Source organism: Lipophrys pholis (assembly GCF_963383615.2).
Source record: "Lipophrys pholis genome assembly, chromosome: 16".
Taxonomy (NCBI): domain Eukaryota; kingdom Metazoa; phylum Chordata; class Actinopteri; order Blenniiformes; family Blenniidae; genus Lipophrys; species Lipophrys pholis.
The window spans coordinates 24,506,986-24,569,511 of NC_137634.1; the positions used below are offsets into that span (position 1 = coordinate 24,506,986).

A 62,526-nucleotide genomic window follows, 5' to 3' on the forward strand; every position below is an offset into this window, starting at 1 on the left:
TTGTAGCGTCCCGCAGGACGAGTTCCTTGTCTGTGAAGCCGCTTTATTATTAAACTGAACCGGCCGCTTCTTCATTCTCTTCCAAACGGACACACACACACACACACACACACACACACACACACACACACACACACACACACACACACACACACACACACACACACACACACACACACAAGAGTTGTGTTTTACCACCAGTGGTCAGTTGGAAACAGGAGAGTAGAACTGAAGCACAAGCAAAGAGTACTGAAACTTATGTACAAATTAATGGAACTGTATCACTTCAAAAAACTTTATGTTGTGGCATCTCCTAAAGTTCTGGTTTAGGACCAAAATTATTTATTCTTTACTTGAATGATATTTGTAGTTTACCAAAAACATTCAAAATGGTCATTTTTGCAGATACAAACTTATTTTGCTCAGGACAGGACCTCAATCAGTTAATTTGAAAAATAGAAACTGAGCTGAATAAATTATCTCTAAATGAACAGAAAACTAAATGTAGAATTTTTGGATCCCGTGAGAAGAACTGTAACATATAACTGTTTGAATGTGACTGAAATGGAACAAGTTTTTGAAACTATGTTTTTGGGGATAATAATAGATCATTAGTTATGTTGGAAACCATATTTACAGTACCTTCAGTCTAAGCTATCAAAAACCGCTTGTATATTATATAATACTAAAAGTTTACTGAACATAAAATGTGTGCATATATTGTACTTCTCTCTTGTGCTACCCTTCTTATTATGTTGCTCAGAAATTTGGAGAAATGCTTGTAAAACATACCTCTACCCAATCGTTAAACTACAGAAAAGAACAATTAGAATAACAGATACCGCAGGATTCCAGGAATCGACAAATTGACTGTTTATAAGATCCAAGCAATTAAAATTTATGGATCTATTTAAGTTAAAATTGCTGGAAATTATGTATCGAGCTGTGAACGAGAGCCTCCCCATGAGCATCCAATCCTTCAAATTAAGAGGAGGACATTATAATTTGAGAGGTTTGCTTCGGTTTGAAATAAACAAAATAAGAACCAACGTCAAGGTGTGTTTCAGTTGATGGAGTAAAATTATGGAACGATCTTAGTGATCAACTTAAATTAATCAGTTCTCTGTCAAAATTCAAAAACTCTTTAAAATGTGATGCGATTAATACATATCAGTTATGTGACTAGTTAGTGCAGTACATGTCCGTCATTGAAAAGGCATTTACAAATGGTTATAGAGGAACGTGAGCATAGTGGCAAAAGTTTGTTTATTGTTGTTGAGTCGATGTGATGTACAGGGTGGGCTACAAGCATTACTTCTGTTCAAACCCTTTTTTGGTTGTGAGAATTGTGTTCTTGAAGGGAATTATGGAATTGTTGAATGTAAACAACCAAAATAAAACTTCAGAAAAAACTTCAGAAAAAAAAGAAATTCAAACCACATAAATCAAAATGTTCTCAACCACATGTAAAAGTAAACTCTGTTAAAATGCTATATTCAAAACTACCCAGCATCACTTACTTTTTTCACTACATCAGGGGTGGCAAACATTTCAAACTGATTTTATATGTAGCGTAGACCAGAGGTGTCAAACACAAGGCCCGTGGACCAAACCTGGTCCGCAAGAGGCTCCGATCCAGACGAACCACCAAGAAAATTAGAAAACAAAAATCAAATTAAACATCGATTTTTTTTTAAAAAGAGAATCTGACACAACACAACATGCAGACCCGAGCTGAGATATCAGTGATGCTGCCATGAAAGATAGAAATGCGTCTTAAAGCCATGCCACCAGGGAGGGAATGTAAAATCACTCATAATAATCTATAGGAGAATTTTTTCAAGGAACATTTTAGCATCAGGAAGCTTCATTAAAATTGGTTTTGTTTCATGTTCTGAGTCATTTTCAGCAGTAATCATTTGCTCTGAGTCACAACAAAGAAAATCGAAGTTTAAAGGTCGTGACACCATTTTACCGGCAGGCCTGATGAGATGGATGGGCTCTATGTGGCCTCAGAACTAAAATGTGTTTGACAGGTAGATGATTTCTCATTTGATTCGTAGTTTCTCAGCCCCACCCCCCCACCCCTTCTGGACTTACCTGTTTGATGCACTGATCTGCATGTGATTCCCCGTCATCATGCTGAACGGGGTTGCTGTGGAGGCAGTGTTGTTAGACGATTGTTCGTACACACCAATCACTAACCACACTACCAGTACAATCACCACCACACACACAACAGTGTGAAAGGGGCATTTCTCTTCATTAAATGTTGCTAAACATCTCATGCAAGTCCAAACAGCCCAGGCCCACCGACACATGGACTCCACTCGACCTCTGAAGGTCCACCGTGGAATGTAGCACTAAACTGTGGGGGGGTCCTTTAAATCAGCTCGGAACACCTAATATCTGGGAAACAGCGCCTCAGATCTTTCCTGGATCTTTTAAACTTCATGGCAGGCTGCATCGTAGGCTTCCATCTAACGGTCCCACACCTGCATGGATGCACTTCTTCTGCTCCATTTCTGCTCTCGGTAAAAGTTTGTGGAAGAAGCAAGTTTGACGTGTTACATTTATAAATCCAGGGTTCTTTTCTGCTAAATTCCTCCAATACTGGAAAAGCTTATTTTTTTAAAATTACACCAGAAACATCAATCAAGCCTATTGGAGACTTTGTGGGTCAAATGAAGCCAAACACTTTCATTTGTATTTTATTTCCAAACATGTATGGAAAAGAAAAAAAGAGATGATCATCTAAATGAATAATCCAGAGTTCACATGACACACTCTAATTTTACAATATGTGCGTTTCATGTTCGGAAAAGGGGGAGGAAGAAGTAAAATTTCTTTAATCCTACCCTGTTACATTTCACAGAATCTAAATTTTTTTTACATTATTGTTCTATCCTCCACCCGGATAACAAGAAGTGACCATTTCTATACATTATCGCCGCTCCACCAACCAACGGGGCAACTCCATTGCCCCTTGCTCTCCTGGCAAAACCCTGTAGCTCACCAGAATTGGCTCTTCATATTTTTTTCATTGACATTTATAATTAATAAATGCATATATTGTATTTTCATCTGCTTTTTTTTTTTATTTTTTTTAGTTCCTGCTATGTGTGCTTCTTTCTCTGTACCATCCTGTTGTACCACTGCAAATTTCTCCACATGCGAGATAAAGGGATATCTTATCCCATAATTTAACACCCAGGACTGCCAGGTGATAAGGACTTCCTGGGAAGAGATTAAACACTTAATTGTCTTATGTAAATATCCAATTTAAATTTGCATTGATGCATTTGGGAGGTTTACCGTTTGACATGGAAAAACAAAAAGCTACTGGCAGTCAGCAAGAAGTGTTAGAAAATGGAACCGTGGAGGAATGGAGTGATGTGTATGAGATTCATGTTATGGAGTAAATATCCTTCTCCCTGATGGTGCTGGACCAAATGGATCAAGTTATTAGAGTGGACTCATTGGACAGAACTTGTGCTCCGTGTGAATCAACCTTATAGTCCGAGATGCAGGACCTTTCACAACTGTGCTTCATTTCTGAAAAATGCCTTTTCAAATAAAAATCCACATTTCGTGGCGCTTCATTTGGATTCCTGCAGTTTTATCAAGACGTTTGTGCACTGGAGTAAAATGTTCAATTGAAGCGTTTTCCCCCATTCAATTACGATGTTGTGGTATCCAAAAGGTTTCCTTCTCATTGTTCATTTTGGCAACTCAATTCTTAAAAGTCAAAAACCAGTTTAGATACTCTTAAGTTTGCCCTCGAATGCAAGCCTCATCAGCAAACTGACATTTACACCCAGGAAACATTGCTTGAACAACCATGTTTCATCATGGTTTGCAACCATGATGAAGAGATCAAGAGACAAAATGCTTTAAATCAGCAGAGCAAATAGACTCATTTATTTCTTTCCAACGACAGTTAAATGTTACTTTATTCACACTTACTCCTAGTTTAAAAAAACAACAACATTCAGACTTAAAATACTTGATTAGATCCAAGTTTAAAAACATCACATTAAATATACAATTATTAAACTCATTAAAGATGGAGGAGCCCGTCGTGGAGGCCTGGTTTCCCCCATCAGGACCGGGATTTGCTGACCCAGTGGTATTTGTCCACACGAGGCCCGCTGAACGTAAACGTGGCTCGGTAGGACTTGTAGACCTTCTGGGGCGGGAACTGGTGAGCAGGCGCACCTCCAGGGGGAGGAGCAGGGTGAGGCGAGAATCCGTCCCCGGGGAAGGACTTCCACTTGTCCCTGAGCCAGTTCTGAGGGGCGCCCGACGAGAACTCGCTGAACTGGTGAAAGACGGCGCAAAGACGTTTTTACTCCACGACAGCCACGGTCAAAAACATTCTGAACGTGATTTAAAGCCGCGGCGTCCAACACATTCCAGTTCAGGGCCCACAAAGCACCAAATTTCATCTAGAGTGGGCTGGACCAGTAAAATAGAGACACAGGTTTTACATTTATTAAAGCTTATATGCAATGAAAATGTTTATTCTCACAAAGCTAAACAGAAAATGCTTAAGCGACAGAAGACGGTTTTAATGAAACCGACTGGTGCAAAATACAGGGAAATGTTCTATTGCTTTTTATTATAGGTGTTTTTACAAACTTACACCGACAGCATGAGGCGAGTTTGACCGTGATGAGGGAGCGCGATTTCATGGCAGCATCAGCAACCGTTCCATCTGGGGTCTCAGTGTTGTGTCCGCTATTAAAGTTGTTTTTTTAAACGTCTAAATGTCTTGTTCGGGCAGATTAGAGCCTCTTGCAGGCTGATTTTGGCCACATGCTTTATGTTTAACACATCGAAAAAAGATTTTTACTGTATCAGACAACTACGCAAAATAAATTATCCCGTTGGTCTTGAACAAACTAATTAACTTTGAAAATCCCTTTATAAAGTTTTCCTTCAAGAAATGTACCATTTTAAAACGTTTCGATAACTTTTCCTAACATTGTTTGGCATTTTTTTTCGAAGCACTGAAGTTTCCAACGAAGACAAGAAATGTTGTAAAAACAAAGAAAGCTGAAACTTTTTTCTTTCATGGTTTTCCACTTTAGCATTATTTTCTCTCCATTTCCCACCCTAACGTCCCACCACTCAAAAGGACGGCGACGTTGCCGTTGAAGCGGACCTACCCGGTAAACGCTGTTGGGGTTGACGACCGTTGGGATGCTCTTGGGTTCCAGGCTGGCGGCTGCAGGACCGACCAGGCTGCTCGTGCTGCTGCTCAGGTCGTCGTCTTCGCTCTCCTCGTCTTCGTCCTCGTTGGAGCTTTCCGACGGGACGTCGAGGCTCGCCCGCTCCACGGCGTCATGTACACGGCGGGAGAATTCCCCGTCTCCACGACGACAGCAGTCCACGGTGGAGACGCAGAACGGAGTTCCGTGTTCGCCGTATCTACAAGACGGAACGACAAGACTGAAAATGTGCAAAAAAATAATAGTTTAACAAAATGTCTTGATGTCAAACATCAGTCCTTCAGTCGGGGACAAGACAAACTGGTTTGTGCAGAGCAAAGCTGATCATTAAGGTAAAGAACTTTCAAAAACCTAATTTTAAATTACAACAAACATTAATTTAACTGCAGGTGAAGCAGCAGCTCGGTTAAGGACAAAGACTGGTGCTCTATAGCAGCGGCTCTCAAAGTTTGACAGCTGAGGGACAATTTAGGAACCCAACAGTTGACTGAGGGCGTTGAAGGGGAAAAAACATTCCACTTAATCATTTTGTGATTTACATTTATTAGGCTGCATTCAGTAATGTGCAATAAACGCATTTTAATTTATAAATGAGGCTAAAACGTGGCAAAACTTTGTAATGCACACAAAATCCAAAACGGGGTTTTCTGCCCTCTCCAGTCAAATGTGGGATACAACAGTCCATTTCAGAATACAGTAGGCTAGATGTAAAAACTTCAGTCGGTCTCGAGGCCTGTCCACACGAGAACGCCGGTTCATGTAAACGCACCGTTTTCCCCCGATCACCCACACGGTGAGCCCATTAATGTTTCTTTTTTAAAACTCGGGTTCCAAAGTGGGGAAATTCTACAACGCCGGCTCGGCTTTGAGGTGTGGACGGTTAAAGACGTACATCTGTGGAAAAGATAACGTCAGGTAGGAACATTTGACACTGAACCGAGCCTCCTGACCTGCAGGACACCTTCCCGGGGTCGACCCAGACTGTCAGCTCCTGAGGCAGACCCAGATCCTCGTACCGGGCCGCGCTGCGCTCGCAGGCCTGCTGCAGGACCGGATCCCGAGGCAGCATGCGGTTCATTCGCAGACACCTGAAAACAGCGCTCAGTCACAGCACTGGAGGAAGGCAGAATGAAGGAGCTCCACCCTGGAACAGCCGAGTTGCAGACTTCCTCCCCACCAGGAGAAAGTGATCGGAGGTTGAAGAAGCTGACAAGTTTTGGTCGTTCTGCTTCCAACTCATTAAAAAGCAGTTTATGAAACAGAATTTGAGGCCTGAAGCTGAATAAATTCAGAGAAAATGCATCAAGCTCTTTAGGTAAAAAAAAAAAAAAGGAAAAGTGGCAAACAGTGGCATCGTGTCAAAGCAGCGCTGGAGTGGAACCGTCACGCTCCGAGTGCGTCGAGACTTGGCTTCGCCCTCACTGACCTGTAGGCCTGGCCCTTGGTGGGAGCGCTGGGGTGCCAGTGGTTCTTGTAGCTCTCGAACAGAACGGAGGTGAGCGCAGCGGCGAAGCGCTCCCGGCCGTCCTTCTCCAGACAGCCGTACCTCTTGACCAGCCGGGCCATGAAGAAAACGGCGGCGGCGATCTCCTCCTTCATGACCGCTCGAGCCCCTGACCTCAAAAGCCCCCCTGAACACCACGAGCCTGCACAGCTTTTTTTTTTTTTTTTAAAAACTACTTAAAAGCACATGTGGGGTGATCCGACTCTCACAGAAAAGCATAGAAACCAACTAATGATTAAAAATGATCAAGTCAAGCAGACATGTTTGTCACTGCAGGAACAAGGACGGGAAAAGAAAAAGTCTACGTAAAGATGAATCTGTGCAGAAACCTGGTGCTCAGCAGCAGCGAGGCAAACTGAAGACATGAGCCTCCTGCATGCTTTGGTTACTCAGTGCTTTAATTGCTCCACAGCTTCAGGTGTGTGTGTGTGAGGAGCGCGCACACACACCTGAAGCTGGTTGTCTCAATCACCCAGGGTGAAGGTGTGTGGGACGCTGCTCTCTTGTGTTGGAGGGTGGAGGCGATCCATCATAGTTTTAAATCTATGTCGAGCAGTTGAGCACAGCTGAAAGTGGCATAGAAAAAAAACTCCACATTAGTTCAGTGAGGGAGGCTGAAACCGTCTCTATTTGAAGGTTAGAGTTAGAACCTTTCGATTTAATAAAGCCGACAGTACAGCAGGAACCATTTTCTGGTGAATCTGCCGCAGGTTTAGACCGCAGGGAGAGCCACACCGAGATGTTTGATTTCTCTCTCTCCACGTTTCCCGATAGGAACTGATAGGATTTTCATGATTCCGATTCCATGTTTGATTCTGTTTATCGATTCGGAAACAAAACCTGCAGCATGACCAGCAGAGGGCGTGCTAACGTTGCTACTGCTGCTGGGTTGAGAGTCGCTCTGGAGCGAAGTCGTGACAATCATTCAAAGTTATCATGCAAATATTTCTGCGTATTGTTTTTCCTTACTTTGATGAAATATCCACTTCGTTGTCTTTTCTCCTGAAGGGGAACCAAACTCTCCTGAGAGTCTGTCTCACCTGGACGCCATGTTTCCTGCCGACTGCACAGGTGAATGAGACGTCATTCACACCGACTGGAATGGATGAGGGAATCGTTTAACAATTTGGCAAACGATTCAAGGGCATTGAAAAACCGGGAACCAGTTCTCAGCAAGAATCGGTTTTCTATTTCCATTCCTCTACATCTGATTCTGGTCCTGCAGAGTTTTTCCTTTCCACTGTCTCGTCTGCTTGTCCAGTTTTATTTGTGTCCCCATAGGACAACTGGTGTTGCAGCAAAGTATGAAAACATAAATAAAGCACATACAAACGTTACGTGAAACATTAAAAAAAACTGAAATAGCAGAAAGCAAAAACTGAAAGTCGGCATGTGAGAGGAGAGAGTCTGCTGAACAGATCAGAGTGTGTGCATATGGAATTGTTGGTTTTTCAATGTAAAAGTACTTTCATATGACTACATTGTATTTGGCGCAGTCGGATTAAATGAAATTGATTTGAATTATTGAAAGTTGGGTTCATTTGCTTCGTTGATCTCGTGGGGTTGTGAGACGACGAAAAGGAAAACAAACAAACAGAACATCCACCTTCTAAAGTTACTGTTGGTGATTCAGGAAAACGAGCAAAAGAATAAGAACAAATCCAGAAACAATCACAGCATATATTTTATTCAGTGAACAGTGAATTTATACAAAGCCAAAACCAATCAAAGAAAAAAACAAAAAACATTCACCATATCAATTCATCAAATAAAGAAAGCTGAGTGGACAAAAAAAAAAAGTGCAAATGATTCGTGAAGGAAACGTTTACAAAAATATCTTTAGATCTTCTGCTGGACTTGTTTCATCTGATGAAGTTCTGACATAACCCTCAAACATTAAAAACTCCCTTCTTTTCCTAACTTTGGCCATAAAGACATTCTTGAATAAACTGTTATGTCGTATGATGCAGAAAATTCTGCAGGTTTTCATTCTGTGATCAGGAGGAAACATTCAGCAGAAATTCTGTGGATTTTTGTGACGACGCTGAAACTGAATCGAAGCAAAAAGGAATAAAGAACTGAAGAGGGGAAAAAAGTGGATGTTTACGTGATAAATAACTAAAACGTTGTAAAACATGATGGTGCACCAGGGAGTGTTTTCCACGTTTCCATCAGAAGTTGGTGGATCTACTTTCTCGTGTGGAGTGTGATCGTGTTGAAGGGCTAAAGTGCAATTGGTGAAGAAACCCTGACATGAAGGGAATAGTGGATGTTTATTCAATTAAAATACACATTCTAGGAATTGGATATAAATTTAATGATGAATACTCAGTGATAGGAATCAAGTGGTACGGCAGTCGCGGGCTTGTTGTTAAAGGCCGACGCAGCAGATTTCACTTTTAGCCAAAGCTGCTCATGTTCACTCGTCCCGTAGCTTCATTTATGAGTTGTGAAATTCCTCAAAGAAATCGACATGTGATCTTAGTGGTGCGACATTCACTTCCTATCGGTTAGACTTGGAATTTGTCATTAAGGAGCTTTAACCAAACAAGAAATGATTCCTTGATTTTTCTCGGCCAAACTGCTCAGAGTGCCTCCTGCCCAAGACTTTCAAGGAACTTCACACGTTGAACAAAACATTACACCTGGCGGGGAGTCAGAGGCACAAGAGAAGAGAGAGATTTACATCGAAGTGAAGTGTCAGTAAAAGCACAGGATCGAATTCGAATTGTAACAATTAAAGGAGTCACATTATGCAAAATTCACTTTCTACTGGTTTTCCAACCGTACTAATCGTCCCCATACCTGGACTGACGCCCCAGAAGTGAAGACAGTCTGTCCTCTCTCTCCCTGGCTTGTTTCAGTTTTTAAAAAGTGTGTTGCTCCAACCAGCCAATCAGAAATTAAACCCTATATAGTGTCATCAGGGGGTTTAGCCAATCACAATCAAGGTAGGCCCTCCCTTTGACTCCTCCCACAATTAGGCAGCTCTGCTCTGGCACATGGCACCACGAGAGGAAGTACTTCCTCCTCTTCCCAAGATGGGCATGTGTGGGCGGAGCCAGTCCAGCTCACACAGACACAGCAGATTCTGAATGCAGCTCCTATGATCCAACATTGCAATGGAGGAAAATCAAGGAAAAGCAGGAGTTTGGGGCAATAAACTTTGAATATAACGTATTTGGACCAACGTGACCATGTGAAAGCTGAATAATATGAACCCTTTAAGCACCTATATCAGTAAATATGAGTGGAAAAGATGTACACGGCTCCAAAAAACTGAAAGACATGATAAATAAAGCTTTGAATGAGAAAAAAAGTTTTCCAGCATCTCTTAAAAGTAAACGTCAGTCTGTGTCGTGACTATTTGTAGAGGAGATAACGATCCAATTGGAAGACAGTTTGCTTGAAAGAAGAAAATGTAAAATCCACAATAAAGGCAGAATGTGAGGTTTGGTGTGACCGTGATGAAGCCTGAGGGACAAAGTACTACCAATATTGGTGTGCGCACTTTAAATAATAATAATGAAAAAAAAAGCAAGCTGACGTGACTGAAGACAAAATGGACCCAGGCTGGATTATAATCGTTGTGGAAACAAACAATGAAACCAACATATCATTTCCAACAGCAGCTCACTTGTAGACGTGTTGGTGTGCGTGATTTAATCCAAAGAGTTGAAATAACTTCTCTTAGGATTATATGCTGCGATAAAGCTCAAAAAAAAGAGAAAAATAAATATTTGGAATTAAAAAAAATATACTTCCACAGAAATAAAAGTAAAACAAAACAAAAAACCTTTGTTGACACGGCAAGCTGCACTTGAGCAAGAACAAGTCGAATATTCAGCTAGAAATGATCCACATGTGGGTCTGGTAGATCATTTATTTGACGTAACAGTCTTATAAGAGTCCATCAAGTTGGGAAAATTGTTTATTTCCCTTTTAAAAAGTGTCAAACTTCATTAAAATTGAGTAAAAAGAACTAAATAATCAACCAAGTTCAAGTTTAATTTGAACCCCGTTTTGTTATTTACTACTGCGACTTTTTACAAGAACCCAGAGTTTGTGACCAGAAGTAGGAAAAGCACATTTTGGCCCAACTGAAGAGACACAACGGAGCGTAGCTCCACCTGCGGGTGAAGGGCCTGGAGGCGGAGGTGGCGGAGCTGCGAGCACAGAAGAAAAACTTGGGTCAGCAGGCCGAAAGCGACCTGCGCATCCAGACCAGACAGCTGAGCGAGGCCCAGGCGATGCTGAAGACGATGGAGGCGGCGCGTCAGTCGCTGCAACAGGAGCTGGAGCGGGTGGGGAGCGGGCTTCACCTGAGCCGCGAGCAGAACCGCCAGCTCACCGGGAAACTGCACAAAGCTGAACGGGAGGTCAACTCGCTCACACGTCAGGTCGAGTGTTTATTCCACGAACAGGAGAGCACCAGCGTGAAGCTGGAGTGTGCTCGCTCTAAAGAGGAGCTGGAGAGAGAGAGAGGGTCACACTGCAGAACCACATCGACGGTCTGCAGGCCGATGCGGAGGTACTGAAAACAACTCTGGAACGACACAAGGCAGTTCTTGTGGAAAAAGAGAAGGAGCTGGTGAAGAAGGCGCAGAGCGCCCGGGAGGACACGCTCCGCACAAACTGCAGCTCGACATGAAGAAAAGGTGAAGTTGGAGACTCGTCTTGCCAAACTGGAACAGCAGAGGGTGCAGGAGCACGCTTCAGATAATGTGCAGGAGGAGGAGTGGGAGGTGCGTCTCAGAAAAAATCCATCTGCAGAGAACTGAAGCACCTGAGAAACAAACTCCATCAGCAGAGCTCTCAGCTTGAAAGACAAAAAGCAGAGAGCACAGACCTCCAGCTGCAGAACCAGGAACTCAGCGTCCAGGTGGCGACGCTGTCACATTCCGAGAGCGGCCTGATGGAGGCGCTGGACCGAGTGAGGGAGGCTCTGAGGACGGCCCGAGCTCAGGCGGAGAGGAGCCAGCACGAGGCCCAGAGGCTGTTGGAGGAGCGTCGGGTCGACTGGCTGGAGGAGAAACACAAGCTGCAGGAGCATGACGCCGAGCTGCAGCAGACAAACTGTCTGCTTGAAGAGAAGCTGCAGAGGGCAGCAGCGGCTCAGAAGAAGAGAAAAACACTGACTGAGACCAAAGAGAAGCGGCAGCAGGGTGAAATCCAGCTGCTGGAGGAAAAGATCGAGGAGCTGGAACTGGAGGCTGCTGCAGCCAGAAAATGTTCTCACAAGAACAAGCGCTGCTGAAGAGGCGGTTGGAGGAGCTGCAGCAGCGGCACGAGTTTCAACGTCTTCTACTGGCCGGTCAGCTTAGGTCCCGCCCCCCCGACCTCCTCATACAACCCCTTCTTGGGGCCGGAGGAGCTGTTGTCTACCAGCACAAAGGACCTGTCGGTGCTTCGCCAGCGGCTGGAGAACCCGGAAAGTACTCAGCAGCAGCAGCTGGAGGAGCTGGGAACGCTGGATCAGAGGGATTGGGGCCTCACGGCTCAGCCTGACCTCTGACCTCTACTCTGCATTGACATTACGAGACGGGCTGTTTTGAAAACCAGCAGTGCCAACACTGCTTAGAAATAGAAACATTATTTACTGACATAACTCCTTAAATATGGAGAGCAAACAGAATAGTTTTTTTTTTTTTTTAACAGTTTCACGGATGTGAAATGTTTGTTTTTTAAAATCACGACGATCTCAGGGTTTGATTTTGTATCGAAGATCTTGTTTACATTTGCTGAAAATTCAGCGGTTTATTTGTTCGAGCTGAAAAAAAATAAAACTACGACCCTTCATGTGTTGTGTCGCGGAAAAAAATTATAAAAAAAATATTTCAATACATACAAACCAAGGCTACACTTCAAGTTAAAACAACTAAATAATCAACCGAGTTCAAGTTTAGTTTGAACCCTGTTTAGTTATTTACTACTGCGACCCAGAAGAAGAAGAACCCAGAGTTTGTGACCCAAAGTAGGAAAAGCACATTTTGGCACAACTGAAGAGACACAACATTAAAAAAAAAAGTTGTTGTATGTACATGTGGTGATGCCAAAAAGTCCATCACCTTTGTCTGTCCAGGAATTTACACACATGTGGGACCGTTTGGTAACTCAGAACTCCTAATACTGGTGTGGACAGGGGCTGAACAGAGGAAACGATTGGAAAGCACATCAAGTAATAATCGCTGTGATCGTGGAGGAGGCTGCTTCAAAAAACAACAGCTTGAGCACAATAGAAATAAATAAGAGAAAACAAGTGTGTTTAAAAGGCTTTGGTTCAGATTTCCTGTAAAGTCTGATTTTTTTCCTCTGCAAATCTGTGGAAGCTGCTTTTTGTTTTTTTTACAGCAAATAAATAAAACAGTTTTTGGAGTCAGACCGAAGTGAGTGCGGAGCGACTTCTCACTGAACGAGCATCGGGAGCTGCCTTTCCTGGTAGAATCCGTTCAGACGGCCCGTTTACATGAACCAAAGTGATCGGATTGGATTATATGTACTAGAAATATGGTCCAATAGTCAGTGGATCAAGCCCATAATGCCTTGCGCTGCGACGCTGAACCTTAGTGACGACACATCGAAGCGAGCCAGTGTTTAAGCTGGACTTGTTCGACTTATTCAAATCAGGATTCACTGGGAAGGACCGACGATCTCTTTGCTTCATAAACAGCCACCATCATTCTAATCAGGTCCAATTCAATCCCACAGCAGAGTTCACACCATGAGAGTTGATGGTACCACCTCCAGTTCATGTACTCATGAGCTACTGTCTCAGAGTCCATGTACGCGACAACGCATCAGGTAAAGACACGTTGTTTTTGCGTTTCCTTTCAAAAATGATTCCCGTGACTGTCAAAATAAAAGTACCAAGTCCCAGGAGAATATGGAGTGGGAGTCATGAAACCACGGAAGAAACTTTGTTCTGATTGTCTCTACTGAGCATGTGCAGAACGACTAGTTACCACGCCCGCGGTGCGCACGACGTGTAGAAGCGTCTCAGAAAAATGACACTTTCCTCTGTTTCCAAAAAGTTGCACTTTTGCTCATTCCTACAGAGACGGAGTGTTTTCAAAAGCATTTTCAGTGCCGCAGCACTGCTGCCGTGTGAACGTACTCCCAAAACACGTTTCACTTGAAAACCTTGTTGTGTTGAGTGGCTCTGGAGCTTTTATTCTTTCTTTCATTTGAATTATTATTATTTTATCTTGTCTTCCTTCTCTCTCACAGTCTGCTGGCCTTGTGTCCCACAGAACCATGCAAATACTCAACGTTCAGTAGTAAAGTTCAGTAGTAAAGGTAGAGCATATTTCATGCAGCATTTTAATATTTCCAACAGATTCCCACTTTTGCACAGTTTTTCTTTCCCCCCCCCCTTTCTTTTCCCTCACACCTGCTTCGCCATGCACATCTGTTTACATTTATAGTCTTCAACTTATCAATAACCTCAATAATAAATAAAATTCCCATGTTTTTATTCCAGATTTTGTGTGGGAATGCCGAGTTATGCCTCTCAATGCCATCTGCTCTTTCATAAGGTAAAAAAAAAAAAAATAATGGAAAAAGAACAAAGCATTCAGTCGTCTGCTACAACCACACGTTTAGCTGCCTGGGGGAGAGTGACAGAGGGGGGGGGGGGGGGGGCGCCGGCGTCGGCAGCCTGGAGGCTTTCGGAGAGCGGAGCCGGCAACAGAAATGAAAAGAAGATTCGAATGGGCGAGTGACGGAGTCACTGGTACTGATTGGAAGGGAGTGTGAATGGACTCCAGGTGGCGCTGTGCTCACACCCCACTTATCTCTGACACAGTCTGGCCGACCGCCGGAGTACCGTCCTCCGCTGGCGTTAAAACGGAAACTTCTTCAGCTGCTCGAAGGTGATGAAGAACTGAGGAGTGCGTTAAAGAATGGAAGCATGACGTCCAAAATGTTTCCTATTCTGAACACATACATCTCTTAGAAACGAAGGCTAAAGACAATCTCTCTCTGGAGGTGAAACTTGCTTGTATTTTGAAGGATACGATGATGTTCCAGGGTCCCAGTCGCAGCCAGTTGGGCCAGAATCCTTTATACAGAGCGAAGAATCCCTCGTTCCTCCACGTCTGCATCACTCCGTCCAGCGTGCCTTTGTACATGGGGCCGCCGGATAAAACCCGCTGGTTCATCATCCGGGTCCGGACCACGTCGACGGGGTTGGAGGCCAGCGCCCCCGCCAGGCCGCACGTGAAACTGGATCTGCAGGCACACACAGTTAATGCACGACGTCGCCTGGACCTGGGAAAAAACACTGCGTAGGAAGAAGAGACTGACATGAAGTGAGTCAGAATGGTGTCGCCCATCAGGCCGGAGCGCAGGAGGTGTTTCTTGGTGATGTCATAGACAGGAAGCTCCACGCCGACCACGATGGCCGCACGCTGCGCCGTCGGGATGACACCCTGAGGAAGAAGAGGCGAGAAAGATGAGCGCGACACCTCGGCAGTTCGAATATCTCGTGTCGATACAGATCGAAGTTTAGATTCTCAAAGTGCAACACTGTTACAGCATAATGATGCCGACACAGATGTGTTTTGCTCCTTTAGTCTGTTAATGCAGTCGTCTGACTGATGCTTCTATTTGGAAATAGTTTATAAAATAAGTGACATATTTAATCCCAGTATCTATCAGAGATGTAAATCGATAAAACTGTGACGAGTTCAATTGTTGGAATAAAAAAAACCAAAACAAAACAGCAGACTGGGTGATCAAGTTTTGTCGTGTTTTTTTGTAGACGCTCCCCTTCCTTGATAAACGTTCCACGTCGACCTCGTCCGTCACACACAGAGCAGCAAGACGATCGGTGCAGACGACAGCAAAAGTTATGTTTGTAGCCTCGAGCCATTTCAAAACACAGGAAGATCCCAGAAGTTTCAAATCAGATGTGTGGCAGCATTTTGGCAGTCCGAAGTCGGACAATGAGAAATTAACGGACAAAACCAAAACAATCTGCTAAAACTACAGGAGAGCGATGTCCTATGAACAGTACAAGCAACACGATGCAACGGAACCAGAACCAACAATTCTGGTTACATGATTTTCTGAGAGGTTTGTTTTAAAATTCAGTTCCTTTATTTTATTTTTGTTTAGACAAAAGATATTTTAAGTTATTCTTTACAAAGAAGAGTAAGCATGCCTTACAGCCAGTTAGTGTCCCTACCTCAGGAATGTAAAGAAGTTTAATGTGATTCAGTAGTGAAAACAATTCGAGGAAATAAAGTATTGGATTTAACAGAAATAATAAAAAGATTTCAGACAATTTGTCTGGAAAATTAGTTTGTTTAAAAAAAGAAAATCATAAAATGAACACAGTATTGTGAATTGCATCCAATGAGTTTTGTGAAAAAAAAAAAACATTTCAAAAAGTTCAATTTCAAGTATTACAGTGAGTCAAACACACGACATGATGGATGTCTTGAGATGATGTGTGAATCATATACATGCAGATGTTTTTCCATGCAGGAAGCTGCAGGACTCACCCTCCACAGGCCTCTGGTGCCCTCTGTCTGGTAGATGTTGATGAAGTTGGACATCATGCTGCCCTGGAGGAGACTTCCCTGAGCCTGCATCCGAATCTGAACCCAGCGAGGAGACAGAGCAGATGACCAGACAGCAGTTACTCACCACATCAGCCCTTTGCTTTCAAAACACCTCTGACCGGCTGCTGCTTCAACACCGAACTTGTTACTCGAAGATCTGCGTGTGCGTACTCATGAGTTTGTATATGTTTCACAGTATTTTTGAGTGTGTCATGAGATTTATTGACAGATTTATGTGCAAGTAGTTTCAGAACAACGTCTCTCTCAACTCTCACCAGCAGAAACTATACAATGCTTCCTTGTAGATAATTCTAGCTGTTTTCTGTTAATTTCTTTCTTTCCGTGCTTATATTGCTCAAAGTAAAGCCTGTACATATTAATATTAAAGACCAATACAATTTTTATTCTGTTTTATTGATATTCAACTTTCTCTTTGTTCTTATTGTGGGGAGCAATGCTTAAAAGAATTTCTAAACAACATGTTTTGCGCCTCCGGGTAAATTTGATTTGGTGGAAAATCACATTAATGGTCATAAAGGTTGCTAGCTGCTGCTCTGGTGTGTGTGTGTGTGTGTGTGTGTGTGTGTGTGTGTGTGTGTGTGTGTGTGTGTGTGTGTGCCTGCAAGGAAACGCTGCTTTCTTGACCCCGGTCTGTAAGATGGGTTTTTGTTTTCCTCAGCGTTGACTAGCAGGCTGAACAACCCTGTGTGTCCTCAACTAAACTGCCTTCATGACAACAAGTACCACTGAAGTGGAGCAGAAATTAAAAACACCAGATTACAGGAACCTGATCACATCTGCCTTGATAAACGTGGATTTGTAACTCTGTACTGAGGCCAAAGAAAACTTTGCAACAGAAAACGTGATAAAATCCACTTGTATGAAGCGAGATGGATGTGAAGCTCAGAGACATTTCCACACTCTTTAACCTCAGAACACACACAGAGACACAGAGACACAGAGACAGAGACACAGACACACAGAAATCCTGTCTTGAACGCGTGTCGATACCTTGAGGACATCGGTGGGGTTGGCGAGAGACGAGGAGAGGACCCCCGACACGACGCCACAGAAGACGTTGATGACCATGGTCTCATCTGTCGCCGAAGAGACAAAAAAGAAAAAAAAGGAGATCAACACAAACGTGAGGATCAATCCGCTGTTCAAGTTAGGATGGACTTTATTATATCGACGTCTACAGATTTGTTATTCTCACAGATGTTAAAATCGTCACACGCTCGCTCTGCTTGTTAATAAACTAGTTGATCTTGTTTGAGTCAAAACTTTAAAATACTGCTAATAGCAAAGTATTAAGGCCATTTCCTTAATTGTAATTGTGATTGAGTCATTCCACACAAACCGACAGTTTTGTTTCATCAGGTTCTACGAAGAATAACTATGCCTGTAGGATTATAATTGGGGTTTTTTCTCAGTCTTATTCGCATAGAATTAAATGAAAAACACTTTAAAAAGCTCTAAAAGTGCCAGAATCTTCCCAAATGCAAGAGGAAAGTCTGAGGCAATATCATTTCTCTGCTGCTCAATAACCATTGTCCCTTTAAATAATTCAGATTTGGTAGGATAAATAAGTAATGAGTGAGTGAAGTGCTCTTACTTTGACCCAAACAAAACCCAGCCAGAGTTTTTAAAGTGACCTAATAAGACAAACGTCCACGATCGACTTCTGAATCCAATTTGTATACGTCTGGAATATATTCTGTGTCAAATACTTCGACAACCTGAAAGCATCAACTATTCAAGACGCACTGTTTTGTGTTTAATTATAATTAGAAATGTGTATTTCCCCCCCCCCCAAGAAAACTGTATTGAAGCTCGACATGGACGGAGTTAAATTTGTCAAACTCCGATCGAATCCAACACGCTACCTTCGAAGAAGCAGCAACGACTGTTAGCAAGCAGCAAGGCAGAACAAGTGGTGGATCTGTTTAGTGGTGAGAAAATCTACCGTCTACCATGGAGTAAGAAGGAGGAGATACAAAGAGAGATGAATGATTGAGTTTGGAACAATAGTTACAGGAGTCCTGGATCAATCGGACCAACAGTTAGTGTGTGGCTCCTCGTGCCGCTCATTTTTTGGGGGCGAGAAAACGGGCGAGGGATCCCTCAGGACAAAGCCAAGCCTGTATCAGAAGCAGCACAGCGGGACGGACCAGAGCAGGCAGTTTGGAAAAGCAAACACTTGCTGGTTTGAGTTGGACAGTTTTTACCGTGGAAACAGGACAAATACATTAATTCGTGAAGAATGTCTGCTGAAGACTCCGGAACCGATGAAGGACAGGAACACAGGACCCACTTCAGTCCAGGCTCAAGTCCTTCAGCCTAAAGTCCAGATGAACTGAATGAGGTTGTGCATTTCTCCAGTGGAGTGACTATATTTTCATTTTGGATGAAACTACTAACAAACCGTTGAAGATCAAATAACAGGACCGTCAGTAAAGTGAAGCTGTGTGTCGACACGGGTCGTTTCATTTCAGATGTGATGGTGTGCAGAGCCGAAATGCTGAAAACATTTTAATTTCCCCTTCTTTCATGCGACACCTTCAGCCAGTCTAAATTTTACACACATTTCCGGTCCTTAATGTCTTGACGTTGCCCTCTGTGTGGATACGATGACCAGACAGTGTCATGTGGGGCAAACGTAGCCTGAATCGCTCGTTCTTCCACCTCCATCGTTCCTCCGGTCTCCCCTCCTACTGTTACTCTGCTTCCTGGAAGCACTCGGCTTCTTGTTTAGGTTGGAAATTAGTGCCGGCAGGTTCACACACTGGTTCTGTGTTCAGGCTGGTGAACACATGAAGACCGACGTGAGTCGATCAGATTCAGCAGCAGCAGCAGCAGCAGCAGCACTGGAGCAAATGGTCGCACATCTCTGCATGTTTGAGCATCGACTGAACGTTATTTTCCGTATTGAGTCTGACTGCCGTTGCAAAAACAAAGAAGAAGGAGCAGCGAGCCACTCTGATCATATTTTATTGATTCCCACACACAACTCCTCTTCCTCTGAATCACTTTAAAGCAACACACTGCATTAACTGCTTTTTGTGATGCTACCTGGCACACGACTGAGGAAGCTCACCAGGAGTGTGTGTGATTGGTTGTGATTAGTCATAAATCATTCATTCATTATCAGCCTTTAGATATTCCACTGCTGGATGGAGGTCTTCTCCAGATGTGTCCATGTTTCTCCGTCTCGAGCCGTCCTTTCCATACACTGACGTCTTTCACTTTGGATTTGTCTTTCAATGGAACCTTAAGTTGCCTGGAGTTTCTGATGCAAGGCTTTTGTTAGGTTCCAAGCTTCAGAGCCAAATATTATTCAAGCATCGAAAGCTTTTCTTCTGAGACCCAGTGGTAGTTTGGTTTTTTTTGAAGATGTCCTTCATTTGGCCAAATGAAGTCCATCCCGCGGCGATGTTACTTTGTTTGTTTGTTCAGTGTCTCGGCATCTTGAGTTCTCGACCGAGGTCGACACAATTGTCCACTGTTTGGAGAACCACGTTGTCTACTTTCACCTCCTGACGTGTCGCTTGAGTTAAACATAACCTGAGTTTTCTTCTTGCAAACAGAAGAAGAAGAAGAACAACAACAAAATAGCGAGTCTAAGTCAGCGGTGTTGAACACTTTTTAGTTCACATGCGACCAAATTTGACCACGAGTGGTTCAAACTGGTAAAACTGTGTCATAACAATCTAAACAAACTTAAAAGTATTTCAGTGTTGTGGAGTATAAGAGATAAAAATGTCTATAATTTCACAAAACACAAACAATTACAACTGAAAATGACAATGAAATCTGAACGCAATGTCAATTTCGATGAAACTTTCTGGTTTACAATACAATGAAATTTCCCCAGAACTTCTGCAGCTGTCGCGTTATGGATGTTTTTAAAAACTCACCCCGACAGAAAGACTTTGAGGATAAACCTAGTTTGTCAGCTTTCATGGCAGCGTCACCAATATCTCAGCTTGGGTCTCAGTGTTGTGTTGTGTCGCCACTCTTAAGAAATTCGTTTAAAATAAAAACAAATTAAAAATCAATATTTTCTTTGATTTCTGTTTGAAATCAAATTATAATAAGTATAAAAAAAAATGTAGAATATGACAAAATGGCCTAATTTACTCTCAATGACAGTTATACAAATCTGTTGTTTTGGTGCGGAACAGGTACTTAAAACATTTCAGCGCACATTATATATGTATAACTGTTGTTTGTGCCTAATAAAGGACTTGACATTGTGTGTAATTAAACCAGCAGCACATCACAAAGCTGAAGCATGACTGACTTGTCAGGTGCTCAGTTCAAGTAAAAGAAAAGAAAAGAAAACAACAGTCAAGTGCTGAATGAAAATATAAAAACCTTTAAGCTTGAGTAAAGATTCATCACATCCACAGAGCAATGTCCTAAAAACAGCACTGATTATTGATCATATTAATGTAAACGTCGGAAAGCTATAGTCACATTAGTTTACTGCTTTTAACTTTACAATCTAACTTAAAAAAGCCTGTCTTTTTCCTAGGAGAGCATTATGATGCAATACCTTAAAGGAGGCGGCAGAGGAGCAGAAGAAAAGCTCTTAAAGGCCTCTGTGGAAACACCTACCTTCTGGATGACTAACAAACAGCCTCTTCAGCGAGTTGTAAGTTCCTATCTTGATTGTCCCGTAAGACGCTTGTCTCAAAAGAGCCGGAGAGATCCTGCGAAGAGAGGAGGAGTCAGTTCATGTATCGGCCCCATTATGTTTTTGATCGATTACATTGAAAGATTACTCTTGTAAGAATGTAAATATGTGACTATCATTGACTTTATTATATATTTTTACTATTATTGATGTTGTTACTGTTTTACATACTCATGATTTATTGTTTGTATTCTTCTCTTTTGCTACTCTTCTATTGTCCAATTGCTGCTGTATCAATGCAAATTTGCCCATTGTGGGACACATAAAGGAATATTTTATCTTCTGAAAGCTATCGTTGATTGTGCTCCTTCCACAGGGCTCCTTTGTCGCTGCGATCTAGATATTCTGAAATGCAGCATTTTAAAGCCAGAGAACAGCTTGTAAATAACATGTCGCCTGCAGTATGATCGCACGTTTCACTGACTTAAAAAGTCCATTCGTATCAATAATATGAAGTTTCACGGACTTGAACGTTGAATGTTGAACTGAGAGAGTAAAATCGAATCACTCATTTGTTGTTACATATAATTACATATAAACATCCCAGGACGTCTCTCTAAATTTCACAGCTTTTATGGGTTGGATTAGGATACATTACAGTTTAAAAGTGCATCCCCTCCATGCGTAAAGCTCTTTAAAACACATTATAGGGATCACAGGCTGTTTCCAGCAGATTTATTTAAGAGAGACATCGAAGGGAAAACGCAAGGAACCTGTGTAAGACCTGAATTATACAACACTGCACTCTGAGAAGTCGCTTGATAAACTGATTCAAGCGCCAACAAGAGCAAAAGAGTCAACAACACCTGAAGTGAGTGTGGCTCTTGAAAGAGATCCTACTTGGTTTAACCTTCAGAAACACGTTGCAGTGTGCTTGTCCGTACCCAGAGTAGAGCGCCCGGATGCCCTCCTCCTTGCCGATCCTGAACAGGGCGTGGAACATGCCTCTGTAGCGCACCTCCGTGTACTGGGACTGACCCTGCACCTGCAGCCGGGTCTTCGTCAGATCAATGGGAAACGTGCCTGAGGTGCAAAATCATTCATGAATGAAATGTATTAGATTCACTGCAATCAAGAGGACTGTTGACAAGATATTGTGAAGACACATGTATGTACATTAATGTATGTTCAATTTTTAATATTTGTACTGGTTGCAACTCTTCAGAGGGCATTGGTGTCAAACATAAGGCCAAAACTGGCTGGCAAGATGCTCCAATCCGGTCCGACAAAGACAAAGGAAATTGTTAAAATTTCAAAGAAAACACAATTATTTTCACAAGTGTCTTAAGAGTAGCAGATACAAGCATTCGCCTCAAAGCTATATAATCAGGGTCCGTTTTTTTATATATATTTTTTTGCATTTCACTGTATTTTGCACCAGAAATTCAAATGAGCTTCAATGTTGAGATTGTAGTCATTTTACTTAGTAATTGTTTTTGTGAAAATACAGACATTTCCATCAAGTACTTTTTGTACCACAACAAAGAAAAAACATTAAAGTTTAAATTTAAAGGTTATTATGGCTCTAATTTACTGTTCCGTCCCACTCAAGACGAAATTAGATTGTTTGTGGCTCCAGTATCAAAATGTGTTTGCGACCCCTGAGGTTGTAAGTAAATCCTGTAATTACACAGAACACATTTAAAACATCATCTTGAGAAAAAAAAAACCCATGAAACCCAACATCTTACATCTTCAATCCTGTTTCCTCGTCCTGTCTGAGGAAACTGATGTTTGTAACGCTCAAACTCAAAGTGTCAACCAAATGAGATGTGCTGGGTTGAAAACACATTTCATTTGCAGGATCATATTTGTCAAGTCTCTTGCAATTGCCAACTTAGCGCAGTTTATTTTTAGTCAGTGTTATGATTGCCATCCAAACCCCGGCTCACAACAAGCAAACAGGCAGAGACCCGCTCCTTAAAAGGTCTCCAGACTAGCGCTGGTCCAGTTCCAGTCGAGACCAGGAGATTCCGGTTTGCTTCCAACAGATATTTGGTGTTTACAGTGTAGGTATTTGGCTTTATGGTACATTTTGAATGGTTTGATAAACTCCTGTTGGTTAAAAATGACAGCATAATATCATAAATGTTTTTAGCTCAGCCTACAGCTTTGTTTTGGAAGTTATGCAAGTTGTAGAACATAGCATTCATTATAAAAGCAGAAAGTGTTTACAGTATCGATGCAATAGAAATTGAACTCGGGTGCAAGAAACACAAGAATTAGTCAAGTGAAGCTCATTTTGTATGAAAATTTTGCCCAAATATTGTTTCCCATGGAGCACATGACCTACAGCAGAGGTGTAGAGGGGGAATAAGCAATACTTTTAAAGTAAATTACTCATACATGTAATAACATTTAAACTGGACCCCCCCCCCCCCCCCCCCCCCATTGTCATACAGTATATAGATCCAAAAAGATTCTAGTATCTAACAATTTAAGCAAATAAAATAGCTATCAAGGCTTGTGTGAGGGTTAAGTTTTCGAGAAGATGAGGTGCTGGGATTCATGTAGGCACATATTCTTTATCATCCACCACAAGTATATGTAATACCTGGAGGATATCTCTCTGCTAAAAAAAATAAATAAATATATATATATGTATATTTCCATCATCTTATTTATTCATCTATCCGCATTTCTCTTCTTAATTCACCTGTTTATCAGCTGTTGTGGTTCTGTCTGGATTTAACTCTGAGAATAATGCACGTCTGCATTTGCATTTTGATGCATCTGATCCGCACCTGCAGCTGAGCTGCATCCAGCCTCTAACGCTTCCGGCACGGCAGCTGCTTCTTCAGGCATCGTTTCTCTACGGCTGCAGATTTCAACAGCAGTGTCTGCATAAAGCAGGGAGCTCCAAGCAAGCCGCTGCGGTGCATCACGTACCGAATTCTGCGACAATCGAGGCCATCCCACCGTAGATGAACGGCTTCCAGTTCAGGTTGACCATCTCCGAGGCGGCGGCGGCTGCTTCCACCTGCTGCAGCCCCGCTAGAATCAAGAGCAGGCCGCCCACACAGAGGTCAACGCAATGCTGCAGCTTCAGGCAAAACAACATGTCAACAAGCATCGAGGCGGTCAGAGATGCTACAGATCAGAGGCTGCTCAGCATCAGCATCTAGACGACTGCGCCGGAAGAGACACGGCGGACAGAGCGGCTGTCTGCCTCTGCTCCCATTGGCTACCCGTCACCGTCAATCACAATTCTCCGGTGATCTGATTGGCTGACGCGAAGAAGGTGGGACGCCACATTGATGATAGTTCAATGACAGCAACAGTGTCACGAGACAGAAATTGAGTTATTTATAACTTACAACATTCACCAAAACGGCTTTAACACAGTTTTAATACAGTAATACATGTATCCTATACTGATGTGTGCGCGTGATGTGAGTTAGTTCAGGTCAGTTTGATAACGGAGATGGCTCCCGCTAAGCTAACGGCTAACACTTACGGTAATTACCAGCTGGTTTACAAAGGTTAACGGTCTATAACTAGTTACCGTTACATGCGGCCGAAACGCGGCGTCGCTGTGGTGTGATGATAATCCGCGACCTGCTATTGGACTCAGTTTGCCATGACTCGTCACTAATAAACAGCAGGAGGGAAACTTCTGTTAGCTCCTTACTGTAGCTAACGTCAAGTAGCACATAGACACCAGAAGAAGAACTGTCAAAGTAAAACCTGAACCGGAAGTGGGAGTGGTGATCAAGATTTAATACGACTTTTTAAAAAGTGTGGCCTGGTAGCAGTACATAAATACTGTATGAAATAGTCTTTCAAAATATATAAAATACATTCACTCATAGAAATGCGTTCTCTTTGAACGGACGATACCTTGGTTATTAACTTAAGTCCCAGTTTACATGACGTTTCAAGGGAAAATGGATTGTTTGGGAGAACACAGGCATTCTAGTGGACAGTTGAATTGTTATTACGGTGACTGTCAAAATAAAACTACTTAGTCCAGGACAATATGGACCGGGAGTCATGACCATAGACATAAACACATATGTCTATGGTCATGACACTCTAGAGGCCACCATGTTTGTTACTGTCCATCTACTGAGCATGTGCAGAACAACTATTTACTGCTGCTGTGGTACTCATGCGCAGTAGCAGCATTTTTTTTTCTTTTAAAGTTGCATTTCCCCCTTTTCCATGTCGACAAATCCAGAGCTTTTCATTAAAATCATGTTTTCCAGCCATTTCCACAGAGGGGGACTCGGAGCGTTTTCAAACAGTTCAGTTTTCAGAATAAAACTAAACAAAAATATGTTTCTTGTAAATCAATTTAGTCAGATAGATAGATAGATAGATAGATAGATAGATAGATAGATAGATAGATAGATAGATAGAATCACACTGTGTTTAGAAGTACTAATTTTTAAGTTTTATTGTGAACTATTACATTTTCTGAGTTACATGTTCACTCGTAATACAAAAGTGCAATAAAGTCAAATATTCACCACAACAAGTAGAACAGCACAGAAAATTAAATGCCTCCACCTCGTCCTCTCTTCTATCGACCATCTCCATGTCTTCTTTCACTGCATCTTTCCATCTTCTATCGGATCTTCCTCTCCTCCATCTTCAACGTCCTCCGTCCACTTTGTGCAACATCTGTCCTCAGCACATGTCCTGTCTCAGCCTCTCTCACCGTTTCCACGTCTTTATTCAATGAGAATCTTCCTCCTTTCTGAACCGTTTCTATTCATCTTACGTCTTTTCATGAGAATTAACACGAGCCTGTTGGTTTCTTGATTTTTGAGCTTATTGAACACAAACATTTACAGAATTACAACTCTGATTATAGGTGGGGGCAGGGAAGTTTTTTTTCTGCCTGTATCTTCACACAACAACAACAACAACAACCACAGAGATACTTCAACCTCTCTGATTAATCAATTATTCTGGACAGTCCAGCTCAATTCTAATCTCACACAGCAAGTGTAAACAGTTTTAACCTTTTTCAGTAGAAAAATAGATATTTTAAGAACCTCTACATCTAAAAAAATGAATGGTAAAGTAGCAGAAGTGACAGTCAGAAGCCAGAAAAGATGCACTTGATGGAAACTCTACAGTCCAAGAATGGAGTGGGGGTGTTGACCTCCATCTGTTTCCCCTCCTTTTTCATCACGGGGCATGTTTGATGGCGGAAGGACGAAGCTTTGCGGCTTCACAGCGTGGTGCGCAGCAGCCGGGCCACACCCTGGTAAAGCTGCTGGGCAACTGAAGCCAAATTCCTGAGAGAAGAACAGGAGAGAGTAAGAAGAAAATGTAAATCTGTGAATGAGGATGAGGAAAGCGGATGAGACTCACCGGCTGCCCGAAGAGAAGCAGTTGTTGCGGTTGGGATGGAGGCAGAAGAGCGAGGCCACGCAGTAAACACAGCACAACAGCATGGACAGCAGCCGTCTCTTTAAAGACATCTTCAGTCTGATGGAAGACACACCAGCAGGGTTCAGTCAGCCAGCAACACATTTCAAACACAAAGGCAAAAGTCTGACTGTGATAGAATGCAGAAAGACGTCTGGATGAACTTTGGTGTTTCACACAAACGCCACAGGAGGAGCTAGACAACAGCAAAATCTCAAAATCTTACTCAATGTTTACTTTTTCAGTCAGAATCACCAAATAGGATGAAACCCCATGCAAGTGCATTCACATGAAAAACAATAAAAAAGTCAAATCAGTTTTTTTCTGAATTCATGAGGTTATTATCTCAGAATTATGAGAGAGATAAAACAATTATCTCAAAAAAAGAGTAATTTCTTTTTAATAATATCTCGTTAATTCAGAAAAAAGCAGAGTCAATTTTTATATTTTCATGTGAATGCAATATGCTTCTGTAGAAACACACTAAGACTTGATGACGTCTAACTTTAAGATTCTGCATATTCAAATAATGACAACTTTTTTTGGCTCATCATATAAGAAAACACTTTTTTCATGCAAATCTGTCATATCTAACAATTCAAATCCCACCATATCCTTCTGCGTCTACACTGCAAAAGTCAACACGATATCCAGTTAATTACACAGAAAATGTGTATTTGTTAGATTATTTCAACAACGCGCCTTGATTATAAACCTGGAACATGCGTTTGTGGGCTGAACAGCAGATTTGAGTGTGTGTTTTACATCAATGATATATCTGCTGAGTCTTCTCTGCTTTGGTGGATTCAATTATTGCAGTCTGTGTAATATTTGAGAGTGGACACATTGTTAAGGTCTTGCTCTTGTTTTCTCATAACAAGATATTTTTCACGAAAAACACAATTTATTTTTATCTGGAGTTTATTGAGATTTACTATAAGAGAAAAAAAAATTGGGACTTTCCTCCTTAAAATCAAGACATTTTTGTACTTATTGATCACAGAAGTAACGTTTAACTTCAAAATGCTAGTTGTTTTTTTTTTTACATAATTTTCCAGCATACTTTTTATTATTGTGTCTTTACCTCTTTACACTGAGACTTTTTTCCTACCTGTTGTTAGTGTCATTGCCCAGTGAAACACCCGAGACAGACTATAATACCACTAATATCACTACATGAACAAAGAAAAGATCAGAGCTTGAAAGTGCGACACAAAGACTTCAGCTGTAACAGTTTACGTCCACAGAAGAAACTCAAAATCTTTAGTATATTGGCCGAATTTCAAATCGATATATTATCGCACTTATATAAAAACATGCATTTGTGATTCCCTCCTTTATTGTGTTGTTATATTTTAACTGGTTTTAGTAGAGCTCCTTTCAACTATCATACTTTTGTCGTCTTTTCCCTGTGAAACACACAGAGGAAGAACATACAAACTCTACTCAGAAGTTCACCCGGACTCGAACAAGAGCATTTTCACAGTAACTTGAGAACGATAACCACGACTCCACAGTGACACTTTCCTAGAAGACAAACCCAACAAATGAGTTTTGTACTTCTCAGATATGTCGTTTTTATGTAAAAGACTGGGAGAAAATCTGTCCAGCCTCCTCATACAGAGCTTAAAAATGCAACTCAAAAAGTCCTAACTTTTTAAACGAGTGCTATTCTGAGTGTTTCCTGCGGTTCAGAGAGTCATCCCTGCTCCTCCTGAACCAGCATCACCTGTCTCAGTCGTCTCCAGAAGAGCGTCTTCCAAACCCCGATGGACTCCTCGCTCTGCTTTTAAAGAGTAAAAGATCCTTCGAACTGCACCCCACGGCCCGGACGGGGTCACAAGACTTCCCCACACAGGTTGGTAAACAGAATCCAGGCTGCCCGGGTGCAGCCGGCTCGCTGGGCACGAGAACTGCTGACTCAGACTTTTGTTTTTGAAAGGTCCTGAAAGGTCTAGCAGGGGGGATCAGGGCCGTACATTGTGTGTGTGTGTGTGTGTGTGGGGGGGGGGGGGGGGGGGGGGGGGGGGGGGGGGCTGTTTTGGTTTGTCATGAGAGAGGGATGGAGGGAAGGATGGAGGGATAGGGGTTGGACACACTGGTGAATCTGATGAATCGGGGCTTGATGTCATGTGACGGTCAAACTGGGACAACAAAACCTTCTCCCACAATCCACTGGTGTTTCACCTGAATAGTATCCCCGGTATAGGTTCACCCGGGGAGGCGGTCACATCCAGGTCTCCATGTGGCCTGAAGATAAACTATCCATCCATCTTTTATGCCACTTCATCCTGTTCAGGGATGCTGGGTTAGGTTAAGGTTCTGATCCACACTTTGATTCAAACTTACAGGCGATTCAGAGTCTCCAGTGACACTAAGGAACAAAAAGATTCAGTATTTATCTGCAATGGAGTATTTGCAGACACTTTACTTATGAAAATAAACTATTGGGAAGATTTTGTAATTTATTTCATGTATGTCAGATATTGAGTTTCTGATTTGACATCAAACCAACAGTTGTCAGTATCTCTGCCTCACTGCAGGGGGCAGTGCTGAGCATCCAGGTTCTCTGCATATAGCAAGTAAAAATAAAACTCCAAACAATGCGACAGAAGATATTTATTTAATTTCCATTCAGTTACATTATTCATTTCAAAGCACTTTAACAGAGAAAAACCAACAATTCCACCCGAGCATTAAAGGAGACGGAAGAAACCTGCAGAACCAGGCTCAGGGTGGAGGCTTTCTGCTGTTCTGATTGGAGGTGAGAGGACAGAAAGAGAAATAAAGAGGCTGGAGACTGAAAGCAACAAACAAACGGACTGTAATGAATCGACTCGCTGCCGACGTGACGGAGGTGAAGACCAGCAACTGAAACATCAGAACCATGAGCGAAGTGGAACCTGACTGATAAATATGAATGAAATCAGTTCACCAAAATTACTTTTGGGACTTTCCCCACATATTAACTTCCCACATTTTCTGCTGTATGAATTCACCATCAACTGCCGAACAAACAAAAATGTATGAAACCTTTTGCTGTCGACTAAGACACAGACTTTTGTATTTTAGTCTCTTTCTCTGTGCAAAACATTGATTTTTTCCAGTCAGTGCAGCTGATTGCCGTTCATAGCCAAAAATAAACACATTTTAATGTTATGGACAGGATTGTTTACCCTTCTACATAAATGTCTTGATAGATTATTTCTAGTTAAAGACAAAGTTTGAGATTTTAAGATGTGAAATGTGTGATTGAACAGTTCACCATTTTTTATACAAATAAAAGCATCTTCAAGGAGCTTGAACTCGCTTTATTAATCAAGTTCAAATGATCAAAGTTTATTTTTTACAAAGTTTGAGCCCCATAAAGGGTTAATGTGATTCTTTTTCCATCACTGCTGAACAGTAAACACACCCTGACATCTGTTTCAGCCGGAAATGAGCTTCAAATAAAACCTGAATTTCTATGATTCACCATCAAACATGTTCATTACCGAATCCATTCTGAGAATCAGCGGATCAGCTAATCATTACCCAGCTTCAGTTTGATGGGAATCATTTTATTTCTGCTCATGGCGGGTTTGAGAAGCCGCCGCGATGCCACATCATGTCTGGAGTGTGTGCACAGAGAAAGCGTCATTAGTCTATTTGTGTGTGAACTCTAGTGGAAAATGGGCCCATGGTGCCAGATGTCTCTCCTGTTGGAGTCAAAACAGGACGGCGGGCACCGGGATTAGACTTTAACTCAGCCCATTCAGCTCTGGGATGCACTTTTATTGTACTGAATGAAACTGACGTATTGAAGATCGACAATTCTATCTGTGGAAACGTCACATCAGTTCAAACCTCAAAAATATCAGAATATCTTTTTTCCAGCCGTTTCCTGAAGAGAAATAACCATTTTGGTCATTTTTGGCTACACGGGAGTCGTAGTGGTTCACACTCTCACCTCACAGTGCCAAGGAACCTGGTTCGAGTCCAGGTAGAGCCTGGATTCCTTTCTTGATGAGTTTGCATGTTTTCCTCTGAAGTGTCTATTTTGCACCTGCCCGTCATGTTAATGATGTAAATGTAAATAGTAACTTTAATCCATCCGTTTCTCTTTTTCAAAAAGTATTTTAACTTGAAATACGATTTGATTCAGTTCATTAATTGTTTTCACTGTATAGACTCACTGGGAGCTGTTTTAGTTTCTCCTAAATGAAATTCCAGTTTATGAGTCATGTCTTGTAAATATTGTCTTTTTCCATTCATCTCCTCATCGCTTTACCCTGGACAGAGGTGTGTGGCGCCGGAGCCAATCCCAGCTCACTATGGGCAAGCGTAGGTATACCTGGACGGGTAAGAACAGAGTGAGGACAAGTACACCTGGATGGGTGAGGACAGGTAAACGGGCGAGGACAGGTACACCTGGACGGGGGAGGACAGGTACACGGGCGAGGACAGGAATGGACGGATACACCTGGACAGGTGAGACACGGTGAGGACCGGTATGGACAGGTACACCTGAACAAGTGAGGACAGGTACACCTGGACAGGTGGGGACAGGTATGGATGGATACACCTGGACAGGTGAGAACAGGGCGAGGACAGGTGAGGACAGGTACACCTGGACAGGTGGCAGTCCATCACAGCGCAGGATAAACTGCTTTTGTATTCAGGAATATTGTTTCAGAGGGTGTGTGTATCTGGATGTGCGTGTGTGTGTACATTCTAGTGTGTGAGGACGTTCATGTGTATCTGTGTGTGTGCTCATGTCTGTGTGTCTGTGTCCATATCTGTGTGGCTTTGTGCGTGCATGCATTCGTGTGTGTGTGTGTGTGTGTGTGTGTGTGTGTGTGTGTGTGTGTGTGTGAGCAGGAGGAGGAGTTGAGACCGACCTGCTGATAATCCTCTGAGTGTTTCTCTCCTCCTGCAGAGTTTCTCCAGACACAGATGAGTGAGCAGCTCAGTCTGAAGTTTGACGAAGATTTCTGGACTTCATCGGGTTGGAAAACATCACGACTCTGGATCCACGTCACCACGTCCATGATGGAGACGTTCTGACGTCAGCTTGGGGTCTGTGCCATGTTGGCTGTTTGGAGACTTTCTGATGCTTCCTGGAGATCTGTGTTATGATGGATTCAGATTCCCATCAGGACAATATCAGCTCATGTGTGAAGTTTACCCAAACTCCTTAAGAAACTCATATTTAATGGGACCGATGGGCACTGAGCCTCCTGTGAGCATCGGTGTGGACGGCATGGAGCCCCCCCTGACGCCCACCACCCACAGTGACCCCCGGCCTCAGGTGATGGGCGTGGCCCTGAGCATCGCCTCCTGCCTCATCATCTCCACCAACCTGCTGGTGGCCACGGCTCTGATGAGGCTCCTCCTGAAGAGGAGCAGCCAGAGCTGGTGCTTCGTGCTCAACCTGGCGCTGGCCGACACTCTGGTGGGGGTGTCCGTCACCGGCCTGGCCACGGAGGACTTCAACAGCAACAGCCAGAACCAGAACCAGCTGGACCTCCACACCAACAGCACCCCGCCGGCAGCGAGGGCCAAGAGCCGCTGCTTGTTGCGGATGGCCTTCATGATGTCGCCCTGCACGGCGTCCATCCTGTCCATGCTGCTCATCTCGCTGGACCGCTACGCCGCCATCAAGATGCCTCTGAGGTACTCGCTGCTGTCGAGGAAGAGCAGAGCGTCCGCGGCACTGCTGGTTCTGTGGATCAGCGCCGTCACGCTGGGATTCTCACCAGGTGAGACTCATCAACACTCCAAGAGGCTGTTTTCTAAACTAAACGCCTCAATATGGAAGTTAAAGACGTTTACCTGCACTGTCGAAAAACGCTTTTGGTCACATAAACAACATTAATCTCAGTTACAAAAGTAACTAATTTCTATAAAAATCATTAAGTGTGTAGAAAGTGCAGCTTATATCTACCAACGTTTTCCATTTTGTTGGAGCCTCATAAGCGGCTACTTTCTGAAAGGTAGAAAATTACAGCCATACATGAAAACCAGAAAAGAAATGAAAGAATTCAACTCTGGGATTAATAAACTCTTTCTATTCTTAATTTATTTTCATTAACTCCCAAGTATTAGACACTTTATAAAGGAAAATTTTCATGTCATTGTTTTTTTAAACGAGGCTTTTAACATTTTTTTGTGTTGTTTCATTTTTACTGTGTGAGTGTACCAAATGTGAGATTTTTTTTTTTAAATGAAAAGTGCTTTATAAATATAATGTATTATTAATATCGTCTTTTTTTTATCAGAATTCTTTCAATTAAAATTGACTTTTTTTCTCATTTATTATTGTCATTATCATGAATGACAGCTGTATTTTTCTGATTGTATTATATTATAAAAGTCATTTTCTGTTTCGTCTTTAGGAGTTTGTACTTCAAGAAAATCTTAAAACTATTCTTATTTGTGTTTTATACTTTTAACATCATCATGAACTTTTGTTTTTATTAACAGTGTATTTCATTTAAATGTTTTTTGTTGCTATTATTTATAAATATGAATGTATATACAACTTGGTTTTTCTTCTTTCTGCTTTGTGTTTGTTATTAAACTAAAAGCGCAACTAATCATACTTTATAAATCCATATTTATCCATCCTATTCCCGGGATGCAGCCACATGAAGCCGCTCCTTGTAGCTGCTGGGGGTCAAAGGTCATGTTCAGTTACCTATGGAGGTGATGAAAATCCACTGTGGGATTCGAACCTGTGAAGTCCTGATCCGAAGTTTTCTTCTCGAGCCTTAAGACAAACTATTAGTGCTTTAAATTGAGTCTCCTCTGGTTTTGACCTTCCTCTCGTCTCCTCAGTCATGGTCAAGCAGCTGCAGTCCAAACGACATTACGACGGCTACTGCACCTTCTTCTCCGTCATCGACGAGGTGGGAATCATCACTCTGTGCAGCTCCTGCTACTTCCCCGTGCTCTGCCTCTTCGTCTACATCTACCTGGACATCCTGAAGATCGCCTGCAGCCACCAGAAGCAGATCTTCAGAGTCCGACAGGCGAGCTTCAGGGCGGCCGAGCGGCCCGGCTCGCAGCACTGCCACCATCAGGCCAGGAGCTTCTACTGGAGCCACGTGAAGGCGTTGAGGACGGTGGGGGTGCTGGTGGGCTGCTTCATCCTCCTGTGGTGCCCCTTCTTCGTGGTGTGCATCGTGCACATCCTGTGTGAGGGCTGCGGACTGAAGGAGGAGCTGGAGAGCTCCCTCTTCCTGCTGGGCTTGTCCAACTCACTCATCAACCCCCTGGTCTACGCCTTCTGGCAGCGGGAGGTGCGCCTGCAGCTGGCGGCCATGTTTTCCGGCAGCGCGGGCCGCGGGGCGTCCACGGCGGGGATGACGGGGAGATGCAACCCCCCCGAAACTGTCAACCACAACATGCATGCCACGAGCAACTTCTGAAGGAGACTTCTTAACCATCATCATCATCATTTTTATTAGCACCATCACTGTTAAAACTTCTTTCATCAAACTGAGACTTCAAAGAAATTTATAGATCCAAAACATATTCTTATCAATATGTTTCTATTCAGTCACGTGTTTATGTTTTTATGGTCGGAATTGATCCAGTTTGTTTTTTTCAATCGAGGCTTTAGAACTAAAGTTTCAAGTAAAAACATCATGTTTGGCTTTTCGTTTCAGAAAAGTTTACACGCCACCAGCAGAAACACTGAAAAGGATGTAGTTATCATGTTGGGCCACTAGTTGGTGCTGTTGGCAGTTTCTGTAATGAAACCACACACACATGCAGCAGAAAACAATGAACTCTAAACATCAACAATGAGAGAACACAGACATTCTAGTGGACAGACCACCAAGTTGGATTGTTATGGTGACTGTCAAAATAAAAGTACCAAGTCCCAGGAGAATATGTACTGGGAGTCATGACACCACCGAGGAAACTTTGTTCTGATTGTCTCTACTGAGCATGTGCACAACTACTCGTTACTCTGTAATGCGCGTGCGCTGTAGTGGCATTTCAACTGTCAAAGGTTTTTGGAAGGTTGCCTTTTCCACATTTTCCTTGGAGACAGATTTGGAGCATTTTCAAAAAGTTTCACCTTGTGAGCCATTTTCAAAATGTTACAGTTTCAGTGACTTTGAGCACTGCTGTTGTCAATGTAACTCAAAATGCAGTGAGAGTTTTGCATTTTCACTTCATTGATGTGTAAACAGGCGTTAATAAAGTTCAAACAAAAGCTTCTTTTTTTCTGGAAGATGAAACGACGCCGTCCTTCCATTTATTTCCTTCTTTATTTGATTGAAGGTTCAGTTTAGATTTTACTTTATTCATCCCACAAAGGGGAAATTTACTTGTTATATTAGTGAAAAAGGTATTAACATGAACCAAAAAACACAATAAACTCTATACAGAAAAAGAAAAACACTCTACTATAAAACATTTTAAGAATAGACAATAAACCTTTGACGAATGTAAAAGTAAGTGTGCAAAATGAATAAATATGTGCAAAAAAAAAATGGCATTGGAGGGATTTAACAGTCAAGTAATTAACAGGAAAATATATAAAAAATATTGCACATGATAATAGTTCCGTCTAAAAGCAATACCAGTAAGAATATTCATATAAACATCTGGCAAGTGGAGGTATTGCATAAGATATGGACTAATATTGTACATTATGAAACAGTTTTTCTCTGTAAACATTACTGTTCAGTGGAGAGAAGACAATAAAAGACATGAGGATCTTTGGTGGTGAATTCCCGTAAGTAGAGAAATCATTTGTTGAAATGTGTTTTTCTTTTCTTTCTGAATCTTTTCAAAGAACCAGGAACTTTTACGAGCATCAAAAATTGTTTTCAGTGGACAAATATAAAAATGGATTAGTCTTTGTAGATCTGAACGTCAACGATTTTTTGGATAGTTGAACTCATTCAGGAGGAAATCTCCTACCATACATTAGTGTACAATTTGATTCAGTAAAGTTTACTTAAAGCAGTGGTTGGCACTCACCTCACATGAAGAAGATCCCCGGTTCAAGGTTGATGCCTGTGAGGTGTTTCGGTTGGTGCTTCTTTCCATCCACTGTCATGTTAACTGGCGTCTCTAAATCAGCTATACAAATCATCCTTATAAGCTCACAGACGGACCAACAAGAAGAAACGCAACTCAACCCCTGAATATCCACCTGAATATCCACCGCTGTCCCCAGGTGAAGACAATCACACGCTCAGTTATATTTGTTGTAATATTTCTCTCTGAAATTAGGTGTAGGATAAAATACTTTTTTATTTTGTAAAAATGCGTAGAAGTATCCCAACTGAAGTGCAATTGAGATGAATTCAAGCAAGGAAAGTTGTTTACACAACCTTTTAAGTGAAAACACGTTGTGGTTTTTCCTTTTATTGTTTAAAAAAAAAGGTCAATTTGAGTTAGACATTTTGAAAACGATGTTTGTTTCTATGGAAACAGCAGAAACTCTGAAAATACAGTTAGCATGCTTAACATTTTGTAATGAAACCACAGACAAATGCGCACTGAAGAACAATACGGAGCATTTGAAAAGTTTTCTCCGATTTCCACGAAGACCGAGACGGAGCATTTTCGAAAAGTTGTTTCCTCTCGTTTCCACAGAGAACGATTTGGAGCATTTTTGTAAAATTGTGTTTTCTCCAGTTTCCACAGAGCCTGAGTTGGTGTGTTTTCGAAAAGTTGTGTTTTCTCCCTTTTCCATGGAGACCGAGTCCAAGTGCTTCCAAAAAGTCTCCCATTTCCATGGGAAAGCACTTTTGAAAAAGTCAGGTTTTCAGTCACCCGGAGCACTGTTGTCGTATGAACGCACATCCAAAACACTACAAAAGTTTTCAGTTTTCACTTGAAAACGGAAATCCAGAAACGTGTACGACTGTTGCAGACCATAAATGAAGACTAACAAGATCATCGATCACAAACATGGTTCTGATTTTTATTACTTAGAGATCCGTCAATGATGATATTTTAAAATGTGTAAATTTTAATATTTAACCAAACAATGAGAGTTTGATGGTTTCTGGTTCTTAAGGGGTTCAAAAGTCAAACATCAAAACATCTGTAGCGTTGAAAGAATAAAGCATTTAGTTCTTCTCTCATAACGCAGCTTGATATCTGCGATGGGATCTGAGTGTAAAATCAACCATGACAGATCACAAAGAACCTGAGACAGACGGGTCCCTCGGATAGAAAGACCTCGTTTTATTTCATGCTCCTTTATTGCATCCTTGTAATTCCGGCCGATGGCTCTCAGATAGCCGACGAGCCGGCTGTTTATCAGCCCGTAATATTTTATACCTGGATAACTATTCAGTCATGGAAACTTCCTCGGCTGCTCGAGTCTCGATAATCATCGCCCACTTTACGTGTCAGCGGTCTGGATCAACAAGGCTGTAACTCCAGCTGATGTCAGGCTTTTTCAGATGTCGGTTAGATAACTGAAATTTGGCCCAGACAGAGAGACTCTGCAGCGTGCAGTAAACATAATCAGGTCAGCTGGAAAGAGAACTCAATTAGCGCTGGATGTTTCACGCATACTCTGAAGGACATTAAAGACTTGTGTTTCCTTCAACATATCATCATCATCATCAGCTATCCTCACCAACACAGGAGTTCTGTGAGAGTATGTTCAAAACTTATGATAAGAAAATTGGTCAAGAGCAGAAAACAGGAAGAACAGCCTTTAAAAACAGCAAAAACATTAAAAAAAAAATCTTTATTTATTTATGTGGCCTTTAATATGTCAATATTCAAAAGTTTGGCTGGGTGCCACAATATGGAGTATATCACTACTGCATGCACAGTAGCAGCATTACCATTACCGTTACCATGGAGACCGAGTCAAAGTTGTGGTTTCTCTTGTTTTCATGGAGACCGAGACCGAGCATTTCCGTAAAGTTGCACTTTCAACTGATTCCTTGGGGATCGAGTCAGTGTTTTAGAAAATGTGTGTTTCCTCCCATTTCTATGGAGACTGAGTCAGCGCATTTATGAAAAGTTGTGTTTTCTCCCCTTTCCATGTGGAAGGAGTCCGAACGTTTTTGAGAAGTTGCGTCTTCAGTGGCTCTGAGCACCGCCGTTATGTAAACAGAATCCCAAATCGCAACCAAACATTTCCGTTTTCACTTGAAAACGTAAATGAAGGATTTCAAATAAAAAATTTGACTCTAATGCTGTAAGAAGATTGAAAACGTGATAAAGTCTCAGATTCAACAGAATGACATTATGCTGTGTTATTTACAACAAAGTGCTAAACACGTCTCTGATCTTTTATTTTGATTAAAGATGGTGTAACAATACTTCATATTTTATGAGATTTTCAAAATAAGTGGTATCTAAACCACAGCTTTCTTTGGACTGACATATGTCAGCCAAAGGGAATCATCTGGTCCGAAATCTCCCCGTTAAGAACTCCAGAGGTTCCAGAGGTGAAAAACCGGCTGGGACACAAACCGTTTTGGATTTAAAGACTTCAAAGCTCTACAGGAAGTCATCGCTTGTTGCACGACTCGGACCATGAAAGTAGCCACTTTACTTCAAACAGGATCCCTAGAAGAGACGACACAGTGTCCCGTGATGACGCCATGTCAGAACTCGTCTCGGCTGCGGTCGTCTTCCTATACATGTTCAGGGGCAGGCGGATTTGGACTCATGTTGTCACGTTGATTCGCACATGCTCGGTTTTGTCTGAGTTGATTAACGACCGAATCATTTCCTGGATGGCTTCATGTGACGCCGTACGAGTTTCTGCGTCTATAATTATCGCGGCAGCGGGAGTGTGTGGCGTGCAAGGCTGCATGGGAAGGTCACGCATATTCAGTCGTGCGTTCATGTTTACTGAGCTTTTCTCCACATTCTGGGGTAAAAAGTCTGGAACACTGTCATTCACGCTCACAGACCCGTTTACAGACCGATTTCAGAGTCGCTGAAAACACACCTTTTCTAAAACGCTCTGTCTCCACGTTTCTGACGCAGGTCTTTTCTCAGACAGAGAGAAAAAGGGGTGTCGACAAGTAAACAATTAAGCAATCAAGTCCTTCCTTTTCTACAGTTTCTGAAAACAAAAATAAAAAAATCAATAACAAACGTTCCTCTTATTTCACCTACAATGAATTTATCATTTTGACAGGTTTTCTGTTGATTTAATTAAAATTCAATTTTGGTCCCAAAAGTGTGTACTTTTACTCGCTAAACATTGTGAGGTACTTTTATCAACTTTAGCTGAAACAAGACATGTCATCCATCCATTTACTCCCGCTTATCTGTTACCGGGTCACGAGGGTGTCAGTCTGAACACCGTCACCCAGATCACATTGCACCAATTAAGAACCTTTCCTGCCGGTGGTGAGCCCACGGGAAGGTGGCGCCCGGCGTGGGACATGAACCCTCTACCTAGAGATTGAGAGTCTCATGCTCTACCAACTGAGCTAGCCGGGGGCTCAAGATGTGATGGTTTCTTATAATCTTAATAAAACTTCACACGGTGAATAAAGTATGATTGTTTTCAGAAATGAGACGATCCCGGACACTGTCAAACCGGTTGTGTTTGATTCCTACACTCGCATAAGATGTTTTCATTCAGGCGGGAACGATTTAAAGACCTTCAGTTGAAAGCAAAGTAGAAAAAAAGAGTGTAGAATTCAATCATAGTTTAATCCTGAGATTCAACACGGCATTCGAAACATACAATACCAGCATTACACAGAATGTATTACACTGACTTTAAACTGGGAGAATGAAAAAATATATACAAACTGGTTTAAAAAGGTGGTTTATCTCGTGTTTATGTCGTTTTTTTTATATACGAACAGAAGATTCAGATTCAATTACACCTCACGCTACATTTACATGCCACCAAACTTTAACCACGCAAACAAACAGGAATGCTCTTTAAACACGGACGATCACGAGGTGGAGGTAGAGCGTGTGTGTGTGTGTGTGTGTGTGTGTGTGTGTGTGTGTGTGTGTGTGTGTGTGTGTGTGTGTGTGTGTGTGTGTGTGTGTGTGCGTGTGCTAGCTGCGCTGCTTGTCCTGCCTCTGCCGGTCCCTGATGGGGTTGAAGAACGGGTGCCACAGCGCCTCCTCCAGGGTGATGCGTCTGCACACGTCGTACTCCAGCATGCAGCCCAGCAGGTCGAAGAGCTGCCGCTCCTCGTCGTTCTTCCTCGCCATCAGCTGCGTGGACCAGAGACACACACACACAAAACTTCGTTCACGTGACAATGAAGCACGGAGTCACTGAAAACACAACTTTCTGAAAACATTCTGACTCATCATGGAAAAAGGCAACTTCCTCAAACATTGCCACTGCGCATGTGCACCATGGTCGTGGTAAATATTTCCACCGATTGAGCAACTACTGTTAAATATGTAGAAAGAAATGCAGTTTATATTAATTATGGTCGTTGGTCTACCAGAAACTTGCTTGTGCAAAGTTTGGACTTGATTGAGTCTCCATTTACACAACAATGTTTTCAAAGGAAAACTGAAAAGTTTTGTTCACATGATACGTCGACACGTCCAGAATTTTTGGGGAATTGCTCCAAATGCCATCTCCATGGGGAAAACGCAACCTTTCGAAAACATTTTAGTCCATCTCCGTGAAAAATGGAAAAAAAAATGCAACTTTTCAAAAATGCTCCATGGAAACAGGGGAGACTTCATCTCTGTGAAAAACTGAGGAAAACTTTTTTAAAACGCTCCAACTCTGTTTCCATGGAAATGGAGGAATATGGAACTTTTCAAAAACGCTCCAACTCAGTCTCCATGGAAACAGAGAAAAATGTAACTTTTTTAAAATGTAAACAAAGGAAAACTTGTCTTTTCAAAAATGCTTTGACTCGTTCTAATGGAAAAAGAGGAAAACACAATTTTTTGAAAATGCTGCTACTGGTCCTGCTCACCACGGCCGTAGTAACTAGTAGCTGTGCACATGCTCAGTAGAGACAATCAGAACAAAGTTTCCTCCGTGGTGTCATGACTCCCAGTCCATATTCTCCTGGGACTTGTTACTTTTATTTTGACAGTCACCGTAATAACAATCCAAGTTGGTGGTCTGTCCACGAGAATGTCTGTGTTCTCCCACTGCTGATGTTTAGAGCTCATTGTTCTCTGCTACATGTGTGTGTGGTTTCATTAAGCCAACTCTAATTGTTTTCAGCATTTCCGCCGGTCCCGTGGAAACACAAATCCTTTTCAAAACATAGTTATGTAAACGTGAAACTTGACTGAAACGAATATGCAATAACAACGTGTTTTCACTTGAGACGTGTAAACGGAGCATGAGTGACGAGCACCTTCAGCGGTCGGCAGTGTTTCCTGATGGACTGGTCCAAGGAGCTTTGCTCGTCCCAGTTCAGACGCTCGTTCAGGACGTAGTGCTGCTTCCTGCAGACACACGGCTCAGAGTTAGTGCGAATACATCACAGGTGGTCTTTACTGCCGTTTGTAGTTTCTATATCATGGATTTGCCCACTTCAACTTTGGTTTGAATCTTACTTACAAGACAGTTACTAAGCTTTGTCACAAGGTAATTCTCAGTCTGAGTGTATGAAAATCACTTGTGGGGTTCCTCAAGGCTCCATCCTTGGGCCTCTTTAATTTAACATGTACAGCCTCCTTCTGGGTTAGATTATGAACATCACAACATCTCCTATCATGATTATGCTGATGAAACTTAAGAACTCAACCCAGGAAAATGAAGGTAATCATTTTTGGCCCCAAAGAAGAAAGGTTAAAGGTCAGCGCTCATTTTGACTCAGCTACTGTGAGCTACTAAAGATGTATGAGGAAATCAATACCTCAGAGTCAGGGATCGCGCTACACTCTTTTGTTCACTTTCTCCTCCTTGGCGTCACATTAGAAGCGAACAAAAGCACTTTTCTTGTGCTATTGTATCTTTACTGCGGTCTAATACCTGTTAAATAAACAAACTTCTGATGAGTTTAGTTTATATTTTCTACTTTTCAGATGATGCAGCGAGGTGTTGAGAATTTTAAGAAATTTGTTTTAAAAAAAAAAGTTTTCTTTGTAATTTTGTTTACCATTTTCTTGGTGGTTTGGCCAGACTGGAGCCTCTTGCAGGCCAGTTTTGTCCCACAGGCTTTTTGTTTGAAACCCCTGATCTAGATGAACAAAAATAACTTTTTCATATCTAATTCAGAAAATCCCAAAATCACACACATTCATAAATTTCTCGTAAAAACACACAGGAAATATGTAAAATAATGCTTGTGGAACGAGAGAACTTGCTGTATCATTCAACAGAAATAATCTTTTAGTTTATTTTGGCTCGATGCGCTCAAGCGTGTCAGCAGGACCTCTGTAAATAAAAACTGCATGAATCTATGTTTACATAAAGTTAAATACTGAAACGCAGTTCATCAGCTCCAGTTTGAGAGCCCTTCAATAAATGACTCGATAAAGGGAGTATTTATTTTCAAGAAAAAGTTACTAACTGGAACATTTTGTGTATCTTTTGCCCTCGGTGAAAAGAGAAGTGAAGCTTGAACGGCCGACGCCGTTGTGTGCTGAGGCTGTCAGCGTTAACACCCTTCGTGCAGTAAACGCAGGCACGCCAGTTAAATGCGGTTCAGAAACCCCCTCGGGATGCCTTCATGTTACCCCCCAGAGCTAAGGCCAACCCAGCTGACCCCCAGGTCGACCCCCCCACCTCCACACTGGCATGTGTGAACTTGGATGTTTCGAGGAAAATGGTTAATCAGGCCGCTGTGGCAGGACGTTAGCCGGCTTGACCCGGACCAGAATAGAGCGGCTGGAAACTCAGACTGAGCTCAGAGTTTAAAAACTCATCCAGACACACGTGAGACGAAGCAGGGCTGCAGCGTCAGGGGCTGAAGGTTCTGGTTATTTGTTCATTTTGTTGGATATTAAACAATAAAATACAGATTATAGAGCGTATTCCTCTGACATCTAGATAATAGAGCATCTTCCTCATCTGACATCCAGATTATAGAGCATCTTCCTCTGACATCCAGATTATAGAGCATCTTCCTCCCCTGACAACCAGATTATAGAGCATCTTCCTCTGACATCCAGGTTATAGAGCATCTTCCTCCCCTGACATCCAGATTATAGAGCATCTTCCTCCTAACATCCAGATTATAGGGCATCTTCCTCCTCTAACATTCAGATTAGAGAGCATCCTCCTCCTAACATCCAGATTATGGAGCATCTTCCTCCTCTAACATCCAGACCATAGAGCATCTTCCTCCCACCTATTACATGCTTGATGTTTTTTTTGTATCACATCTTGGACGTGTAGCGTTCGCAACAACCCGTAAAATCCAGACCCGTTGTAATCCTGTATGTGAGATTACCTGGTCTGTTTCAGCAGATGCGGAGGAATCGGTCCCAAAACCTTCTCCATCATGGCCAGATGCTCCATACTGTCATGAGTCTGCAACAAGCAGCGACAGGAAGGGTAAAGAGTGTGTGTGTGTGTGTGTGTGTGTGTGTGTGTGTGTGTGAGTGTGTGTGTGTGTGTGTGTGTGTGTGTGTGTGTGTGTGTGGGTGTGTGTACCAGGAACAGTATGCGTCCGAGGTAAAACTCCATGAGGACACAGCCCAGACTCCAAACATCACACGACTGGTTCCAGCCCAGATCTGAGCAGAAAGAGGTCGAGATAAGATTGTACCATTCAGAATCACATGTGTATTTATGTCTGTGTGTGTGTGTGTGTGTGTGTGTGTGTGTGTGTGTGTGTGTGTGTGTGTGTGTGTGTGTGTGTGTGTGTGTGTGTGTGTACCCAGTATGACTTCCGGAGCTCGGTAATGGCGCGTCGATACCAGAGATTCGTGGTGCTCATGGTCGAAGGTTGCCGTGCCAAAATCCACCACCTTCACATCCAGACGCCTCAGCTTCTTGTGGTTACATCTCTGACGCACACACACACACACACACACACACACACACACACACACACACACACACACACACACACACAGGTCAGCATCTTTCTGGTCAGGCATCGTTCGGCTTCGTGGCTCCGGGACTCACCGTCTCGCCGTCGTACTCCAGGTCCCAGTCCGACGACACCAACAGGATGTTCTCTGGCTTCAGGTCCGTGTGTGTCAGCTTGTTACGATGCAGGACTGTGGAAAACACACGTTAAAGACTTCGTCATCACACTGTGCTGTCCAGTCTGCCCTGAGATGCCAATGTCTTCATGTCTTCTTCCATTACACCGAGCTCATTCAACCAAAATATCTTTTGTGACCTTGGAGATGTGTGTGTCCCACTTCGAGTTACTTCTTTTCTTGCAGTCTTCCTAGTATGTCGATGTAGACATATACTGTAAACTCATATTTTTTGAACGTGGAAAACAAACGAAGCTACTTTGCCTTTGTACATAAGTCTAGATAATCCGAACTGGGAGTCATGACACTCTGGAGGCCGCCATTGTTGTTATTGTTCATGTACTGAGCATGTGCAAAACAACTAGTTACTACGGTCATGGTGCACAGGAGCAGTAGTGGCCCGGAGACGGAGCCCGGACATTTTTGGAAAATGTCTTTTTTAGCGTCTACGCAGCGATGGAGTCGGAGCATTTCCAGAAAGTTGTGTTTCCAGTGGCTCAAAGCACCATTGTTGTTTAAACAGACCTCAAACACGTTACGAGCGTTTTAACTTGAAATCATTGCTGTGTAAACGGGCCTTCAACCAAACACATGATGAAATGAGCCGGCCCTCCTGGACCGGGTCAGGTGAAGAACCCCCCCCCCCACCCCCCGCACTGCGACTCACAGCAGACGGCTCTGAAGAGCTGGAAGGCCATGTGTCTGATCTGCTCCACGTCGAAGGGCAGAAACCGGTTCTGCCGCAGGAACTCGAAGGTGCTGAGGCCGAGCAGCTCCAACACGATGCAGACGTGACCGTCGTGGTCGAACCAGTCCAGCATCCTCACGCAGGCGCTGGGGAGACGACAGGAGGGTGAGAGTTCTGTACGACCGCTGGAATCCTCGGCCGATCCTCTGCGGACGCTCACAAGATGTTGTCGTCGTCCAGACCGTTGATCTCCTCCAGCACCGCGATCTCAGACTTCGCCGCTCGACGGAAACAGTCGATGTTCCTGACGATCTTCACCGCGACGCGCTCGCCGCTGCGGACACAGTCGACGGGCGGGAAGATCAGACGGATTTGCACGTGGTCTCTACTCCGTTTTTGAAGCTCGGTCGCTTACCTCTCTCGGTCCGTACACTCCACCACTCTCCCAAAGGCCCCTGCTCCCAGAGTGGACACCACCTCGTCTGCAACGGACACACACACCCAGACGTTCCAGACTTTCAGTTTGCAGCAAAGTAAACTCGTTTCTATCTGCTGTGCTGGTCTGAATATCTTTATATCGAGGTCGTACAGGTTCAACAGGGACTTTTATCATTTTTCTTTCGATTGATGGTTTTATGATCGCTTCGAGTGAATTCTGACTCTAAGTGCGTCTTCAGTGGGAGGAATCTCATCTATTCTTTTAGTCCACAGCAAAGATATTCTCTGAATGAGGATGTAACGTAATCAGGATGCACTTAAAACTCCTCTGATGCGTCTCTCTTTAGTAACAATCACATTATTTTCCTCATGCTGGTGCTTCCAACCTTCACATACTTGTGTTCAGTAATGTATAAAAATGTGTGTATTTAAGAGTTTTTAAAGATGAGACGGTGCACATTAGTCTATTTCTCTCCTTCCATATCTGTAGTCTGATATAATCAAATGACTGAAACAACATTAAAATGACTTTCATTTGTTTCCTCTATGTTGCATGAAAGCAGAGCAGATTGGTTAACTTACACGTTTACTGTTTATAGTTCTAAAAGTAGCTTCTTTTTTGTTTTTAAAGTTTTTTTCCGCAACAGTCTTGTTTTAAATGTTGAGCACTGTGTCCATGTGGACAATGAGAACCAATTTAGAGACATTTAAGTCTAAAACACGTTTCTGAGCTGGAATACTTCGAGAAACCTAATGGAGAACATGGAATCTCCACACAGGCGAGTGCAGCCGACATTCCAACCCTGATTTCCATTTTTTCAGTTGAAAATTTTCACTTTATAATACATCAGAAATATTCACGATGATGCAATTTAGCTGTTTGCCATATAATGTTTATAAAAGAAAATCTGGCCCCGTTTACAATGTTTACATGTGAAAAAGCAAAACTTCTGTTGTTTACATGACAACTCTGCTCTGGGTCACTGAAAACTCATCTTTCTGAAAACAGCCGTCCTAAAACAAATAAAGTTTGATTGATCGATCAATACATCGTTTTCAGTTTTCCTGCTGTTTCCGTGTAAAAAGTGAAACTTTTCTGCATTTTTTCTTTAAATTTTTTTTTTTACTTATTTCATTCAAAATTGAAAATTAAAAATGCTCCCCGCAACAAAACTTCCAATCCGACACAGTCTGAATGAAAAGGAGCAGAAGAGAAGATCAGTCTTATGACATCTGCCCCTTTGTTACCGTACAATCACTTTACATCCAGCTGTTATTTTTGTTAATGTCCAACCTTCTAAAGATTTACCGTGTTACCTATATTTCTGTGCATTTATGTACATTATTTACAATATACAAATACAAAACCCTTATTTTCATGTTTGTTCAAATCAAGTATCTCACATTATTTAAGTCCAAATCTAATTTTCAAACTTTTTTTTTTAACATTGTAGCTTTTATGTGTTTCTTGAATGGCAGGAGACTTCCTGACTTCTTTCTGAAGTGCGCTCCATAAACGAATTCCTGTCACTCTGCCAGTTTGTTCTGTTGCTTTGGAGTTTTTCAAAGATGTCAGGTCCTTTCAAATTCTAGTGACTTTCTCTTTTTTCAAACCTTTCTTGGATATTCTTTATTGGCTTTATACAAAACCTGAAGAATATTATAATCAACTATGTCATAACATTTTAGTGACTTACATTTGATAAATATTGGGTTTGATGGATGAACAGTGGCTGTGTATAAGTTTGACAGGTCGAGCCCTAAATTTCAACGCAGTAAGCATTTTCACTTGAAACGTTGTCGTGTGAACGGGGCCTGAAAAGTTTCAACACAAAATCTTGACCGACTCTTCAGACAAAGTCAAACTAATCTCTCAAATCTCCGTCTTCATCCCCTCTAATATGTCTAACCTCCACAGGACAGACTGTACGCATCGGTGCTTCCAAAAGTTCACCTCCAGCCGACCTTTTCTGCAGGAACAAAAGCCGCGAGGCTCCGCTGGCAACAGGAAACTATTCCTGGAGCGGCCGGTGTGGCGTGGAGACAAGCTTTCTCCACGTCACCCTTTTTAGACACTCAGCACGTCACAGCTATGACAAGGACGGGAAAGACAAGAGGCGGTAACGGGAGGCGGTGTGTACATCGTTCTTTCAGCACCAGGCCGACGTGATAGATCAGGTGACCCTCCTCGTCCTCGTCACAGCTGTTTTCCTGCTGGAGCTCCTTCGTCGCCTCCTCATCGCCACTGACAGCGTTGTCACCAGGAGGTGAAGATTCCAGTCGGAATGATTCATCATGGGTCTGGGGGGGGGGGGACAAAGGAAACGGAACAGGTCATGAGGGTGAACGACACAGAACCCAAATATATAAAGAACTGAAGAAAAACAAATGGTAAAGTTGTTAAAAGTTTAAAAATGTTCATTACAACTGAATGTGTAAGATGGATGAATGGACGGATGGATGGATGGATGGATGGATGGATGGATGGATGGACGGATAGACAAATGGACGGTTGGACGGTTGGACGGTTGGACGGATGGATGGATGGATGGATGGATGGACGGACAGACAGATGGATGGATGGATGAATGGATGGATGGATGGATGGATGGATGGACGGACAGATGGACGGATGGATGGATGGATGGATGGATGGATGGATGGATGGATGGATGGATGGATGGACGGATGGACGGATGGACGGACGGATGGATGGATGGATGGATGGATGGATGGATGGATGGATGGATGGATGGATGGATGGACGGATAGATGGACGGATGGTCGGGGGGGTTGGTGGATGGATGGATGGATGGATGGATGGATGGATGGATGGATGGATGGATGGATGGACGGATAGATGGACGGATGGTCGGGGGGGTTGGTGGATGGAGACAACGACACAAAAATGTTGCGTTTCCTCTTGAAAGTTCTTTGTGTAAATGGGGCAACACTTGTGGTGTAAATAGGAAAAGGTCTGAAGAGGTGATTCCACAACAAGAGGAGATTCAGAGACGCTCAGTCGACACACAGACATGGATTCATGATGCAGATGAGTGAAAAGCTGAGGCTCGTACCGAGCCGCTGACGTCGAAGCTTCCACTCTTCCCGTCAGCGCGCTGCTCAGGTTTTGTGTCTCCGCCGACGCCTGCCAGGCGACAGAGCGAGTGAAAGCACATTCACAACAAGCATCCAGGAGGCGTGGAAGTCCAACTAACACGAAGACTCACCTCTCCAGGTGTCGGTCTCGTCGTTCCTTCCCATCACACTGGTGAGAAAAACTCCCGCCTCCTCTGGAGGTGCGACGCTGCCTACGTGGTTAAAGAAGTAAAGCAAGAAGTCAAACACAGAAGTCCAATGTGGAAGCTGCTTTTAGCTTCTCCTCGTCCATTCCTGTCGAGGTTTTGTTTCTCAGCGATATGTCTCTCGTTGTTATTCCCTGTTTGGTCATGATGGTTCCGGTCCTGTTCATCTGCATTGATTCAATCCCGTTTATCTTCTGTGATTCTGCCTTCGACCCCATTGACAACGTGTCAAGTGAAAATGTGTGAAAATGTGTTTTTGTGTCAGAAAACTGTATCAAAGCGCTCAACATTAACAACTTAACATTCTAGTACACAGGCGACCAAGTTGGATTATTACGGTGACTGTCAAAATAAAACTGCCAAGTCCCAGTAGAATATGGACTGGGAGTCATGACACTCTGGGGGAGCATGTGCACAAATACTAGTTACTATGGGATGGTGCATATTACCATAGCAGCGTTTCTGCCGTCTACATGGAGACGAGCCCCGACAGTTTCCAGAAAGTCTCGTTTTCTATACGATGATGAGCCTGAGCGTTTTCTAAAAGTTCCAACTTAGGAGTCATTTTAAAAAAGTTTGCGTTTTCATATAAAGGGACACTGAAAACTCTAAGAATGTTTTCATACGGCAACTTATTGGGCACTTGCCTTGTTTGTTGGCTTTTTTTATTTTTGAAGTTATTTTTAGTCCTTTCTTTTGCAGTATAATCTTAAAACTAGATTTAAAAATCTTATTTTAGGATTCGAGGAAGTATTGAGCAAAATCTTAATTTTTTACAGAAATACGTTCATTTTATTTTCCAATTCAAGCTTCTACAATCTGGTTCTCAAGGAGAAAATAAATAGGAAAAGCAAGACAACTTACACGATTTGAATGAAGAAGTTCTCTCTCTCACAGGGAAAAGTAAAACCTCCAGAAATGTCCCTTATTTCTTTATTGCTCTGTTCTGTTAGTGGTGTTTGTCTGAAGCAGGGAGCGGTCGTCCCATTCAGAGAGGCGTGGAAACTCAACTCCTCGTCTTCATCTGTGCCGGCTCTTCAGCCTCGCCTTCCTCCAAAAGCTCCAGGTCAAACATTCCCCATCGACTCAACCCCTGCTGCCCTCCTCTCAGTTTTCAGAGCGATGTCTTACACCGCTGCTGTTTCCAGGGCTTTCCCTGGCCTTTTGGAAAAGGCCACGTTACGACCCCCCGCTGTGAGCGAGCTGCTGAGAGGTGAGAGGATAACATGAAACCATAAGGGCTCCTCTGGGAAATTAGGTTTGTAGAGCAGCGTGTAGAAGAAAAACAAGACTAAAGCGTCATAACTTTATGATAAAATCGTGTTTAATCTGAATTTTAAAGCGCTCATTTCCTGGATTTCTGAGTTGGTAGACTTTTTTTAAAAAATTTTTTTTTATATATGTCAGATAATTAAATTAAGCAACTATTTCACCAAGTTAGAACACAACCTGCCTCTTAAAACTTCAAACATTCATCAGCGTGGCGTTATAGAGGAGGAGGGGGCGGATCGATGGATCATATTCAGCTCAATTTCTGGTAAAATAGTGCCATAGTTACATTTAAATTGAAACAGAGTGTACGTGTTGAAAATGTCTATATTTTCACAAAATCAAAACAATTACTATGGAAAATGTATACAATTTCAACATAAAGCCAATTTTAATAAAACTCTTGTGCAAAATACAGTGAAATGTTTAAAAAAAAAAATTTTTTTTGGGTGTTTTTACAAACTCTCCCTGACAGCATGGCTCTGAGGCTAAAGCTGGTTTGGTTTCTTTAATGGCAGCATCACCAATACCTCTCCAGGCTCAGTGTTGTGTTGTTGCGTTAAAAAATAATAGACCTAGATGTGAGTCAGCAGAGAGGTAAATATAATAATAATAATAATAATAATAATAATAATAATAATAATAATAATAATAACAATAACAATAATAACAATAATAATAATAATAATAATAATAATAATAATAATAATAATAATAATAATAATAATAATAACAATAATAATGCCTCAGCTCTTCTCAACGTGGCACAACATATAAACAGATTTTGTTTCGGGGCCTGAAACTTTTCTGAAACAAAAATTCCAAAAACATGTAATCCTGCAATCAGGGCCGAAGTGTAACGAACAAGAGAATTCCACCATCATCATCTTCATCTTTTAACATTCCATATTTTCCTGGGTGATTGGCATTTCCAGGGCATTCAGCTGGCGGTGGAAACTTAGATGGCATGTACTGTATGCCTTTCCCTGGACCAAGGCCACTCCACATGTCGCTGCTGCACTGGATCTTCCTGCAATGTAAACCTGCAATGTAAACCTCGCACCGTCCCTTCACGTCCCTCGTCCACAAATAGCGTGCCGCTCACGGCGGGGGTTCTCTTTTCCCCCCACGTGATTTCATTGCCTTTTCATCACTCGCACTGCTCTATGTCACGTTTTTCTCTCTTTAGATGCTCTTTATCTAGTAAATAGTACAGTATCAGTCATTTCTTGATGTAAATGTTACCATTTATTCACACCCTCCAAGCAACAACATTCAGAAAGGAAGTGCTGCCTTTAAGATTTAAATGTAAAATCCAGATAATTGCAAAATATTTTCTTGAAAATGATTTTTGTTTTGCATTTTTACACGGGAAATGCTCGCATATCCTTGGTCTACAAGGCTGTGGGATGCCGAGGGGCTTTACTTTTTATAGCCTACAATGTGAAGGAGCGTTAGTCTTTCCACAGCCGTCGCCTCCTCCTCCTCCTCCTCCTCCTCCTCCTCCTCCTCTAGCAGAAATGGATCTGCTCCTCCACGCCACCTGGCTCAGCTGTCCCTGATTGACTGTAAATCAGCGGCGAGGACGACTCACTCCAGCTGACAACATGCAGGACCGTTGTCACTCACTTAAAACTCTCCAACGCTCGCCGGCCACTGGCAGCAGACCACAGGAAGCGGGGCTGTTGGCAGCCTGACGGCCGAACGAGGTCCGAGCAGCTGGAGGAAGGAGGCCCAACCCAACCGATCGGACCAAGAATCTGAGTATCTATCAACAGGAGAGCCTTCAAACCGGGCTCATCGACTCAATTTAGTCTCTTCATCACAAGATCTTTTTTTTAGCAAAAATGCTCTTTAAGGTGTCCCACAGGGACCGGTTGTTGTCCCCTGTAGACACACACACAGTGGATTATATTTGCACATCCGAACAGAAAAAACCCCAAAACAGATTTGAACTTGAACCAGAGGATCACTCGCGATCGAACGAGAAGCTAAACTAATATTTATGTCCAATAAACACAAAACTAACGTCGTGGAGTTGAATTTACATCCTTCCATCCATCTTTTTTACTGCTTTTTAATTCAGGGTCAGCGGGGGGTGGAGAGCCTCAGCGGACAGATTTTACTGCTTGTTTTTATAAGTTTGAAGGGTACGGCACCGTTTTACTGAACCGAGGTCTCAGCGCTTCATACATTCCACAGACTGTGGATCAATTTGAACTATTGGTAAAACTCTTCAACTGGTTCTGATTTCTCTCGACTCGCTGGTTTTCCAACATTTCGCAAGATGGTATATGTTTTTTCAAAATCATGCTCGATTCTAAAGAAATGCTTTGTGTTGTTAAGTTTTGCTGGGTTTTGGTGTTTAATTCATTCATTCTATCGATTAGCGTCACCAGTGAAAGTTGGGGCGAAGGTCATGTTCTAGTCTGTGTGTATTTATTTATTTAATTACTTGTTCGTTTGTATGTAATATATATATTTTTTACCAACTTCTCCTATAAACTATTCACCCGAATGGCATGCAATTTGCAGGGATGATTTGTCCTTATCTAAAGATGGTTCCATTAAATGTTGTGAGCAATTGGGTCAAAGGTCAAGGTCTAGGTCACGAAAAGGTCATAAAAGTATTTTTGTCATAATGCGGCAAGTTTTTATCCGATTTAAGTCAAACAGACGCCAAAATGTTCAGTTTTTCATTCCCTATCCCACATTCCAATATTGCGTGACATTCCACATGATGCAGTGATGTAATTTATCTGATTATCGGGTTGTAATCCATTGGTTTCCATGGTGACAAATGTGGAGGTATGAGCTCTACCGAGTGCCTGTTCCAGTTTTTATTGTATTGTACCTTATTACTTATAAATAAACTTATTTTTGAGCAAAGAAAGTTTCCATCACAGGTTTGTCTCTTGTCAAATGTTAAAAACACTTAAAATGGTCTTCTTGGTTCAACATAAAAACAACATAACATTTTTTCCTGATACAATGCAGTTTGTGAAAGTGAATAAAACCTTGAGTGTCTGTTGTAGTTTGCGTGCAGGCCGTTTGTGAACTGATTGAACATACAACTGAACCGTGGTGAATAGTGTCAAAATCACTTCATTAGCCTTTAAAAAAGCTGCCAACAGTTTCTTGGCTCTCTCACAATCAGATCGGATTCAGTCTGAATGCTTCAGATAATTGAGTGAGAGCTTCAAATTGAGGGAGATTATCCAAACCCTCTCAGCTGTGTTTTAACACTTCATCCGATATGGCTGGAAATACACAGAGGTGAGATCTGAAAGCCGAGCAGCACACAGCTTCAACATTGATCCCATCCACACAGAAAGCTCCGGTTCTCACAGCTTCAGAGACTTTGAGGAAAATGGATTTGGATATGGATTATGTTGATTCAAGCAGGTGGACGTTAATCTGTTAATCCGCTGTCATGACTGATGCTGCGTGTGTGTGTGTGTGTGTGTGTGTGTGTGTGTGTGTGTGTGTGTGTGTGTTAAGTTGCTGATGAGTACCTTCACAATCCGAATTCATTTTTCAACCTTTTTTATTTCCACATTTTGGAATATATATATATATATATATATATATATATATATATATATATATATATATATATATATATATATATATATATATATATATATATATATATATATATATATATATATATGTACACATACACACGTGTGTGTGTGTAAAATTTTGTAAAAATGAAACATTATATAACAATAGCTACTGAAAAGTGCTTTGTACTTTTTCAACCTCTACTCGATCAAATAGATAATAATAATAATAATAATAATAATAATAATAATAATAATAATAATAATAATAATAATAATAATAATAATAATAATAATAGCAGCTAACAATTAAGAAAAAATTACATTTACACTACATAAAGGATTAAGTTTCATTCTGTGGCTTTTGCATTATTTTTCTTTCTTCTGAGATAATATTAAGAATAGTTTAAGTAGTCTTATTCATATAAAAACAGATAATCATCCCCCAACTATAGCAGAAACTATATTATTTCACATAGTAAGAAGAAAAACATGTGACAACCCCAGAAAGATGCTTATTACGAATCAAGAAGTTTGCAGAGTTCTTATATCAACACCAGGATCTACTATAATAAAAAAGCGTTTTACTTATTTTCGTATTCAATCTAACAATAAATAAATATAATAGCAATATTTCAGAAAGTGAGTAAATAAACATAGAGAAGCATGGAGATTCTGCTCTTTGATTGGACCTCAGACCTCCTGGACCAGATTTCTCTTCTTACCTTGATGTGTTATTGAAGCTGCTGCTGCTGCGTCTCCTGTCTGCCTGCCTCTCTGGATTTCTGCCTCCCCGCTCTTCCTCGCAGGTCTGTTTGAGTAACTCGCCCTCCTCACTCCTCTTCAGTCCCACCCGGGGTGCAATGCAAACACTTGTTGTCGAGGCGCATAGCTGCCAAACAAGGAGAGGCAGAAATGGCGCCCGCTGTGTAATAAAACATTCTGCCCTTCAGAAAACCAAGCCGTGGACATTCCTGTGGACCCGGAGGCCGTAAAACCTGAGGAGCTGCTCCTGCCCCGACCCCTGGCCTGGCTCGGCTGGGCTCCGCTTTCATCCCGCGGGAGGAAACATCGTGTACCGCCACCCGTCTCCGGCAGGATGATGCAGGAGAGTGTGTGACGTTCCTCATAAACGACCATCAAACACACATCCAGCACGTATTAGTTATTATGTAACTGAAGTCAGAGTCAACAGCAGCCATGTGCAATAAATTCTGTAATAGGGACGTTTTTTTCTCACTTCATATCGAGCAGTGAGTGTAACGCCACGTTTACACAGCAACAGTTTTTAAAGGACGTCTGTTTCCAGGGAAATGCTGAAAATGATGCAGTTAGCATGTTGAGCCACTAGTTGGTGCTGTTGTTTGTTTTTGTAATGAAGCCACACACACATGCAGCAGAGAACAACGGGCTCTAAACATTAACAACAGGAGAACACAGACATTCTCGTGGACCAAGATGAATTGTTATTACAGTGACTGTCAAAATAAAAGTACCAAGTCCCAGGAGAATATGGACTGGGAGTCATGACAACACGGAGGAAACTTGGCCAGCGACTGAGCATGTGCACAACTACTGGTTACTACAGCCGTGGTGCGCATGTGTGATAGCAGCATTTCACAAAAGTAGTGTTTTCTCCCCATTTCCACGCAGACAGACCATTTTCAAAAAGTTGCATTTTCACCTGTTTCCATGCAGACTGAGTGTTTTTGAAAAGTTGCGAAGAGTTGCTTTTTTCACCCGTTAGCGAACAGACGACCAAGTGGGATTGTTATTATGGTGACTGTCAAAATAAAAGTACCAAGTCCCAGGAGAATATGGTCTGGGAGTCATGACACCACCGAGGAAACTTTGTTCTGATTGTCTCTACTGAGCATGTGCAGAACGAGTTACTATGACGTGGTGTGTGTAAGCAGTAGCAGCATTCTAAAAGTTTTTTAGTTTTTCCGAACACCAAAACGCAACAAAAGTTTTGCATTTTATTTAAAAATGCGGCCTAAGACAGGGGAATCACGTTGTGTGACGCTAAAACAAAATTCAAAAGGCCCCAACAGAGCTGGTTTTTCTTCTGTGACACGTCTATGAAATCATGATATAATGTTTTAAACACACACACACACACACACACACACACACACACACACACACACACACACACACACACACACACACACACACACACACACACACACACACACACACACACACACACACACACACACACTATCTTTAGTTTAACAACCTGCGGCGGAGGTAAATCCCCCAAAACTAAAATTACCATCCGAGCTCAATGCGTCGCAGATTAGTGGAGCTAAACTGGACCCTTCACAGTAAACATATTGTGTTGTTGGCCGCCAGAGGTCAAAGATCCCACAGCGACACGGGGGCTCCTCTTGTTGGCCCACGTGACTCGGACAGATGTTTGAGGGGTAACCGATCGTTTCGTGTCACTTCAGTGTAAATTCACCACCACAAACACGAGGTAGTATTTCTCCTGGAAACATAAAAATTATAAATATCCTCCACCCTTAACTACCAGCATAGGTCAAATTCTGCACCCTGAACATAAACCCACTGTGAGCACATCTTGTCCTCTGAAATGGGATTACACACGTTTCATGAAGTCGTTTTCGTGGCTCTAAAACTAAACGTTTGCTCAGTTGAATTTTACCCACAATGGCGTGTTTTTTTTTCAGATTTTCGTTTTTTCTTTCATTGTTTTTAACAAAACCAGCCCATGAGGTGTTTTCACTACAAATTCAAACTATTCTGTGTTTGCTCACTGCTGCTGTGCGGCCCGTATTTTCACTTACAAGATCCAGAAAAACAAATCGATTTCTTCCCGCCCGCAACCAGAGAGAGTGGTTAGCATTATTTCCATGCATGTGATTCATTACAGACGTGCAGGAAACATGAGGAGGAGAGGAGGTGACAAATTACATTTAGTGGAGAGACCACGCACGCACACACACACACACACACACACACACACACACACACACACACACACACACACACACACACACACACACACACACACACACACACACACACACACACACACACACACACACACACACACACACACCCACACACACAGCACTTTGTAATGAAGAGCTTGCTGTCCGTTGCCAGCTGTATTGACAGATGTGAAAGCTCTCAGCTGTGATTAAAAGGCAGTCGATCAGACACACGAACAGGAAACTATTTCTTTATTTCAGACTGACGTCTGGTTATCTGTCGCACTCAGACAGGAAACGCTCCCGTTTTTAAAGTCTGGACCACTGCAGGTCCTGGACCACTGCAGGTCCTGGACCACAATCCTTCCCCACCAGTTCCTCTCCGGGAATTCTAGGAGAAACTGAAGGAAAATGCCAGATCGTTGGCAAAGATCTTTACAGACCGTCTGGCATCATACCGGCCACCTATCGCCATCTCCGTGAAAAGAGTCACTAGCAAAGCAATTTTGGAAAGCGGACAGGCCTGCACCTCAACCCAGGTGATGCATGTCAACACCCCAGAAGAACCCTCAGTCACCATCAGTGTAGAGGAACTGAGTGGATTAAAGATTTCACAGAGTCGTGACTGTGGTGCCCATAGAGACGTCGAGGCTGTGCGACATCTGGACGTCCAAACAATACAGTTTCAATACTACGGTCAGGCTTTACAACTACAATGGTAATGCTGTACTTTCGTCTGGCCGTGTGCTGAGAGCAACAACAGGACATAGACAAGATCCATGTTGTCCTCTGTAAGTTCTGGAACATCTACTGGCCCAACAAGATCACAAATGAGGAACTGTGAAAAAAAAAGACGGGCAGTATATGAATATGACTCCTGAAATCAAGCAACGCAGGCTACGATGGCTTGGTTGTGTACGAAGGACATAGTTTTGGGCAGCCAGCCGTCCAAATTGGTCAATTTCCGAAAAAAAGAAAGGCACAGAATAGTGCACAGCTTGCTCAAAGCCTCTATAACACGTGTCAAACTCCAGGCCCGCGGGCCAAATATGGCCCGTCACGTTATTATATGTTGGACTTATTGTCTTAATATAAATACTGTATTGTTCCTAATAGACGTGCAGAGCACGAGCGCAAGCCTTGGGGTGCGTGTCTATTTGGAACATGTGAGCGCAGGTTCAAACATTCTATAAAATACGGTAATGACATATGCCTTTGTTGACACGGAAGTAGTTCTGCATGTCCAGATTGAGATGTTCGACCTGCCGACCAGTGTTCCACCCGACGGCGGGCAACCCCGGACAAGAAACCACACACGGCGGTGAAACTGTTAAGACACCTTAATGAGCGGACAGCCTGCCTGCAGCGCGACGCTGATGTGGCTCGTCTCAGCTTAACTTTCCCTTTGATACGTCAGGGAGTCAAACAAAAGGCCCAGGAGCCAAAACAAGCCTGCAAAAGGCTCCAGTCCAGCCCCCAAATCCACTAACCAAGGTGGTTATATAGGATTTATAGGATTCTTTTTATTTTTTAGGCATTTCACTCTATGTTGCAGCAGAATGTTTCATTAAAATTGACTTGATGTTGATATCGAAGTTATTTTCAGTAGTAACTGTTGGAACTTGCAAAATTAGATGGAATTTGATCATGTTACACTGTGAGTCACAACAAAGAAAAACTTTCAAGTGTAAATTTAAAGGTTATTATGGCAATATATTACCAGTCCAGCCTGCTCAAGATGAAACTGGACTGTTTGTGACCCCTGATGTTAAACATTATTTTATATTCATATTAACATGTGTTATATATCAGTGACCTGAGCTACTATCTTGATATAACCTGCAATGAACAAAAGTAATTAATTTGATGCCCCAAACAGTAATGCCATGGCAGGACCAAATGATGACACACAAAACCCTCTGCACTCCTGGTCGCCAACTTCCAAATATTACACTGAACTAGACTAGATCAACTCACTACATGAACTCAGCAACAAAAACACAACACAACACAATCATTACCAACACTAACAAGCCTTATAAAAACACAAATAAAGACATTTGAAACGCCGCCAACGCAACTCCCATAATGCATTGCAGCGATCAGCTCCGTGGTGCTACAATATGTTTTGGTTGGCAACCGTTAATCTAACAAAATCAAGATGGTAAAACACCAATAACCCCGGCATGAGACTCATAATCTCAAGGTAGAGGGTTCATGTCCCACGCCGGGCGCCACCTTCCCGTGGGCTCACCACCCGCAGGAAAGGTTCTTAATCAGTGAAATGTGATCTGGGTGACGGTGTTCAGACTGACACCCCCACCGCCCGGAAACGGATTAGTGAGAGAAAATGGATGGATGGAAAACACCAATAAAGAAATTTAAACAATTATTCAGTATCAGTCTCCAGACTCTCCCAACAAGATGTATCTCATGACATGGCAGAGCGTCTGTTGTTTATGGAGGAAATGAAAACAACTGTGACGGCTGAGCGTCTGTGCGAAACCTCTCCTGTGGTGCAAATTGACATGAAAGTAGGAACAATTTTCTGATCTTTGCTTTGCTGGAGGTCTGTAACTCAGGTGTTGGTCTCCCATCGTTTTAAAGCTGCTGTTTGTCCTCAAAAGAAAGTTGTGAAAATGTCTTCATCGTCTCTAGAGCTGTCATCCTGCCTGTTCACCCGCCAACTAGCTAGAGAGTGTAGCAGCGTAGTATCAATTCACTAATGCACTGTGAACATACGTATAGCATTTAGCGTAGCACGGTTACTTACAAAGGCAGCGTAGCGATCTGCCTTTTTACCTAAATTATTTTTATATTGGGGAACTGACTGCACATGAGCAAACACACCCATACACTGGATAGCACCAGCAAAGGTAGAACAGCAGTGTACCTTCAGGACAGGGTGTGGCCTTTGGGAGGGGGTGTGGCGTTCAGGAGAGGGTGTGGTCATTATCTGGTAAACAGAAATCTAAAACGCTGTGAAAAGTTTCCATTTTCACGTGAAAACAGGGGCCTGATTTCTCTTGGTCAGAAAAGCTTTTCCATGAAATATTTCAGTACTCCTTTTAATATTTCTTTGTTTGTCAAGACACATTTAAGGGACACGTGCTGGAGGAACTGTGAATAAATTGGTGATTATATACATATCTTTTGGGACTGCACAATAATTCAAGCAATCTGGAAAAATGTTCAATGAGAATTTGAGTATTTCTATGAGTATTCTGAAAGTAAATGTTCCTGTGGACCCTGTGGTGTACTTGCTGGGAACAGGACTAACAAAGGACACACATAGTACAGAACAGAGATACGTACTGCAGATCCTGGAGTATCATATCAATACCTTGGAACTACTCTGGATGAGAAGCTGAATTTCACTTGCCAGAATCTGGCCAGAAAAAATAACAAAAAGGCCAACAAAGACTGCACTGTGTGAAAAAAGTCCAAGTTCCAAATTGTCCTTCATGATTTTATTCTACCGATCTCGCTTTGAATCTGTGCTGAGCTTTTCTGTCCTCCGTTGGTTTGGGAACCTCAGTTGGAAAACGCACTGAAAAGTGTCATAAACACACATGTTCAGATTGTGGGAGTTCAGCAGTTCACTAACTGATCTGTGCAACAGGTAAACAATCAGGAAGGCTACTGCCATCCTTCCCAACAGCTCCCATCCTTTACATGCTGAGTTGAAATTCTGATCTTCCGGCTTTCGGCTCAGACTTCCTGGTATGAAGGGAAACAGGTACAAAAGCTCCTTCGTCCCTAAAGCCATTTCCCTCCTGAGTTCTGGACAGGGTAGGAGGAGTCCTCCCTAATTGGATTTGATTTGTAGCTTCTCACCGGCGGCAGAAACTGACTTTATGGCCTGATGGCCTGAAGTTCGCTTCATCCAATAGTCAACAACGATTTCTTCTCTTTGTGACATTTTGAACCCCAAACTTTGCTTCATCCTGGATAAATGTTTCTTTGGAGTTCTACAGCAGGGGCTTACTGACTTCCTCATGACGTTTCTGCATGTGAGTGTTAGTGAGGAAATTAGCAATACTATCAATGCTTGTGTAGAAATGCTGACTGGATCTTTATTCCGTTCATGATGTTGCATTCGGTGGCTTCACAGTAAGACTTCCCTCAGTTTTATCCCTGACTCGAGCCTTCTTTCTGAGAGGAGTTTGCATGTTCTCCTTGCAGGGGCAGGTACAGGTGTTGATACTGAGTTTGGGTAGCATTTGAGTGACGCAGTTTTCCTTTTCTCTAAATCAATTTCCTTTTCAGCTCCAGTTCTGCTGGATAAATCAGAAATCAGATTAATTTCATCACAGTCACCTTGACATTTGACCTTTATGAGTTCATCTACGACCGACAGTGAATAACTGTGCCAAACTAGGAGAAACTATTTTAAAGGGGACATATCATGCTAAATCCACTTTTTTAGCCCTTAAATGCATTTTGTTGTATATTTAGAGTGTTTAGAAGTACAGAAAAGTTCAAAGTAGTCTCTTCAGGTGCTCCGTTGATATCTTTATATTCTGTTTTGGTCATATTTTGCGATCGGTTTCGATTTTTCTATTCTCTATTACGTTTTTTGAACAATGACGTCAGTATTCGCAGCGGAACTGCCAAATTAGGACATCGACACTTCGAGCAATCCGCCATTTTTGTTTCTCGCTGCGATTTTGTAGTCCAACCTAAGGGTGCCGAAGTTACGAGAGGATAAGTGGAAATGTTCGGTTGTTGGATGTAGTAACCCACAAGCTTCGTTACACCGTCTCCCAGCATCAGAACCTTTTCGAAGTGCCTGGTTGAGTTTTATTTTTCACAGAAATGTACCCACATCTGTGGGTAAGGTCATTTTTGTGTGCGCGAATCACTTCAAGGACGACTGCTTCAACAACCTCCGCCAGTATAAAGAAGGATTTGCCGAAAGACTTCGTCTGATTGAGCGGTCAGTTCCTTCTATCTATGGAGACGACGAACAGAGCACTTCGGTAAGCTGTATATAACGCTAAAAAGTGTGATGATAAGACGTCCCTGTCATTGTTTTGTTAGCATTAGCAGTTGCACCGTCTTCATATGTTAGCGCTGTGTGCTCGTTTTAGATTATAATGTAACTTCTGTGTTAAATAGTCGTTGTAATACAGGCAGTATTGTAGTAGTGGGCATGGATGGAGAAGTTAGTGTAAATATAGTAACACACCATTGCGTTACATCCATATGAAGACGTTGTTCTGTAGGTGCATCATCGTCATTTTCATCTCGCTCCGCCGGGTCCGACTCTGGCTCCAACATGTATGGCTGGATGGACAAATCTTCCGTTGTTGACATTTTGTAAATAATGTGTGAATATAAAGTTTCTGCGCCGCTAGATAATTGTATCTGTTCTATCAAACTACAAAGATGGCCGAACAGGGTGGAGTTGAATCGAGTGTCACCTCTGCAACCTGGAGAGGAGGCGGGGTATGAAGTGTCTCATTTGCATTTGAAGAGACCGCCCCAAAACGAGTTGCTCTCAGAAGCACATCAGAAAAGGGGTAGAAATGGGGCCTGTGGAGCTCTAATAATGAGGAATTCAGACCCAAGCATTGCAGATCCCCTTTATATAGACCACAACTGTATGATTTATATGTAAAAAGGAAGGATTTAAAAGCATGATATGTCTCCTTTAAAGCATTTCAGGGGATCTGGATGAAGGTGAAAGTTTGACATGGGACCTCCAAGCTTGTTTTGTTTGAGCCCACCTGTCGGGGCACCACCCAGCGAGGCACCACCCGGGGCGGACTGGAACACTGACAAGGCCCGGCTGTATCGTTCACTATGGGCTCATGAAGTAGATTGACTCCTGGGCTTTAGGGATCACACATTCAAATGATGTGATTGCATTTAGCTGTAATCTTTTGATATATCTTTGAACCTGCAGGCCGGCCGTCTATTCATATTGGATTACTCATATTGATTACCAACAAGGCTTTAGCAGTATACTGTATACGCCTTATTGTACTTCACACCGATGAGGCTTATTGGAGAGAGAGAGAGAGAGAGCGAGAGAGAGAGAGAGAGAGAGAGAGAGAGAGAGAGAGAGAGAGAGAGAGAGAGAGAGAGAGAGAGAGAGAGAGATTCTTCTTACTTTAATTGAGTTCAAAAGTTGACTGGGCCGACGAGCCTCTCTCACTTTTATGTCTACTTGAATCATGGTGGCACTGTGTGTGTGTGTGTGTGTGTGTGTGTGTGTGTGTGTGTGTGTGTGTGTGTGTGTGTGTGTGTGTGTGTGTGTGTGTGTGTGTGTGTGTGTGTGTGTGTGTGTGTGTGTGTGTGTGTGTGTGTGTGTGTGTGTGTGTGTGTGTTTTGCAACAGGCCATACCTCAGCAGCAGCAGATTTTGAGCCAGATCATCTCTCTAACTCCATCTTTTTCTCTGACTCGCTCTCTTTCTGTCTCTCTCTCTCTCTCTCTCTTTCTCTCTCTCTCTCTCTTTCTCTCTCTCTCGCCATCAGCTGTGATTACTTTGGTAAAACAGTACTGCGTCGCAGAGAACCAATTTTCCTAATGCACAGCCCTACACACACACACACACACACACACACACACACACACACACACACACACACACACACACACACACACACACACACACACACACACACACACACACACACACACACACACACACACACAGAGCATGGTTATTGATGAGGCAAATGGGGAGGGGGACAACTGGGGGCACACACACTACTGGGAAATGGAGAGAGAGTGAGAGAGAGAAAGAGGGAGGGGATAGTAGGAACGAGACAGAAGGACAAGCTAGACTGGGACAAAGAGACGGGAGAG

The 62,526-nt window shown here is 42.5% G+C and overlaps 5 protein-coding genes across 8 annotated transcripts; 2 read left to right on the top strand and 3 right to left on the bottom strand.

Moving 5' to 3' along the window:
- Positions 1-4,102: 4,102 nt before the first annotated feature.
- Positions 4,103-6,833, bottom strand: btg4 (B-cell translocation gene 4; the record flags this gene model as incomplete). Its single annotated transcript, XM_080482668.1, has 4 exons — positions 4,103-4,321; positions 5,172-5,433; positions 6,185-6,322; positions 6,661-6,833. 4 exons carry the CDS (start codon positions 6,831-6,833, stop codon positions 4,103-4,105), a joined length of 792 nt encoding a protein of 263 aa, XP_080338794.1.
- A 216-nt stretch (positions 6,834-7,049) lies between these two features.
- LOC308121912 (centrosomal protein of 83 kDa-like) lies at positions 7,050-12,369 on the top strand (the record flags this gene model as incomplete). The annotated part of the gene is given in 7 exon segments (XM_080483438.1): positions 7,050-7,088; positions 10,863-11,228; positions 11,231-11,368; positions 11,370-11,493; positions 11,496-11,966; positions 11,969-12,056; positions 12,058-12,369. Coding segments are annotated over 7 exon segments (1,422 nt in total). The 3' UTR covers positions 12,254-12,369.
- A 22-nt stretch (positions 12,370-12,391) lies between these two features.
- slc25a14 (solute carrier family 25 member 14) lies at positions 12,392-24,674 on the bottom strand. 4 transcript variants are annotated; one of them, XM_080483232.1, is made up of 9 exons: positions 24,509-24,674; positions 23,893-24,046; positions 21,888-22,026; positions 20,925-21,019; positions 17,316-17,401; positions 16,245-16,340; positions 15,043-15,167; positions 14,754-14,967; positions 12,392-14,620 (listed from the first exon to the last, which is right to left on the bottom strand). In XM_080483232.1, exons 2-9 carry the CDS (start codon positions 23,954-23,956, stop codon positions 14,579-14,581), a joined length of 861 nt encoding a protein of 286 aa, XP_080339358.1. In that variant the 5' UTR covers positions 23,957-24,046; positions 24,509-24,674; the 3' UTR covers positions 12,392-14,578. The 4 variants fall into 4 exon arrangements, with proteins under 4 accessions (XP_080339358.1, XP_080339359.1, XP_080339360.1 ...); XM_080483233.1 differs by having other exon boundaries at positions 23,893-23,997; positions 24,461-24,674; XM_080483234.1 differs by having other exon boundaries at positions 23,893-23,997; positions 24,509-24,615.
- Positions 24,675-31,672: 6,998 nt separating this feature from the next.
- Positions 31,673-33,797, top strand: gpr119 (G protein-coupled receptor 119; the record flags this gene model as incomplete). The annotated part of the gene is made up of 2 exons (XM_080483439.1): positions 31,673-32,126; positions 33,205-33,797. The coding sequence occupies exons 1-2, from the start codon at positions 31,679-31,681 to the stop codon at positions 33,795-33,797; spliced, it is 1,041 nt and encodes a 346-aa protein (XP_080339565.1). The 5' UTR covers positions 31,673-31,678.
- A 5,599-nt stretch (positions 33,798-39,396) lies between these two features.
- Positions 39,397-47,872, bottom strand: LOC308121914 (dual specificity protein kinase CLK4-like; the record flags this gene model as incomplete). Its single annotated transcript, XM_080483440.1, has 12 exons — positions 39,397-39,558; positions 40,680-40,770; positions 42,723-42,802; positions 42,926-43,008; positions 43,152-43,281; positions 43,403-43,497; positions 44,150-44,316; positions 44,391-44,504; positions 44,586-44,652; positions 46,750-46,909; positions 47,686-47,756; positions 47,839-47,872. 12 exons carry the CDS (start codon positions 47,870-47,872, stop codon positions 39,397-39,399), a joined length of 1,254 nt encoding a protein of 417 aa, XP_080339566.1.
- Between the last annotated feature and the right edge of the window lie 14,654 nt (positions 47,873-62,526).

Bases quoted from the DNA above. Each gene is read 5' to 3' on its own strand.
- slc25a14 (XM_080483231.1), bottom strand. From the start codon at position 24,076: ATGCTTGTTGACATGTTGTTTTGCCTGAAGCTGCAGCATTGCGTTGAC. The intron at 15,168-16,244 runs GTGAGTCCTGCA...CTTCTTCCTCAG, and splicing joins GCACCAGAGGCCTGTGGAGG to GGTGTCATCCCGACGGCGCA. The intron at 14,621-14,753 runs GTATCCTTCAAA...CGCACTCCTCAG, and splicing joins TGGGACCCTGGAACATCATC to TTCTTCATCACCTTCGAGCA.